The following is a 72,089-nucleotide window of genomic DNA, read 5'->3' as shown; positions in this document are numbered from 1 at the left end:
CGAATCTAAAACTAGGAAAGTATGGTACGATGATTATGCTATTGCATGAATGTTTGATGGACTTTTCATGTGTAGTTTGTATGAAATTTGACGAGTTTAAGTATGTGATAGGAATCCTAAACTTAAAGTATGGTTGTATGGGCATATGTGGAAATAGTTTGGGTGCTGGTATGAATCGAGTGTTGAGTAATTTATAATGCTAATGTATGAAGAGTTTTTCAAGTAATTCTATGTGTCTTCACCTTGGTGGAGTCAAAAGGGGTCTTTCGGGACTAAAAACATGATCTCTGATATGAATCTCTAAAAGGAAATACCATGGCCATGGCAACATATGTTGTAATACCATAGTTGTGCTATGACATTATATGGAAAAGAACTAAAGGAAGGTGATTACCCAAAAGGGGGTTCTCTATGTGACCCAGGACAATGAGGGGCAAACCTCACAAAATGTGAGTCTAGGTGAATCCCTATCATGAAAACTCCAAAAAAAGGAAGCCTTTGACGCGATCTATGAAGCGAATGCATGTGTGGTGCACTCTAAAGAATAACCCTTTTGGCAAGCATTGGAAGGTAATGCCTCTGTGGCAGGCTTTAAAAGAAAGAAATGGTATTCACGGAAAAATTTGAAGGAACGATAGTTGTAATGATGTTAGAAGGAAAAACCCCTGTGGCGTATCGTGTTACACATTCGATGATATATTTTAATGAGCTTCTTTTGTGGTGATATTTGTATGGATAGTTATGGTGTATCCAACATGGTTTTAAAACTAGAACAGAGAAAGTAGAATGCGCCAGAGCATGTGGCGAATTCTTAGTATGGGTTAAGTAAATTTAAAGAACAAACCTTAATAAAGGCTACGTCTGAGCGTTTGAGGAAGGGTATCTAGCAGTGAACAGTAATAAGAAAGTGTGGTCAAAGAAATATAAGGTAAGGAAAGTGAATTCAAACATCATTTTGCGAAGGGTATTGAATAAGTGAATCAAGATTAAGATGAGTATGAAAGGAAGATGTCCTCAAAGAATGAAGCCAATGATGAAACAATGTTAAGGGAAATTGATTATGATATAGAAAATAGAGGGAAGAAATATGTTTCATTAATGGTAAACTAATCTTGGTGACAATCAATTGAAAATGTAAAAGAAGGAGCTAATTGTGATGGGCTATCTGCCTGTTTATAGAAATCAACGACTAAGGTATAAATGATTATTTTTCACTAAGTTCTCATGAACATACAAGGATTATGTTTTCTGCTTCAGGTTGAATTTGAGTCTAGACTTGAGGGAACGATGCTAGGACTACGCCAAACGAGCAGCGTATTGGATTATTATGCATACAGAGCATACTTTTATGGCGTGAGCACATAGAAACCCTTGAATTGAGATAACAATGTTAGACCATGGAATCATTTAAGTAATACCTGTAATCAAATTCCCTATGTACTATAATCGAAATTCTTCAATGTTTATACTTATGTATTGTAGTATGAAGTCTTGTAATTAAGTAGTTCAAATCAATTGTAATTTGCGTAAGTAGAGTTATGTTTCATTTGTCTTAGAGTGGTAAAACCTAGGATCTGGAACTGGTTCATCGGATCAGGTTTGGGTGTTACATTCTAAACTAATTGTTGGCGGACATGTTGACCAGTGTAGTCACAATCGTACTTTCCTAGGCACCCCTTTTAATGGGACTTGTCCTCGTATGGCTTCAACTCAGACTTTCACGTTTGCCTTCTTAATTTGACCCATCATAAACCATTTATGTGTATACCCATATTGACAACTGCTATTGATGGACTATCAAATGGCTCGTCATAATTGTTGGTCTCCTACATTGATCCCCTCATCCCACACTGAAGTCAGTTTAAATATGCGGGTTTATTCCCAAAAATTAATTTCTTATGACATATCCTTTGCATGAATCCCTCCTTAAAGGAATACTCATTTATTGATGCCCTTATTGGCGGCCTTGGATATGGAACATGGGTGGTAGATAGACACCCCTTTTTTTTGCCAGACTCATATCCATAGGACTTTCCCATTTCAGTTCATTCTACTAAAATGCTCCTAATATCAGATAGTCTACCCTGTAAATTACCTCTTCCTTAAATTATTCTTGGCAGATTTCTACCTCTGTTAGTCTCATGTGGACTATCCCATGCCAGAAGTAAATCCCTGGTAGACTTTATCGATCATTCAACTTTGGGCTGGCATTCCTTTTCATGTGGTCCTTAATGGACTACCCTTTTTTTCCAGCTAACTCTTTATCGATCACCATTTAGGATTTCAAATATGATAATCCATTTTGTAATTGTTTGGCCAATTATGGTTCTACATCAATTCAGGTAAACTCTTAATGGTGAATACTTATTTACAATTTCCTCGACGAATCATTTCGTCACCCCATATCCCATGATGGTTTATACGTAAACTCTGAAGGGCTCCAAAAAGGCGGATACTAGATTTTTCAATACATTGAAGGAATTTCTCATTCCTTTCACATATGCCTACGTTAAGACACTTCTATCAGTTCCACTTACCATTGTATTTTGACGGATCCTCTTATTATCCCATTTGCCCACGTTCTCAAATGCGCCACGATCATTCTGTCATACTACTTACCGCACGAATCATACAATGACTTCTCTTTTTATGTTGTGGTGGGCTTTCTGGTTCAATATCCTAGCGAACTCCATCTTTCCATAACGTATACCTGCTCGCCACTAGATCATGTCATGGCTAACCATGGACTTCCGATTTCGAGGAATGAGTAAACCTCTTTTGAGGTGTTTCCCCGAAAGACCTATATACCATTTACATGGTGTTGCATCGAAGGACCAGTCGATAACCATCGTCATGGTGTCGCTCCGTTGAGTCGATAGACCATCTTCACAGTGTCGCTATAGTGAGATAGTAGATAACCATTCCACAATGCCACCCAAGTCCCTTGAGTCCCATAAGAATCCGTTCATTCTTCCGTTACACCATCTTTCCCTATCTTCATCTACCCCGTCAAATTAATTCCCTCTGTACTCCACATACAATATAAGCATGCATTTCATACTGTTCATCGAACTTATTACTATAACATACAATCACCATTTATCAATACGTCAATTCACAACCATAAGTCATCTAGTAAACATACTTGCAACCATCAACTCTCTATCACAGTGTTATGTATACACAACATATTTATTCACCATATTCACATACAATCCGCAAATTTAAAAAAACACTTAAAGCAAACACAGACGTAGATCATACAAACAGCACAACATCACTGATCACCCAAAGGTAGAGTACAAAAACTCACCTAAAATCCTTCTTCCTCCTCAGCTTAGCTCTTCCACTTGCCAGAGCCTTCATTGTCTTGACAACTGAGCACAACAACTACATATTGGTTAAATTGAAGGTGTTCAAACTTAAAACTCAAAACCCATTATATAGAAACTTATTAGGAGTCCTTACTCTCTCTCTCTCTCTAATCCACAAGTACAGAAAGATAAAAAGGCTTACTAGGTCCTCAAATTCTTTACTTCTAGAATTCAAATCACACAACCACTGCCCATGCAACTTTCCCTAACTTTCTCTTCTTTTGAGCAACCGAAGAAGATGATGCAACCGAGGATAAAATTGAGAACAGAATTGGGAAGAAGTCTTTTGTAGAAACATCTATTCTCACAAATATAGATCCCCACATTACATGGTCTCTGTAACACCCTTATCCCGTCTCCGTTTCTAGATTAAGGTTATAAAATGTTATCGATCTAGACAGAACTTTTAACCTTAATTCTGAACAGTTAACCAAATAGATTATAAACACATAACAGTAAATCAATTCAAGATATAAATACTCTCATGGGCCTTAATTTGAGCTTACGGGATCAAATTGAAAAAATAGAAAATTCCAAAAAAATTTAAAAAATTGCAAAATTGGGGTCACACAGTCGGGTGACATAGTCCAGACCGTGTGAACATTCAAAGTCAGGATACACGACCGTGTCCCAGCCCGTGTGTCCTCTTGTGTGAGTATTCGAAATAGGATCACACGTCTGTGTTGCAGGCCATGTGCCAGACCGTGTGCATATTCGAAGTTGGGTCACACGGTCGTGTCGCAGGCCGTGTGCTAGCCCGTGTGACAAACTATTTTGGATCACACGTCCATGTTGCAAGTCATGTGGTAGATCGATTGTGTGGGTACTGCACCTATAAACAATACATACACACAGCCGTGAGGTGACCATTTGTGGCACACGGCCATGTGACAACCCGTGTCCTAGGTTGTGTGCATAATTTTTAACCTTTAAAACAAGCAGATTCAGCCACCATTCCTTGCACCACAAGACATGCCATACCTAGTTCATTTCTAGGGTTCAACAACACATTCCAATCACCAATTATATGCCAAAACTTCATCCATCCTATACCAAACCAATATGCCATTCAAAGGCACTAGAATCAAATATTATCAATTCAAATAACCAAGCCAAGAAGAACAAATGACATTAACCACCTATTCATAATCAAACATTAACCAAAATGACTCAAAAATATAAACACTCTCATCAAGTTACCATTATAAGCATTATGACCTAAACACTTCAAATACATACATTCAAAACTAACCATTTCACTAGAATAATCATTATAGAATAACGTTTACATATTCACAACAAAAAAACTATATACATGCCACATCCCAAAATGAAAAATAAAAGCTACCAAATAGCTGGATAGTGTGAGCTTCCAGTCGATCCGTCCGGTTAGTTCGCAAGTTTGGTAACTACAAAAGAACCAAAAATGAAACAAGTAAGCTAAAGAAGCTTAGTAAGTTCATATTTTTAAAACATCAAACTAACTTACATTAATTGACATCAAAATATAAAAAGATAATTTACTATTCTTGATAGCCAAATACACATTCACAACCCACATTAGTACTTGATCACATATCAAAATATACCATGATAATTCTCTTCTCAAATAACTTTTAAAATCCATAAACAACAATTCATTAATATAAATGTACTCACATATAAACAAGTAGTTCATTGAACATTTACCACTTGCTAATATCTTGAATATGCATAAACATTTAAGCATGTAAGTGAACTATACATTCCATTAACATTTAGCCCGATGAACTAAGTACTCGACTCGGATACTTGATAAATCTTGAAAATAGTTATATTTCAGGCCTCTAAACTTAATTAATTCATTGTAATTAAGTAGATATGTCTGGAATTTTAGTATATTTTTAGAACATTTCATAAAAAAGCTTGGATTGTGCTATAAATGTTATTATTTGTTAGTTTTATTATTGGGGAAGAAAGGTGTTGGTTGTAGTTGGCAGCAGGTGCAAGATGAAGAAGAGAAGAGAGAAAATAGTAGGAAAATAAAGGAAGTGAAATATTTCCATGGAAAAGGTTGGTTAGATTGTCAGCAAGAAAGCCATGGCAATTCCAGGAACATGATGTAGCACTTAGTCCATGCCACTGTAACACCCTTAACCCGTCTTTGCCACTAGATTAGGGTTACGGAGTATTATCGTACAATCAAAAACATTTAAACATTCAATAATTTAAATCATATCATAAATCATTCATACACATGCATACTATCCCTAAATCGATCCCTTGAGACGTTAAAAATAGCTTAGAAGCAAATCGGGACTAATTTGCAACAATATGGAATGTTTAGGAAAAAGTTGTAAATTTACGAAATAGGGGTCACACGACCGTATGGCCAGGCCTTGTGCCTCACACGGTCGAGACATACGCCTGTGTCTCAGGCCATGTAACCTTCGAACTAGGGACACGCGGCTGTGCCCCAGCTTGTGTGTCAGGCCGTGTAACTCACTGACTTATACCCTTAAAAAATCATCAGATAACATACAGCCGTCTCGCTAGGCCGTGTGTCTCACATAGTTGAGCCACACGTCCGTGTCTTAGGTCGTTTGGAACCAAGTCTACCTAAAATCAAACCATTTCGAAGATCATTTCATGCATAACTATATAAACCATTCATGCACACTTTAAATGGATCTAAGCGTCACCTAAACACAAGTCAAAATGTCATTTGAAACATCCTACGTCAACTAACTAATGTGCCATTCAAAGACACCACATTTGTATCCAAACATCATTTATCTAACATGTCGATGTTGCCTTAGTTAAAGCATGAACACCTAATTCCACTATGTAATTAGAACACATTACAAAATACCATTTCCAAGCCAGTATTATCATACCATATGACCATAAACATCAACTATCTAAACATGTCCATAAGCTACATTCTATGCTTGCCAACCTAGTCCATATAGGTACTAAAAGATACCACATTAAACTACCAATCAACCATTCAAAACATACCATAGGATCATGATTTTCCATCACTAAAAATGGTAAAAAAGCGTTACTTATCAAGCCATACCAGTCCATCATATAAACATAAACTTCAAGACAATAGCATAATAATTCAACCATTTAATACATTCATTAGCCATCAATACTAAAGACCTCTACATGATAATATTGTCATTTCCATACATGATAATTTAGCTCATAAATGAACTTAACCATGTCTCAAGTAATCATTTTCAAGTCATTATCAACATGCCAAGATAACCTTAAAAATGAGCACATCAAAGTAACCAACATCACATAACTTGGTAAGGCATCAAAATGTACCAAACCAACTTAACTTTCCAAAGCTTATATACGCTAAAACACTATTAACAAATACACCATAATTCCATCACAAAGCACCCTATACATGCCATTATAAATGTAACACCCCTAACTTGTATCTGTCGTTGAAATAAGGTTACAGAGTATTACCGTACAAATTAAACATTAAACATACATTTCATACAATGACATCAACATGATATAAATCATTCATTCATATGCATATTGTCCCTAAATCGAGCCCTCGAGGCCTTGGAAATACCCTATAAATAATTTGGGGCCAAATTGGAAACAATTGGAAAGTTCAAGAAAAAGTTGGAAAATTTATACTGTAGGGCTCACATGGCCGTCTAGCCAAGCCATGTGCCTCACACGATTGAGACTCATGCCCGTGTCTCAGGCCGTGTAACAATCGAGATAGGGACACACGACCGTGTCCCAGCTCATGTCCTCACCCATGTAATTCTTTGAGTTGGGTCACACAGCCAAGCCACCTTCCCGTGTGCCAGGCCGTGTAACTCTCGAAATAACCACACACGCCCGTGTGGTAGGCCACATGCTAGGTCGTGTAACAGCCTGACTTGTATGCATCAAAACCTACAAGGGACACACGCCTGTGTCTCAGGCCGTGTGGACATGAAATTTGACAAAAGTAAGCCATTTCCAACACCAACTCAAACAACCATCTAAAAGCTTTTTGTTCACACAATCAAGGCATCAAAATATGACCAAAGCCTACATGAAATGACCAATTCAATAGTCCAAATTCATTCAACCAATATGTCATATAAGGCACCTCAAATGAAAACATACAAACTTACATAAACATATGCACATTACCACATTTCAATCATAAAAACATAGTTCAATACTATTTCGAAAACAAACCATATATTGACCATATTGAATTTAACTAATCATATACCATTTTAGCCATTCAAATATGCATAAAATAATTTTCACATTAACACATAATAATACGACACCAAAAGTACCAAAAGTATATCAACCACAACAACTTATATATGCCAAACTTATCAACTAACTTTCAACTTATTATCATAACAAGTCCTCCAATACATGACATTATAACCTTGACCAAAACGTCAAAAACTATCGATATTTATGCTGGATAGTGTGATAGATCTTCGACGAGTTTCCAAACCGATTAAGCTTCCGATTATCTATAAAACACAGGAAAGAAAACTACTTAAGCATATAATGCTTAGTAAGTTTGTAAAACAGGAACATAACTTACCATTTCAATACATAACATTAAGATTAAGCATAATGTAATCCAACTACAAGCTTGGGACAAGCCTAAGCACCATCAACAACACTTGTTAGTGCATTCAAACATAAGTCACTTGAATTTAACATAAGGTAAGCCATTATACATTAACATACTTCGTTTGAATTCATCATTTTCATTAACATAAGCATACTTCCATTGAAGCTTACCATTTTAGTCCTTTTCATAATTACATGATATAGTTCATTTGAAAACTTACCATTCCTTTCTTGTTCATGCCTGTTGAACCACTTAGAATATCATCGGATACTCGGGAAAGATCACACGAAGTGCACTTAAACATATAATTGTAACCTTTCCTTTACATCGTTGCTCACATGAGCTGTGAAATGGGTCTGCTCATATAAGCTGTAGGTCAGAATGTAAGCTACACGATACTACTCATATGAGCTGTGGAGTATCCGCAACAAATGCAGGACTTCAACCATCAGTAGGACATTCAAGACCAACACCCGAAACATGAAATCCCTAATGACATGACATTTGTATCCTAAGAATTCCTAAGGTTCAACCAGGATTCAATATCCATCAATTCATCATAGCTTTGATACATTTATATATTTGATTCATTTACGTCCATTAACATAATATACATTCAATTTAAACAACATTTAAGTGATTACAGTTCCTACAAACTTACCTCAATGATTAGAGTGTCGATAAATCTGAGGCTTTAGCTTTTCCCTGATCTAAATCCATTCGAGGTCTATCTTGATCTAAATAAACAAATTTAACCAATTTAATACTTCTATTATTCAATTCAGTCCATATTTCATATTTTTGCAAAATTATAATTTTGCCCCTAACATTTTAACTTTTTACAATTTAGTCCTTAAGCTCATAAATTGAAATCTAAGCATTTTAATCCTTTTCTCAAGCTAGCTGATTTGTCTAGGGACCTATATCAAACCATATAAATCATTATTTTACAAATTTACCATGACTTTTTACCATTTTTACACATAAGTCCCTAAACATAATTTTCATAAAAAATCACTTGACAAAACTTGTTTATTTATCAACAAGACTCATATTCTACCATTAAACATCAAGACTTAAACAATAGCATTCATGGCATAACTCTATATCTTTAACATTTTTACAAATTGATTTCCGGGCTAGCTAGGTTAAGCTACAACGATCTTGAAACCATAAAAATCATTAAAAATGAGCTAAAAAATCACTTAAATGTACCACCCGAGCTTACCGAACTCAAAAGGCCTAAAATAGCCTAATTTTTCCTTTGAATTTTGGTGGTGATTCATTGAAGAAGATGAGTAGAAAAATCACAGACGCAAAGAATGGAAAGAGAAATTTGCCCTGGGTTTTGCATTAAAATTTCAGTATTAAAGTGAAAGTTGGAGTAGCGAGAGCTTCATGTAGTTCTTCCTTTATTTTATGATTTGAATTTTGTGATTTATAAACTTGTATGATGATGTTGAATGGTTTTATTTTGGATTTGAATGTCCAATCCATGAGCTAAATGTCATTGGGTTGGAATTATTTGGGTGAACTTTTATTATCTTTAGTGCTCATGGTCTGATTTTGAGCAAATTAATGTTTCATTCGATTTGTGATTATTTTAAATACATACATGTAACCTCTAGACATAGATGATTGTATAGTATGTTGTTAGATCTAATTTAAGTCTAAAAAGATTAAAGAGATTGGATTATTATCGATTGATATAGCCGAGTATTCGAAAGAATATTCATAGTACTCTAGACATAGAAGTTGCGATCTGTACAAGGAAAGGAAAAACAATCTGGATAACATTCTTGAGTTCTGTAGACATTCAAAAACTCATAATGATAACTTAAAGTTTGACTCTCAAAAGAAGCAGACTGTAGTAGTGAGTCCCTGAACAGTAGAATGGTCAAGATTTTTCCAAGGCATTATTATGATATAAAAATAAAGCGTGAGTAATTCCAACCTTCATCATTCATTAGTAAAAATCCTCCCCACATATTTTTTGAGAATTGCAACGACATTTCAATTGCCCTAGCTTTTTTTTATTCATAATTAATTTTATTTATCCATTCATTAATCCTCTTCATGAATTTGTTATATATTTCTTTAGCACAATTTAATTAGTAAATTTCATAATAATAGCATAACCATTTTCTTTTATCATTTCTGATCCCTGTGGAGACGATACTCACTCATCACTTTATTACTTGATTCGATGTGTATACTTGCACATTCGTATTACACATTCACACGCGATAATTCTCAGGTAATTACATAACACCATAGGCATCATAAATGCATAACAGAGGAACCGAAGTGCAGACAAAGGAAAAATGTGCAAACAGAGGCACCGAAGTGCAAATCCCGTACAAGCGTGCATACTAACCCTATTGGCATGGCAATTGTATCCTACGCGATTACTATGTTTAATCGGGCATTATACGTAAATTCATTACTTAAATACATTTCCATCATTCAAGGGCACTCCATCAATTTCGCACACATACCATAAACTCATTCCATTCATATATATAATATGCAGCTCCAAGAAATGCTTCTATCAATTTCTCAACTTCATATATGCTTATTTGCAATACTCCAATATATAAATAACTAATGGGATTTCACATACATACTAACATCTAAGTAGAAAAGAATAATATAATCACAAGTAACTTACATTTACATAACAATTAATTATGAACTTACCTTCGCTCAATTCCAATCTCAAAGAATGGACTACTCCGAAATTTACTCTTTTCCTCGATTATTGTCTTTTTTATTCAAATCTTGATCTATATAGTAATTAAATACAATCTATTAATTTCACATAAATTTCACATTCAATTCAATACATATGACCTTTAAATTTTCATTAAATATACATTTCCCTAAACTTTTACATTTTCACAATTTAGTCCCTAAACTTAAAATCTCCAAATTTAGCAAAATTTGCCAAATACCCATGCTAGCTGAATTTATTCCCATATTAGTATAGTCCATAACTATTCAAAATTTACAAGAATACCATTTAAATTTTAATATTTTATGAAATTAATCCATAACTCAAAAACTAACAAAATTACTTAATAAACTAATTTAAATAAAAAACTAAAACCTCCATTTCATCAATTAACATCATAACATCAATTATTCATCATTGGTGAAATCCAAAATTCTTAATAGTTTCAAAAATGAAGGTATAGGTTAGTTGGACCTAGTTGTAACAAGCTCAAAAATATAAAAATTACAAGAAACAGGCTAAAAAATCATAACATGCATGCAGCCAATGTTTGGCCGAACTCAAGCACCAAAAATGGTGTTATTTCCTCTCTTACAATCAGTGATGAAGAAATAATAAAAATGATAACTTATTTTTATTATCTTTCATTTTTAATTTATTTATTAAATTACCTATTACCCTTTAATTAAACATATATTTTAGCTAACTTAAATCCCTAAATCGTCCATATGAAACTAAAATGGAATAATTTTCAATTAAACCATTCCACTTATAAGATTTACACCATTTAATCATCGTAATTCAATTATAACTAGAATTTTACATCTATTACAATTTAGTCATTTTTGGTTAGTTAAACAATCAAATATTAGAATTTCTTTACCAAAATTTAATGTGACTTTAAAGTAACTTTATAAATGTTAATTAAATAATAAAACACGATCTCACATGTCAGAATTGTGGTCCCGAAAGTAATGTTTCCAACACCACTAAAAAATGGGATATTATAGTCTTCATTGTCTAAAACAACTGTCCATCGCTAATCATTTTGTCACCTACTAAAGAACTAGCTAGTTCCAATCTAATTAAACCAGAATTAAAATCTAGCCATTTTCAATCCAACCACTTAAATTTTTTGAATTTTCTAGAAGAGCTCTCAAACTTAATATTTTACTCAATTAACTTCCCAACTCTCCTATAAATTCGGGTCTGTGATGAAACCTGGGTGTGACAAGTCCCCCACATTTAAAGAAAATTTTGTTCTCAAAATTTCCTTTCATGACTAATCCTAAAAGCAGACTTCAGGTAATTTCTCTTTCCTTTGTCGACTCCTTTCTTAACTTATAGGCAGACACATCTACCCTTACTTAATGCTTTAGCACTGATTACTTAATTCCAGATTCACCTTAAACCCATCTCTCTTGAATGGCGAATTTTCTATACCCCATGTGAAGCAGACATTGGCATAAGGATAACCTCACCGTTATGTTGGAGGAATCCTTAGCCTACACTTCGAACTAGATAGTTGTTCAACCTTATACTACTTGGCAGATCATGTATCCATGAATACCTATTGGCAGATCATGGATGTTTGGCCATTAAAATCAATACATAGAGAAAAGGAATTCCTTTCACTAGATATAAGGTTTTTCCTCAAAAATACTTAGTTTTCTTTCCTCTATTCCTTTCCTCTTATTCCTTAGCTTACATCACCTGGGTTTATCACTCCTAAGACATTGCCTAACTTCCAGGTAACTCTTCCTTTATTCCTTTATTTTCTATAGCTTATTGCAATTTCGACATGCCTCAAATCAGGCTAATGTCAGGAGGGAGGAAGAGGAATTACAGTGGCTGGGATCAGAGTGGTTAGAGTAGTAGGTCTACTATAAAAAGTGGCCATAGGCCATTAAATTGTAATGCTAGAATTCCGGTAGAGTCTCCATTTTATAGATTTATGACCACTCAAGAGGAAATGTTTAAACACTTATCAACCAGGGGGATCAGACTGCCTAATTTTACTTACGATTTTGAAAACGTAGAAGGGGAATGTCGGTTGAATGACTCTCGTGATGGGTTTATCCTCTCACTATACTTATTAGAGGAAGGCTTCTATCTCTCCTTACATCCTTTCTTTTTTACTGTGTTGAACAACTACGAAATTGCACCCGGACAGCTTACTGGCCCTTCTTAGTGGACGTTGGTGGCTTACTACCTCAACTGCAATAAACACTGCGAGCAACCATTCATTGGTGTATTTCAACATATTTACCTGTTAGAATTCATCACTCAAGAGGTCTTAGTTGGGATGGTCCACTTTTGCATTCACGAGGACTACGAGCCCATTATTCAGAGTTTATCTTTAATTTTCCACTCGAACCACTAAAAATTTATACGGGTGAGAAGGAAACTTGATGGCAGATTCGGCTTTCCCATCAGCTGGTCCATCCCTCACGAGTCTATTTTTCTCCAAGGTAAGCAATCGTTTCTGATAAACAAGTTTAGGCATCCTTTTAAAGCTGGAAAATTTGTTAATAGTCAGGAATGTCTTTCGTTACTATTTAGAAAGGAAGAGCCCCAATGGCTTTAGATCAGCGGATTCAGCTTTGTGTGTGGATCCCCAAAGTGTAAAACTTGCCAATGAAGCGTGGCTTTATAGAGCCACCAACGAATTGACTCGGTCTTTATTAAAGGGAGGAAGGGAACCTTCTAACCTCTTTTGTACAAACTATAACATACCTCATCAACGTTTGTCTCCCCCAACACCTAGTTGTAGGGTGTCTCACCCGATAAAACCCTTACTAGCATTATTGCTGACCCTTTTATTGCTACTGCAGGTTCTCCCTATTTCCTTAATTCTTTTCGCAATCCACCAAACATGGATGTGAAGGCTCTTACGGAGAGTGCGCAAGAGGTCGTGACAACAATTGATGTAATGGTGCGGGCGGTTAATGTTGGGAAATGTGCCCATATTGTAGTAAAATGTAATTGTTTTCTATTCGAACGATGAATAAATAAATAAAGTTAATTTCACATTTCACTATTATATTTTTTATGTTTTTGTCTTTTATGTTTTGCATATATTGCAAAATTGTGACAAACAAATATTACCTCATTGATTTTTGTAAACTCCAAAATATATAGACATTTCAACACTCTTTTATTTATAAATTATGCTAAATCCAAGTAAAAATATAACACTTTATGTTGTTTTATACCTAATTTCATGAGAATTTTATTATTTTTATGGAAATGTGTTAAGTTTATGAAATTTATGTTAAATGTATGTTATTTTTTTTGTTATTTATTGGGATTAATTGGGCTAAGGGAAAAAATGACAGAATTTTGGTTGTATTTGGGTATTACATAGGTACAGGTTGAAAAATTGATAATGCGGTCGCATAGACTTCAATTGGTGATAATCCAGAATGAATTCCTAGGAGGCCCACTATTGCTTAAATTGGAGCCCAAAACCACTTCCATTTAACCAATTTTACCAGAAAATAAATTAGCAAAATTCATTGCCAAACTTAGCAGTCCAACTACCAATTCACCTTCTAAATCCACACATTTGACCCAAGATTTACTAAGTAAAAGTCAACACATTTATTCCTTGAAACAAGCCTTAACTACCCATCTTACTGCTAAAAATAGCTGTTGAAAACCACCACCTTTTGACCACCCATTGGTCAGCCACACAAGGAGATAATAAAGCCAACTTCGTTGCTAAAAATAGCAAAGAAGACTCATTCTTCCTTACACCAAGGGATGAAAACCACTAAGAGATGGAATCAAGGTAACTTCTTTGCTAAATTTAGCAAGGTTAACTCACTCTTCCACCATACAAGGGACGGCATGATTAAAAAGATAACGGGGATATGTTTTTTTACCACTTTTTTTGCATGGGATCATCTATTATAGAAGGGCCCTTCATTCATTCATCAAACACACAACTTTTTTTTCACACCATTCTTTCACATATTCTTAAGTGCTCTTGCCCTATTGATGGCTTGTTGAACACTTTGATTCCATAAAATAAGGCAATCACTTGCCGAAATAAGAGCAGCTAGAAGATTGACTTGAAGATGTTTAGGTGATTTTAACTTAAAGAGGAGGAAGAAAGCCACCATGGGAAGCCGTAAGGAGTAGTTGCACATAGCCCCTACATTCAACTATTTACTCTTTGCATTGTGCCATGGATAGCCCCCTAGCTACTCTTTCTTACCATTCTCTTTACTGTTAAATTATTGTTTTCTATGCTGGGAGACAAGATTGCAACTCATCTTTATATATTTTAATTTAATATGACATGACTTAATTTTGTTCATTCAAAATGGATATGAATCTTGATTTGATTTCATTGGTATTTGTTTTCTGAATATACTGTGCAAATGATTATTTCATTCATTTAGGTTTAATTCATGTTTACACTTGTGAATGTATGGTCAACATTTTTAGGTAATCGAATTAACTATTCAATATGGGGGTAATAGTTAATAGACGTAAGACCTAAATGGTGCATATCATGTCGATTTTAGAAGATAATTGATGTATGCATAAACTGTGTAAATGCCTAGGAGGGTGATTCTAAGTTAGTTTTTTGACATAGGGATATACTAATTAAATTAGGAACAAAATAGGACTTCGGGAGGAGCCTATGCCTTAATTAAATTTGTTTAATAAATTTTCATATTGCCACAAATCGTTCGTGATATTCTTTTTATGACTAGTAATGAATTCTTGTTAAAGTGAAATTTTTATTTTAGTCTATTCATGTGATGTTATATTATTCCTTATTTTTATTTCTTGTTGTGATTATTTTCTGCAAGGTTTGTTGTTTTATTTTGTGGGTGTTTAAATTTTGATTACTTTCATAATTTAAATTGCAACTTTCATCACTACTATTCCCTCTTTATTTTGTTTTAACCAACTTGATTAAAATTAACTTTGCAAATAATTCACTCAACAGTCCCTATGGAGAAGATACTCATTACTCACTACGTATTACTTGTACAACCGTGTACACTTGCATGTAATCACGTGACAACAACTGTCTAAGTTCAAACTGATGATAACTGGCACTGTAAGAATGTTTACATTGCGAGAAAGACAACGTACTTCAGTAGATAATCTAAACGAGTTTGTAATCCTGTAAAAAAGTTGAGCATTTGATTGAAATACTTAAAAGGATTATTATGTCGTCTACAAATCCAATTAGGGAGATCTCTAGTCTTGGCTATCGGAGGAGTTGACTCCACGAGTAGAGACATAGATGTATTCATTGGAAGAATGATAGATTGGACTGGACTTAAGTTAAATTCCTTCTGAATCCATTTGTGAATTAAGTCACTTGTGACGTTCATGGTATAATTTACCTAAATCCTGAGTTAGTCACTGACCATGTGTATGTAACTCATGTGCTTTGACATAAGTAGATTCTTATGCTTTAAAGATGATCAAGTTCATAGTCGGTATGTTGGGTACATGACTTGCGTATGGCATGGTTTTACTAGCAACAATGGAATTCATAGCTCGATTAAAGAGTTAACTATATCCTCTTATTGGTATTGTGTGTATTGATAAATATGGAATGTGGCCACGGGTTGCTTATTCTCTAACAAATAATTTATCAGTCATTTTTTGGCAGTGATCATATTAATCATTACGAAGACACAATGGTAACAATGAGATAAAATATGATTGTATTGAGTGAACGGATTGAACTCAAAGGAATCAAAGATATCATATAAGGGTAACACACACATGACGAGGTCATTGGAGAAAGCAGTTGGATGAATTATTTTCGTAAATAGTATACAATAAGGAGTTTTCAATCATGATACTTCTTTTGGATTGACTCCATGATTAAATAAATTGCGAATTATCAAAACGATGCTTCTAGACATAATTGCAATTACTCGAGCCTAATTATATATGTATGATTGGTCCCTCCGCTAGCTCAACAAAAGCTCGATCAGACTATATTTGAATTAGAATAAAATTGTATGACTTTTTAAAAATAATTTAATTGAGTTGATTTATTCGATGTGAAATTAAATTAGGCAATCGTGAGAATTGTTCAACTAGAAAATTTGATTAAAAAGTTTTCTTAAAAAATTAATTTGGAAAATCTTAATGATTTTTGTGAAAATTAATTTTGATCAAGTAAGATTAAGTTAATCAAATTAATTAAAACAATATGATGTTTTTGGAAATTAAATTTCAAGTCAAGCAATAGGCCCAATTGGTAATTGAACTTGAAAATTGGACTGCAAATAAAAAATTGTGCTCGAGAACCTAAAAGTGAGGCCGAGACCCAAAAATGGTCAAATTGGGCCTAGTATATGAAATTGGTCCGACGATCCAATTGGTGGCAGGACCAGACCAGTCGAGCCATCACCGACTTGCACTGAACCGAAAATAGCCTAATTGGCTCAGATGTCGTGAGGGGTTGCACCTACAATGGCACCATTAGACACGAAGGTGCCAGCGATGGTGACGATGGTATTCTAGTGGCCGACGGGTGGTCCTTCGGTGGTTGAATAGTGGAGGAATCACACTCCTACTTTAACTCTATCGGATAATTTGATTTCAGATGAACTATTTCAAAAATAATATTATTTTAATAGATTTAATATTAAATTTAATTTATTACTTATCTTAATAGTATTTTATTAATTTAATATTAAAGTGATTAAGTTTAATTAGAGTTGAACTCTCTAAACTCTCCTTATATAAAAAGAGCTTTGGGTCATTAGTTTTCACACACTTGAATTCAAGAGAAAGTTGTAAAGAGAAAATTCTTTAAAGAAATTATTTCAGAAGATTTCAAGAGATTTTTCCTTATTTACAACTTGTCCCAAAAAGTTTACTGAAATTGAGAAATTGCCCCACTGGTAATTTTGTGAAAAATTTTCTGACTTGAAGTGAGCCTACATTCAACAGACGTGAGCTTGAGGATAGTGGAGAAGACTACTCAGTAGAAGCATCCATCTTAGAAAAATTGAAAATGTACAATTTTGATTAAGTGTTTATTACTTTAGATATCACAACCAAGTCTTTTTTTTTGGAAAAAAAATTTAAAACACTGCTTTTTCCTCAAATCTATTTTCCGTTGCATTTTCCAAACCAGTTTTTCCAACAGTTAATAGTTGCCAAAAGAGGCAAAGGCTAGAAAGTTAGTCCTCTAGTGCCAGAGAAAATGGCGAAAGTAGGTTGATCAGTCATAGGCTTGGTAAGGAACCCTTAGTCTTAGAGAAGGAGCCTTCTGTCCCTCTTCAAGCCATCTCCGCACCTCCCACTGAACCCATCAATTCTGCAGACTCTTCTCCACACATCTCAACGTCTCTCCCCGTGGTTCCAATCCTGGGCGCTGCTTGTCCTACCTCATACACATCCCCGATTAGTGCTCTCTACTACATTTTTCGTTCTGGAAAGGTACAAACCTTCTTCTCATGGATAAAACACATTGATGCAAGATAATATCCTATTACCCCATTTATGGTTAAGCAAAAACAAGATAGGCATTTTCCTTTAGAACTTAAAGAATTTACCTACCCTTCTTCCTCTTCTAAGGGTATTCACAGACCTACCCTTTCCGAGTTGGCGGGGTCGTTTTCCATAATGGCTGGGAAGTGGGGACTTATGAGTTGGGCTCTCCAATATGTCTGTAATGACGTTGAGGCTTGGTGAATAGATTCTACAAGGATCATCCTCTCTGGCGTACAATCACTTACCCAACTCTGCCAATCTTATGAAGCCATTATCCTCTAAAATTATGAACTTACACAGTCTATCTCCACTTGGGAGACTAAGTACCAGGCTTTGGCAGCCCAAAAAAATGTGTTAGAAGAGAGGGTTTGTCAATTAGAAGCCCTCAAGAAATAACACATTGCCGAAGAAGAGTAAATACAGAGAGAGTATAATGAGGCTTTGGAGAAGTTTAAGGCAAATACCAATAAGGGTATTAAGGCATATCTGCCTAGTGTAAAGTCCAACTTAATGTTGCATACTCAAGTCATTGTGGGTCCCTTCGATTTGCACCACTTGAAATGTAAGTGCCTGTGATATCTCACCAAAGCTGACATTAGCTTCAACGTCTTAAATCCCAAAATGGATAAATGGGAGGAATTTCAAAGGAAATGAAAGGAATCCAATGATCTATTCTATGATTAGGATTCAGATGTGTCCAACTCCGACTCTTCGAAAGGTGTTAAACTAGATAATGAAAGCTCAAGAGATGCTGCCACCTCTCCCACCCAAGGGGAACATTAAAATTTCTCCATTGTACATTTATACTACCTCACACCTCTGTTTTACTTAGATTTTTCTTCCTTCTCATTTATCTTATTCATCTTTCCTTTTGCTATTTTTGATATGCTTGGTACCTACTTATAATGTTCCGCACAACTACATCTAATTTTCATAACGCACATTAACTTTATAGTAACTTAAGGAACTAAGTCAGATCTAATGTAACATGTATATAGGGGATATTCCTTAACTTTTTATGCCTAGAGGATTGGCTAAAGCGGCTTTGATAGCATTAAATTGTAACACTCTATACCTGACTTGATCTTCAGGTTTGGGTACCAAACGTCACAATTAACCCAAACTATATAACAAAATTTGTATCCAGGTATTTACAAACTTAGTCAATATTAAATTAAGCATCCATTACTACTAAATCACTCTCATCTAAATCCATAAATAATAATTTTTTTAAATTTTGATTTCAATTATAATTTATACCATACAAGTGTTCAGTCCCTATAATCATTTTGCCCTGTTAAGTACAAATAATTACTTACATTAGATTGTGACTTAAGACTCTAATATAGATACACTAAAGCAATTTCCCTAGAGGCGTAGTCTCTAAGGGTGCCCCTCATTGTACATGACAAAATATGGCGCCACTCGTGTAACTTGGCGATGTCTAGCGTGGTCCCTCCATGATCCTTGACTCATTCATTAATCCTACATTTAGAGCAGTACAAAAGTAATTCTAGATGAACTTAGTGAGGTTCTATAGAACAGTACTCATAGAAAACTCTTAGTTTGACGGGCAAATAAGAATTAATGCACAAAGATAAAACTCCCTAAGTGACTTAGGAGATTCTGTAAGTTTTACACAGCATCACTGATGCCTTTATTAAGGGTGAGTATTCGATCGAGTCAAAAAATTTCGAGTTAGTCGAGTTGACGAATCCAATTATTTATACTTAGTGTTGCATTTACATAAACCAATTATTTAATTGGTAGATGAAGTACAAGACTATTTAACTACATAAGCAATATTATGATTTTCCTTTTAACTTAATGGTTTTGACTTTTAACTTTAGAAAAGGTAAAAATTTATCAAAACGACATAGTTTTGTCTTTTCTTATTCAGATTTTTGGATAACTTGAACTGCGTAATTCATATTCGAGTTAAACCAAAAAACTTAATTTTTTATTCAAGTTGATCCAAATATTTTGATTAACTCAAATAATTCAAACTATTTAATTCAAAATTTAAATTTTTTATCAAGTTTTTCGAATTGAAACAGATTTTGCTCTCCCTTAGCCTTTATATGTTCTGAACTAACCGTTGGCAGGCATGTCTACTAGTGTAGTTGTAATCCTACTTTCCCAAACACCATTTTAATGGGACTTAACCCCATCTAGCTTCAGCTCAGAATTCCACGTTTGTCTTATTGATTTGACTCATCATAGAGTAACCATATATGCGAATACCCATATTGACGATCGTTATTGACGGGATATCAGATGACTCACCGTAACTGTTGGTCTCTTACCTTGATCCTCTCATCCCACACTGAACTCAGATTAAATCTGTTGGTTTATTCCCAACAATGAATTTCTTATGACATATCATGTGCAGGAATCCCTCTTTAAAGGAAGGCCCATTTACTGATGCCCTTATTGGCGGCCTTGGATATGGAACATGGGTGGTTGATAGGCACCCCACTTTCTTGGTGGACTCATACCATTTACTGATGCCCATTTACTGATGCCCTTATTGGTGGCCTTGCATTTAAATTAATTAGAATGTTGTTCAAATTTAAAGTTACAAGATTTTCCAAGTTAAGATTTCACAAGCTGTTTATGTTTGAAATTAAATGAGTTGGAATGTTGTCTGAATTGGGAGTTACAAAGCTGTTCAAATTAAGGATGTTTAAATTGTCCATTTTGATATTTTAATGTGCTGGAATGTGGCTATTTAAAATGAGGTTTAATGTTGTTCAAATTGTGTTGTTTAAATGTGTTTAAGGTATGAAATTATTGCTGTACAAAAATGAATCATTGTTGCTACCTTAATGCCTTAAACCGAGCATTAATATGTTGTCCAAGTATACTGTTAAGATGTTCAAATGTTCAGTCATATGCGATTTAATGTGTACAAAAAAATTGGCTACATGAATATGCTATTAAAGTATCCAAATAAGGTTGCTCGACTATGTGTTAATGTGTGCAATTGTGGCTGATTAAATATGTTGCTCATGTGTCCAAATATGGTTATTCAACTATGTGTTAATGAGTGCGATTGCGGTTGACCAAGTATGCTTTTAAAATGTGCAAATGTGTTGTTAAAATATGTTTTAATGAGTACACACATGGCTATCCAAATGAGTCTTTGAAGTGTTCAAAATTTCCATCTTCATAGGGTCCGAATGCTTCAACATTAAACTTCTCTATTTAATATGTCCTAACCTTACTGTAAATGCAAGAATTGTATATGTTGTTCATTTGTTAAATTAAATACTAGTGAATCTTTCATAAATTTTCTTGCTGGACTAATTTCAAAGTTGCAGGAAATTCTCGATTTTGTGGCGTTTTGAACCATGCTTGTAGTAAAATAAAATGTACACTTTCTCTAAATTGTTCTTGTCTGATTTGGAGGAGAGTTTTGTTGTCTAAATTGCTATAATGTTTCCTGTTCAACAAGTGAATTGGAGGATGTTTTGGGTAGGGTCCAAATTTTTCTTATATTAAATGTTGTGTCTAATGTATAATGTTCGGTTTAAGATGGTTTGTGTTGAAAATTTTGCAAACCAAATGTGTGTGAGTTTATGATAGGTAGCTTAAGGAAATTGATGGTTTTTGGTAGCAGTATTGTTAATGAAGGTACGAATAAAGTGGTTATCAGGTAAGTGAAAAAAATGCACGAATGGAAAGCCCATAATCATATGAGTTGGTAAGGTAAATGTTTGGTTTTATATATGATAGATATGGTTTGGTTATAATTAAATGAGTTTAGTTTTATCTTTGAAGGGTTAAATAGAAATTTTATGTTTTGAAATTTTACAAATTAACCCTATTTCATGATCGGACATCAAAATTGGCCCCGGTATAAGTATGAATAGTAATAAATAAATAAATAAATGATTGTATATTTATTTGAAATGAACGAATTAAGTGACATTAGATGTGGTAAATCCAGAATCAAGATTGATAAGGATATGTTGGATATTACATGATTGAAATGTTTACTAATATAAGTATAAGGAAACAATTATATAAATGGAATTGACATGGGTTACAATTGACTATACTAATATTACATGCTTTAGTTATGGAATTTCCATTGAATACTTTACTCAGTGTATGATTTGTTTTCTACGTATACAGGCTAGGTTTACTTCAAGATTTTCCAAGTATTGACCTCAGTATCTCATCCATAATCTCGGTCTTAGCAAATATCTGGTTGTTCCATTATAAATTAACTATTGGCATGTACCTAGTAGGTTAGGTTTCGCGGTAAATTATAATAATACAATCGGACTTGGATCATCATAGTCTTGTACTAATATATACATGTTTAGGGTCGATCAGTTGTATGTTTTAGATGCATATATAAATGAAACTCGTATTTTCCACAAGTTTATTTAAGAAATGTATAATCGTTGATTTAGTCTCGTTAAAGGTAAAAAAAATTAATTTTGAATTATTTGTGGTTGCTTTGGCAACGATTGTGACACACTGTAGAACTTGGCGACAAGGTCGAGGATAGAGGGTTTTACATATCCCATGCTAAAAAGTCCTAACATACATCTTTTTTTCTTTGTAAATCCCTGATGGACTTTATCGATCATCCAACTTTGGGCGGACATTCCCTTCCACGTGGTTCTTTGGCGAACAATCCATTTTTCTGGCTAACTCTTTATCGATCACCAATTAGGATTTAAAATATGATAATTCATTCTATAATTGCTTAGCCAATGATTGTTTTATATCAACTTAGGCGGACTCACCACACGAGTCATACAGTGATATCTCCTTTTATGCCGTAGCGGGCTTCCTGGTTCAATGTCTTGGTGGATTCCATTTTTCCATAACGTATACCTATTCGCCACTAGATCATGCCATTGCTAACCATGGACTTTCGATTTCAAGGATTCAGTAAACATATTTTTATTAGAAAATTTTAAAGTCCAATTGCTATGGACTTTTAATTAGAAAATAGATTGAGGACTTAAATTGCAATTAACTAAAGCACTAAAATAAAAAATGTCTATTTTAAACATGTATTGATGGGCAGTAGCTAATGATGTTTAAATATTAGTAAGGTTAAAATTGTAATTTAATAAATATATATAATGTCATTATAATAAAAACAAACAGAGTGGACGGAAAGAGAACATTTTCCTTTTTCTTCATCCATCCATACCATTTCTTGTAAGGAGAAGAAGCCATAGAATCAGTCTTAGGGTTTCAATTTTAATCCATTAATTGGTATGTTCAATTTAGTCATTTTCTTGTAAATTTTATGTTTTTGAGGTCATGTGAGCTTGATTTAGCTATCCCATGTACCAATTTGTAAAACTTTTGAAGTTTTAATGAGCTTTCATTGTTAATTTCTTGAAGTTTTAGGTGTTAAATTGATAGAGTTTAAGCTTAGATGTGGAAAAGGACTAAATGTGTAGGTTTTGTACATTAGGGATTAAACTAAATAGATTATAAAATTTACTGTAAAAATAGGAAATATGATGTCCCTAATGGATAAAAATGAAATCAGAATTCAACTTGAAGCTTCAAATTGAAAGTTAGGTTAGTCTTGGTTTTAAGGACTAAATTAAATAAATTGTAAAACTCGTATAAATTGATAAATGACTCGGAATTGGTTGAATATTGATAGTGTTGTGTGTTTATGTTAATCCGTAGCTAGCATCGACCCAAATTCGATGATTTAAAAATATGATTTGATGCATAATGCTATGAAAATATGATGATTTGAAATGGTATATGTATGTTAGGTAAGTTTGAATTGAGCAAGTAGTTTTGATAAGTTTTGGTACTAAAATTTTAGACATGTTGCATTGGTAATTAGAATTGTTTGAACTGAGTAATGATAAATGAATGTTTGGGAATGCTTTTAAATTGGTTTTGTACAAGTTTAGATGAGCATATATGTACTAAATAAGCTTAAGGTTTGCCTTGGCAAGAAATAGGTACCAAATGGACAAATTTCTTTTTTTTTTTTTGAATCAACCAAATGGACAAATTTCATTTAAAAAAAAGGGGGTCATCGTCTCGATGTGAAATACCCCTGGTCCCAACATCAATAGAAAGTTTGTGACATCTCGATGTCATGACATGACTTACTGTTTTAGGGACATCGCGATTTAGAGAAGGTCATGTCGCGACGTGAAACCTAAGCTTTCATAACCTTGCAATTTGGTCTTAATTCATGCTTGGGTCTACACAAGAGCTTTCGTAAGGTCAAGTAAGGCTTAGACTTAATTGTGTATTATAATATTTAGGTGTTCATGACATGATTGAATATTTGAATGATTCATTTATAATGTACTTGATCTGAAATTTTAAAAGTGTTACAAAAAGGTCCCTATTTAATATTGGGTTGACTTTATATAAAAATATGCCATCATTCCTTGTACTTTGTCGAATTTTAAAATTTAACCCCTATACTTAAAAAAATTAAAAATTAAATCCTCTTATTTTCAATTAAAAATCTGAATCTAATTATTAAAATCATAAATATTTTTATTTAAATTTTTTTTGGAATTGTTTTTTGACATAGTCAACTTGAAATTTTAATTGATAAATTTTAATAAAAATACTTACAATTTTCATATAAAAAAAATTCTAACTATCCTCATTAATAGGTAGAAAGTAAACATATTAAATTGAAAAAATTGGACAAATAAAGACCATAATGATTGGGATTTTCAATTTGAGAAAGTAAAAGGATTACATTTTGAGCTTTGTTAAGAGAACAAACCTCAAATTCTTTACAAGTCCATAGACTAACATCACATTTCAACTAAAACAAAAACACTCTTATACTAATATTTATTACTTTTATAAAAGAAAAATAAATAAATATTTTCACAACTAAATTGATATCTAGTTAACTCGTAACACCAGCTCAACTTTAAAATTCAGATTATATGGCTTAAGCCAAAAAAAATTGTATATATAAATGAAAATATGGAATCCCTTTTAACCAAAGGTTACCAAAAACATAATTTATAGGCATAATGCAAATATTTTAATGTATAGTTATAAAGCGAGGAAAGATATTTTTTCAAACCAATCTCAATTGATTGTAAAACTCAATTTCTCTATTCTTTCACCATATTAAAATTAAAATCAATCTCATTTGGTAATGATTACTTACATTAATTATATAAAATTAAAATATTTTAAAATAAAGGTTTAATATATCATTTGGTATTCGAGTTCGATATTTTTTTCTAATGTGGTACATGTGTTATTTTTATATGGTTCAATCTAGTACTTGTATTTGAAATAATGTTCTATATTTTGGTATCCAAAGGTAATAGTTTTTACATTTTAATGTTAAATTCAAGTTTTAGGGGATGATTTGATAAAAATTAATTGTTAATATTTTTAGGTTCGAATTTTTCATGATTTTATTAATAGAATAAACTTTGTGTTAATTGTGAATTTGTTTCATTTTGTGTTTAATTTGTCAAATACAATATGACGAATGTGATTTAATCTTGATTTTAAAGTTGTTTTGATGAAGTTAATTGCTAATATTATTATTATATAATTATGAATTTTCATTAGATCAACTCTAAAATCCAAATCAAGCAATGAAAATTTAACTCTGTTATCTTCAGATATCAAAACGTATAATTTTTGTCAAATACAAGTACCATATTGAACAAAAAATAATACAACTACCACATTAAAAAAAAGTGCAAACTCAAGTACCCAATTATTCATTAAACCTAAAATAAAATATAAGTAAATATATATTCATGTGGTAACGTAGAACAAGAGAAATGATTATATGAAACTGTGATTCCATATAATTCTTATACATTTTCAATAGGAGAATGACAAATAGATTTTTCTTCTTGATCTTTAGCTTTTTCCTCCTAAAAAAATTCAAATCCAACTAAAAATTAGGAGGAAAAATCTAATTTGTCATTCTCCTATTGAAAATGTATAAGAATAACGTAAAATTACAGTTTCATATAACCCCTTCTTCCTAGAACAATAGATAATTGCGTGATCAAAATAGGCGTGGCATTGAAGAGGAGTAAGAAAGTAAATGTATGAGAAAAGGAGTGCTAATCACCCGAACCAAATGCAATTATATTATATTATTTCGCATCTCAAATACAAATAATAAATTTTAAAAAATGAAAATATGGTCCCTTAAATTGAGGTAGATAGGATGGAAATTCCAAGTACCAATTGCTGCAATAAGAATGGAATATAAAAAAAGAAAAAACTAAACCCTGATTCTTCATCCAAATTCTGTTAAACATATTGAAAGTTGTGGTTTGTAGAGGTTAGGGCATTTCCTTCACCGGCTGCTGGAATTAGAGTTTAGTTGTTGGAATCTAAATAGACAGTAATCCAATGCTAAGTTCCAGAATTGGCTACCATTTTATGTAATGGAATCAATGGTCCTCATTCCTATTCCTTTATGAATGATGGAAGATTTTATTTAAAAAGAAAACTATATTTCTTCTTTTCTTTCATGTGTTGGGAATGATTGTAATCGGTAATACATTTTTTTAATAACATTAAAAATGAATAATTTTGGATTAACTTAAAATGCTTTTCTTTTCAATTTAAAACCATTTATTTTTATGGACTATGATTACAAAAAATTATCTCCCTTAAAAGCTGCGGTTGTACGGAACGAGTGAACATTATGCTTAGGAAACTCATTCTTTGCATTAAAAATTTACCTTGTGTTTTGTTAGTTTCATCAAATTGCTTATTCCATAAATTGCTAACTCAACGCCCACTAAAATTAATTGGAATTCGTTAGATATATTCGACATGTTTAGAGTGTAGGGATCTCATATTACTTATTGTGCATCGTGTGGATAACTTTGAGCATTTGAGAGTATTGTCATTGTAGCGTTTCTCATATTCGGTGTACAAATGGCACTGTTAAGTCAGTGTTCAACTCAAAAGAGAGAATTGACACTGTAGGCTCATGTGTGCCCGAACGGTTGTTCTACTTGAGTTACTTGAGCAAAAATAATTTACGAAACAGATTCATTTAGTGATCGAATTGTTATTGTAGAAATTATTGAAAATTTATCTATTACTAATATTCAAGTTTTTTAAAACTAGATCGGTGGTCGAATTGGTAGGCCACTAGTTCGTCAGTCCAACTTGTTAGATTAAATAACTTGTTAAAATTTTAAAAGAAATTATAAGATGTTAAAAATTTAAAAAAAAATCAGGTTCAACCGCCCAACTTAACCGTTTTTAGACCGATTCAACCACTTTGTACTAATTCCTGACTCAATCAATTTGAAGCTTTTTTCAAACGGACACCTCAACCGATTTGCTCCGATTCAGATAACTATTATTGAAATCATTAAAAGCATTTAGTCAATAATGTTTTTCTTTCTATAGCTTAATGAAATCTTGAAGTTGTTTTATTGCAACCGAAAATTTCTTACCATGCATTGAACCATTGAGCAATTTCACTTAATTCATCGTTTGATTGTCTCGTGCGCAGGTCATGGTAGCGAAGGGAGTTCGTGGCAGCAGCTCTTTCCAAACCTCCATACACTCACAATTTATCCATAAAGAAATACGTTTGGTTTTTCGATTAAACTATTATAAGGGTATGTATCCATGGCCCCATTGGTTTATACAGTTGATATAGCCGTGATCTAAACATCTTGAGTATTGAGTTTGTTGTATGGTATTTGGGTTTCGATTGTTTATTAGAACATGTTTGTGGTAAGTTGGATAGGTAAAAAGTACAAGCATCTGGTTGATTTATTATTGGTGATTGCTCGACCTTACAAATTATGAGTTATTCATTGGTGTTGGTAACACCTTAGTAGCATGATAGACTCATTTTGGTACATTTTTCTCATACTTCTACCGGATTAGTGAGTACCGGTACTTCTTGCCAAGTTTTGGTACAACACTGGGCTGGTATAGGAACTTAAGTTGTAGTGTACTGGTACAACAACGTCAGTGGGCAAATTGGAGCTCCAGGGGTCGAGAGTATTGGAACATGGACCCAAGTTATCAATACCCCAGGCTAAGTTTCGAAACCTACGCTCTCATGTACTATTACTTCTAGTTCTAGAGCTTATTGTCTCCTTTATACGAGAACCTCCAACATGAGTATTGGTACTTGGGTCGTAGGTCATCCGTTTGCGTCTCAAATAGCATTTTAAGGTCCATTTAGACTCAAGAAAAGTTGGTTGTGTTCTTTAAGTGGTGCAATGCTGGTTAACGAATAATTATTGTTTGAAATTTCATATATTGATGGATTGATTGTATTGGTTGTCTCGGCCACCAATGTGATTCTTCGTATACGGTCAGATCACCGAATCGACTTATATCACTTTAAAGTATAGTTATATAGATAATAAATTTTAAAATTAAACATAGCAGAGAACTATAACCATAATTTAACCTGAAACTTTTTATGCTTAACACAATCATTTCTCATTTCATTTAAGCTATATATATATATATATATAAAGGAAGGCATTGAGGATTTCAATTCTAACATGTGGCTTGGGATCTTAGGTTAGTCTCCAGGTATTTGTTACGACATTCGCGAGTGAATTATTTTTCTATTAAAATTTGTATATATTGGTATTAATTTATTTTAATATATCATTTTAGATTTATTGATATTTTTAAAAATATTTAATATATAATATTTACAAATATTGAATGAGATTTAATAAATTTTAAATATAAATTACTCAATTACATAAAATATTCATTAATTTTCACAAATAAAAATCTATCATTCCATAAAACTAAAATAAATAAATAAATCATTATCATACATTAAACAAAGTTATCCACAACAAAATCATCGCATACTAATATATAAGATTGGAAGCTCCATAAAAGCATACATACATACTAAACATATAAAATAGGAGTTCCATAAAAACATACATATAAACCCATGTTCTTGAAGCTTTTATGGAGATTTTGCCTTTTTTTTCTTCTTTCGTTTCTTTATTATATAAGTTATTTACTTGTAATTTGTATTAATTTTTCTATTTTAAAATATAAAGTTAGTAAACTTTAACAATTAAACACTACACCAAAACAGGCTTTTAGCGGCGTTTGGATAAAAAACGCCGCTAAAAATCAAGCATTAGCGGCGCTTCTAATAAAACGCCACAAAAGATAGAGTATTAGCGGCGCTTTTTAAAAAACGCCACTAAAAATGAGCATTAGCGGCGTTTTCCACAAAGCGCCGCAAAAAACCTAAGTCCAACATCGTTTCTTGAGTTTTTGGGGGCATTACCGGCGTTTTTGAAGAAGCGCCGCTAAACCTCAGGTCTTTAGCGGCATTTTTGAAGAAGCGCCGCTAATGCTCAGGGCTTTAGCGGCGTTTTTGAAAAAGCGCCGCTAATGCTCAGGGCTTTAGCGGCGTTTCTGAAAAAGCGCCACTAATGCTCAGTTCTTTAGCGGCGTTTTTAAAGAAGCGCCGCTAATGCTCTATCTTTAGTGGCGTTTATGAAGAAGCGCCGCTAATACTCAGGGCTTTAGCGGCGTTTTTTGGAGAAGCGCCGCTAATGCCTAGGGATTTAGCGCCTTTTTTAAAAAAGCGCCGCTAATGCTCAGATTTATCATATTAAATAATTTTTTCGGTTTTTTAAAAGTTTTTTGGGTACATTACTGAGTGTTTTTTCATTTACATATTAAGTAATTTTTTATATAATCGTAAAAAGAGATTTATCACTATAGTTTAAGGTTTTTGGTTTAGGGTATATGTGGTTTAGAGTTTAAGGTATAGGGGTTACTATTTTAAGGTTTTTGTAGATTTTTGTTGGTGTGGTTTGGATCCTAGTGTTTCTTGATATTTTGTTGTTGGTGGTTAGAGATTTTTGTTGCTTGATAGAAATGTGTTTAATCTGGATATTTTCATCATTTCAGGCAAGAATGATTTATTTTTATTATGGTCTAATTATGGTTTTAGTCTCGATTTGTTATCATTTTATTTTAATTTAGTATAATTTGGTTTCTTTAATTTTATAATATTGACGTGAATTTAAAAAAAAATGGTAGATATGTGAATTTATTATTTGTTAGGATTGATTGGAATTTTAGGTGTTCATGTGTAAAAGTTTCATAACTTGTTTGTTCTGTTGTTTCAGAAACTAAATATGACCCATGGTTTTGCTTAGCACTTTTACATTTTAAATTATCTGTAACACCTTTCTATTTTCTTCTTCCTATGGATACCATTACAGCTTGCAGTTGAATGTTTCTTTTAGGTATTCCTGCCTCCAATTCGCCTTCTGTTTGTTGATTGAATTTTTTTAAGTTATTAGGTTTGGACATTGGTGCTAGGGAGAACCAAGGAAATCCTAAAGTTGATGATGGATTCATGGTTCCAAAAGAAAAAAATCACCTGCATTGCGGCATCTGTTGATGTGGATGAGGAGTTTGAATCTTTCGGAGTTGAAGAAACTAGGAGTACTATTACAACTAGGAGTTTGAATCTTTTGAAATATCTTTAAGATTAAGGAACTATACTAAATGCGGTCACAAAACTTATGGAGGACAGTTATAAGGGTTGGGGTTTAAGGGTTAGGGGTTAGGGGTTAGGGGTTAGGGGTTTATGGTTTATGTTTTACGATTTAGGGGATAGGGGTTAAGGGTTTAGGGTTTATATTAATTAGTTTTTTTAATTTATATATTAAATAATTTCTTATATAATTGTGAAAGAGATAATATTAATTTTAATATATTAAAATTATGATTATAGTTTAAATTATTTAAGAACTTAATAGATAAATTTTATATATATTAATTGGTTTAGGATTTAAGGTTTACTTGAGATTTGTTAAATGATAAAAAATTATACAATCAATTAATGCTTTTATATTTAAAATATTTAATCTAAACCATTTGATATATTTAAATATTAGATTTAACAAAAAAATTGATAAATAAATAAAAAAAGTAACAGATTGATATGAATAGGTAACTATCTATTTTGGATAGGACCAAATTATAACAAATAAAAATGAAATACAAAAACTAAAATCATTCCACATCGAACATCTAGCATAATAGTTATATTTTAGTTAAGAAGAAATATATCTAATAAAATGGAGATTAAATCGGAAAATAATAATATAAAATCGTGATTAACATTTCAATCTTTAATAGAAATCGTAATTAACATTGGATAATTCTAACTTAATAATTAATTGCAGCCATTTAATCATTTGTTTTCTTATTAAAATATATGATATTTATTTTGAGAGTAATTGATTTTTTTATAAAAATCCAATTTATAAAAAATAGTAATAATGAATGTTTTAAAAAATTACTTAATTAAAAAATTTTAGTAGACAAAATAAAATATTTTTAGCAAAGTAAAACGACGTCGTTTTGTTTAAAATGAAATATTTTGTGGCGTTTTTAAGAAAAACGCCGCAAAAGATAAGCAATAGCGACGTTATTAACAAAAACGCCACAAAGTTAATCAAAATCCCGCTCACCCAAAAATTGATTTTTTGTTACCCGCTCATTACCCCCTCTTCTTCTCATCTCTGTCGTGTGCCCTAAATCACCAAATAATAGTTTGTTTTTCTTTAGTTGAAATCCCCCAAATTTCCCATTTCCAACAATACCAGTCAATACACCTACACCAATCACACTTCTTTTCCTTTTCATTTCACTGCACTGAAACCCTAGATGAGAAGAAATCCTAGATGAGAAGAAATCGGAGGAGGAGGAGTTGAAAGATAAAGAAAACGAAGAGGGGAGTAAGGAGGTTTTTGCGCTTTGTTTTCCCCCCTTTCTTTTACATTGCCTTACTAAGATGCCATTGGCTGTTCGCTGAAATAAAGAGATAAAAAAAAAGGTTGAAGAAGGTGAAGAATTTTTGTTTCAGTTTCTTTTTCTGTCTTTGCTTAAAAGAAATCTTTTTTCTTCTTCTTTTTTTGTTGTGTAAATAAGCGTAGGCGTAGGAATTTTCTCCTATAATACCGGTCGTCCCCTTATCCTACACCGACAATTAGAGTCAGAGTCAAATATAGGTCAATCTATCATGAAATCAGCATCAATTCTCAAGCTACATTTGGTAAATCCCTAACTCTTTTTTAACTTTTTTGCTGGCCTCTTTTGTGATGTTTCACTCTTTAATTTATTATAAACATTCACATTCTAATGGTTTCGGTTATGATTTTCGCCAAAGTAACAGGTATAATCATATTATTGATCTTTTTTAATTATTTTCCTTCTAATTAAGGGTGGTGGCCTGTTGTTCCTTCCAATTTATAGATTTTTTTCTAATGGTTGATTCTAGCTTTCTTTTAGGTTGCAAGCCACATTGGATCGTCTGGCAGCAAAACTAGAGTCAGTGTATAAAGCATCAGGGGTGAAAAAGATAAATATCATAAGTCATTCTATGGGGGGTCTTCTGGTAAAATGTTTCATGGGCCTTCACAGTGATGTAAGCTATCTATTGCATCTCCTATCTCCTCATTTTTCTGCTTTACTGTGCTTTTTATCCTTGTTTTTTCCCACACGAGTTCTAGTTTCGTGTTCTATCTCTTTGTGATGCAAAGCTTCTTTTCTTGTACAGGTTTTTGAGAAATATGTGAAGAACTAGATTGCGATTGCTGCACCTTTTCAGGGTAAATGGTCTTTATAACTTGAGTATCATGTAAGATGATAGTTTTAGATCATTTGTTGCCCAAAAGGAAGCTGCAAAATAATACAACAATACCTGAATTAAACAAATTCTATTTTAAAGGTCACATAAGACGTATTATAATATTTTCTTAGAATCATACGATGTTGAATTTTTTCCTTTGCATTTCTTGATCTACTAAAATATGAAAATTGGTCAAAATATTGGGTTTATAAGGGAAATTACTGTACAGACTATAGAGTAATGAATCCTAGGATGAGCTTTTTTTCTTTTTTTTTTTAACAAAAATTACAAAATATATATTTGTTCAAGCACCCCAAGCATTTCCAAGTGAGGATTATCTCTGATATGTTTCATTAGAAGCTATCTTAAGATTAGTCACGAAAAGTCTAAGACAATCTAGTTCTATCAAACAATGGCATGCAGTTCCCTTGGTGTTCATCTTTTTCCTTATATATGTTCCAAGGTGATTTCTTATAAGCAGGTTTTGAAATATATAAGTTTCTCCAATTAATAGTACACTGGAACTGTCAGTTGAATCACTTCAAAAGAACTTCATATGCTCAATAGCTGGTTTTATTGAGTCAAGTTGCTTATTGAGTTGCTATTGAAATGATTCAACAGGTGCACCTGGATATATTGCTTCTACCTTCCTTAATGGAGTGTCATTTGTTGAAGGGTGGGAACAGAACTTTTTCATTTCAAAGTGGAGCATGCATCAATTAGTATGTGATTATTTTCTAATTACTTTTTTCATTTTCAGCATTTCTACTTAGATGCCAACGAGGGCATGGATAGTCTGTTGACATGCCCATTAATTTATGAATGTTTTATTTAATATTTTTATTGTTATTATTATGTAAATTATGAGTAAATATTTGATGCCACAATTTTTGTCATGTTTTTGTGATGCAATATGGTTTGAGTTCCATTTTATGAAAGACATGAAAAACAAAATATTAGATACTGTTAAATTGAGTTCTATTTTACATTGGCCTTTTTAAGAACTTGGGAAACATCAATGACCTTTCTTCTAAGGACCATCCAGGATATTATGTGATAAGCAGCATCGAATGTTGTTAATTGATATGTTTAAGTGCTGCAAATTTAAGTGTTTAAATGCTGTAAAATTGAAGTGTTTAAGTGCTGCAAATTGAAGTGTTTAAGTGCTGCAAATTGAAGTGCTTAGTTGCTGGAAATTGAGATGTTTTATCGCTGTAATTGAGGTGTATAAATGTTGTTAATTGATATGTTTAAGTGCTGCAAATTTAAGTGTTTAAATGCTGTAAATTGAAGTTTTTAAGTGCTGCAAATTGAAGTGTTTAAGTGCTGCAAATTGAAGTGCTTAGTTGCTGGAAATTGAGATGTTTTATCGCTGTAATTGAGGTGTATAAATGTTGTTAATTGATATGTTTAAGTGCTGCAAATTTAAGTGTTTAAATGCTGCAAATTGAAGTGTTTAAGTGCTGCAAATTGAAGTGCTTAGTTGCTGGAAATTGAGATGTTTTATCGCTGTAATTGAGGTGTATAAATGTTGTTAATTGATATGTTTAAGTGCTGTAAATTTAAGTGTTTAAATGCTGTAAATTGAAGTGTTTAAGTGCTGCAAATTGAAGTGCTTAGTTGCTGAAAATTGAGATGTTAAAGTGCTGCAAATTGAAGTGTTTAAATTTAACTTGTTTTAGTTTATGTGCTATGTGTTTTAAAATTTAACTTGTTTTAGTTCCTTACATTCTTATAGGATTCACACTCAAGGAGCAAGAAACATCTCTGCAACTCATTGGGATCGAGCAGTCAAAATTCAGAATCAAGTGACACACAAGAGCTAGATTTGGAGCTTAAACTGTCACTATAATCAGTAATTTTTTTGCTACTTTAAATGCATGCTCATGGAACTACATTTTATGCTTTCCTAGAATTGTAAGTTCAAATAAGTTGATATGAACTAGTTTCAATTTTTTTAAAAAAAATTTCAAAGGAATGTTATGTAATCAAAGGTAATTTGACTTGCTGCATGAGATATAGTGAAAAACATTTATCTTCTTGTTCATGAATTTCCATTTTAATACGTCTTCAAATTAAATTATACATTTTTTAATTGGTGGAATCTCACATTTGCTGTTGCTGCAATCTCTAACCGAAGAATGGAGCAGTTCTAAAGGATTTGCTTAAGGAAGTAACGGGATTGGCATTTTTATAATAATTTAGGATAGGAATAGAGCAAATCCAAAGAATGGAGTGGGGTTTTTATAATTTTTTTAAATTTTTCGTGACCTTTAGTGGCGTTTTTGGGGAAAGCACCGCTAAAGGTCCTGGTCTTTAGCGGCGTTTGTGGGAAAAGCGCCGCTAAAGGTCCTAATCTTTAGCGGCGTTTGTGGGAAAAGAGACGCTAAAGGTCCTGGTCTTTAGAGGCGTTTGTGGGTAAAGCGCCACTGAAGGTCCCGGTCTTTAGCGGCATTTGTGGGTAAAGTGCCGCTAAAGGTCCTGGTCTTTAGCGGCGTTTGTGGGAAAAGCGCCGCTAAAGTTAGCGACGCGATCTTTAGCGGCACTTTTTCCGGCGTTTATCAAAGCGCTACAAATACTTTTAGCGACGCTAAAAAGCGTCGCTAAATGCCTAAAAAAGCGATGCTAAAAGCCTATTTTGGTGTAGTGAAAGTTAAAGTTTTTATTATTTAATACTATAAATAATAAGTAAACTATATTAGTACTCGCTCAATTATGAGTTTTGTTTTTGGTTATCCAACTATGAAAAGTTACAAAATGGTTACTCAACTATTCGATTTTTTTTACCCAACTATCTTGGATTTTTTGGTGTTTCCATGTCTACGTTAGTTAATTAGTTGGTGACAAAAAAAACCAAAATTGAATAGTTGAGTGATTATTTTTTAACGTTTCGTAGCTGGTTACCGAAAAAGAAATTTACTAATAGTTAGGTGACCATAACTTTTCATAGTTGAGTGAACAAAAACAACCATAGTTGGATTACTTCTACCATAATTTTATATTTTTAACATTATTCATGCATTAAATATTACACAATGTTTTGATTGGTGTGACTAGAATTTAGTGGAACGAGTTTATGCGATTAGTACAGGTCAAAATTTTCACTAATAAAAAAAGTTTATTTCAATTTTCTATTGAAATGATGAGGACCCACATATAGGGGTGACGAAAACTCAATTCAACTTGAAAACATTGAAAAAAATTTTGAATTTCATGTTAAACGAATCGAGTTATTCAAGTCAACTCGAATTCTTTTTCGAATTTCAAGTTCGAATCGAGTTTAATTTTTGAATTCGAATAATTTGAATAAACCGAATACCAAATATAATATTTTACATTTTTACCTTAAACCTCCAAAAATTTTTTACTTTCCCCCCAAAACTTTTACTCTCCTCCCATCCCACCCCCCATCTACCCCAAACCCATTTTCCCCACAAATATTTTTTGAACATTTTCCCCCATTTACTTTCCCCCCAAAATTTTACTCCAACCCTCAACTTTTTATTTCCCCCCTAGACTTTTATTTTTTACCCTTTACCCCAAAATAAAAAAATCTCTAAACCTAAATAGTAATAATTTTAGACATAATGACAAAATTAGCCCCTAACTTTGGGTGCTAGGTCACTTTGGCCCTTAAGGTTTTTTTGGAGCACTTTCATACATAACCTTTGTTTTTTTAGTTAAATTGGTTATTTTTTAACAATCTTGTTGACATGACTGTTAAGGGACTAACAGCGCTGATGTGGAAAAAAATTCCACCTAGGCGCCACACATATGTAGATGTTGACATGGCATATAAGACAAAATAATGACACACCAGCAAATGAATTTAAACTTAAAAAATAATTAATTAAAAAAACATTTAGAAATTTTGTGGGGTTTACCCATAATTAAAACAATTAAAAAAATTAAAACAAGTAAACGACTAACCAGAAAAGAGAAGTCCAATCAATCACAACAAAAAAATTAAACCCTAACTTTTGATCAGTTAATGAAAACAAAATATTATAACACTAACTCGAAAGGAAAAAATTGGGGTATGTTTTTATAATTTTCACTTTCAAACTATTACATATGCTATTTCGGTTAATGTTTAGGGTTATTGGGTTTGGGGTTTTTGGTTTATGTTTCAAAATTTTAGGGATTTTTAGGGATTTCCAAGTTATGAGATTATTGACTTTGGGGAATTTTGGGTTTAGGGTTCATTTATAACGTGTTTTATCTTGGCTCTTTTGCAGTAAAGATTGGTGAAGGTTCATGCTCCAAATCACAGAGAAGAAAAGGTATAAACAAACAAACTGTTCTTCATTTTAATGTTTTATTTTGTATGATTGTTTCTTTTTGTATTTGTTGGGATTTGCTTTTGTTTTTTACTTTAATGCAACTTTTTCATGTATTTGGAGTTAAATAAATCTGTCTAAAGGAAGATTCCCCTCGATAAATTAGTTTATGTAAGCTTCCCCCTAATAAATTTGTCTATGTCTTGTCTTTTTGTAAATTGAGGACTAACTAAAGGAAGATTCCCCTCGAGCTAATATGTTTAATATGAAACAATAAAACATCTTTGAAGTGAGAGAGAAGTGAGAGAGAGAGAGAGAGAGAGAGAGAGAGAGAGAGAAAGAAAAGCAATAAAATTTGAAGTTTGAAAATATTTGAAGCCTTTAGGTTTGAACATAGATATATATCCTTTTGGCTAGATTTTGAATTCCATCATTTTGCTTTGTATTGCTAGTCGGAATTGTCATGGAATGTAAAAGTAATATTATTAAAAATAATTTTATTTATTAATTGAAAAGATTCTGAGAATTTAAATTGAGCTTAAATTATAGGTCTCTCTATGTTTAGGTAGTGTAAATTGAGCTTGGTGCATAAAGGCAGTTTTGTCTGCTATCTCAATAGAACTTTAAGGGATCCACTGGGAAGTGGCCTAATGTCCTGGGAAAATTAAATGATTGAAAACCTAGTACTGTACTAGTTTCTTTATTTGTTCAAATACTATCTGTCTTTCCATGGTTTTTAATTATCATTAACTGACAATTGGAGGAGTTGGAATTTTTCTTTCTAAATTTTAGTTATTATAATGGTATATAATTGAATGACTTAGCCATGTAAAAGGTTTTCCAATAATTTTAATAATTTAAGAAACTATATTATATCATGTTCTTTTTTCCTATTATTACTACAAATTTGGAGAGGTAATTAATTGAAGAGTATTTGAGCCTTCACAATTATTGTTAATTTATACTCACTTTACCAATATAACTACAGTTTTGTTGAGCTAATAAAAAAGACTACTATTTCTTGTTTGGTTTAAGAATATTTTTTTATGTTTAGCAAATAATTTGTATTATTTTTTAATTTAAATTGAATTCTGTATGCAGTTCCTTTTGCTAAGAAGTTTTTCTACCTTCTTTGCTAAACTAGAGATCCCATCTTTTGCAGGTTCAGCATTTGCAATGTTAACTTGTAGTTTCATTAAGTTCTGCATCCTTGGTATAGACAATTTTCTAAGGAATTTGCTAATGTATTTGGCAAATATGCCTTATTCCTTCACCAATTATTTCCCTACCATCCCTTATAACTCTAAGTTCAAGAGCACTGTTATAAACCATAACCTCCAGTATCTAGCCTTCAACATGTCCTTTTCGAAGAAAAAGCTTTATGTTTAATATATCTGCTGGCTATTGTTTCTATTTGTTGTTGCTGATAACTTTGGTAGGGGTAATGATTTTGGATTTTCTGTGAACTTAGTAATAACTATTGGTGGGGGTAATAATTTTAGATTTTTCGCTGCACGAGGAATGGAAGTGGTCCCTCCATGTTTTATTGTTGTGTTGTTATGACATATATATAATTATAAAATCATTTAACTTTATATGAATTTTTTATGATTTATATTATTTAATAATTTGTTGTCTATACCTTTTTCTGGTTGCACATTTTTTTGTCATTATGCTTATTTTTTTTATTCTTTAAACTACAAATGTCTATAGAAGAGGAATACTATATCAACTTGCATGTTGGGGGGTAAATTTGTACGTGATCCCTATGTTAGGTATTTAGGTGGTGCGGTGGTGAGGCTTAAAGAGGGTCCAGATACGATATCGTATTTTGAGTTGTGTAAAATAGTTAAACATAAGTTAGGGTTTAATACAGTACAACTAATTTATTTTCATGTACCTGGAAGTAGGACTTTGCAGGATAACCTTAGGGTTATGTGAAATGATAGTAGCACTATTGACATGATAAACTACTGGGTTAAGCATAAGGAGATAGACTTATATGTAAAGCTTGAGATTGACTCTGTTGTTTTTGTCGATAATGAATCAATGTTAGTTGTAGCATGTTTGCAATTTGGTGGTGATGGTAATGAAGGTGGTGAGGGTGGTGAGGTTCTTGGCAATAAATGTGGTGAAGGTAAGGATGGTGAGGTTCTTGGCAGTAAAGGTGGTGAGGGTGTTGAGGGTCAGTGCTGGGGAGGATGGTGAGGTTGCTGAAGGTTTAGATAGGGAGGGTGATGATGTTGTTGTCAGTGAAGGTGGTGAGAGTGATGGAGGTGGTGAAGAGAGGGTTAATGTTACTGTCAGTGAAGGTGGTGAGAGTGATGGATGTGATGAGGAAAGGGTTAGGGAAGTGGAGGGGAAAACCAGTAGGAAAGGTAAGGAAACAGTACTTGATGAGAATGAAAGTGAAAGCTTTGGAGAGTAGTTTGAGGCTGAGGTCCATGAAGAAGTCGATAGTAAATGACTAAATGATAGTGTTGGTAAGGAAGAAGATGGAAATGAGACTGAATATTTTGATAGCGATGATCATGGGAGCATAATTGGGTCAGAAGATGATGACAATACTGATGTTTGTAAAAGAAGTAGGTTCCCCACATACAATCCAAACTTAGCAATTCCACACTTCTATATTGGGAACTGTTTAAAGATAGTGAGTAATTCAAATCCGCAATTCGTAAGTCCTCAATGTGTTATAGAAGGGAACTTAAGATAATCAAGAATGAACCAAATAGATTTAAAGTTAAAGACATTGCATCAAAAAAGTGTAAATGGGAAATATTTGTAAGTTACAGTAACATGGCCAGATGCATGCAAGGGAAAAGTTTACATGATGAGCACAACTGTTGTGTTAGTTTTTAAAAAAATAGTCAAGCTAAAAGTTATTGCAGAACATTTTGAAGCTGCTATTGGGGACCACTTAAAAATAAAGCTAAGGGAGATACAAGGAAAGGTAGCTTCAGGAATGCATGTCAATGTTAATATAACAAGGTGTAGAAGGGCCAAGAAAATGGTGAAGGATAAGTTGGCAGAGAACTTCGTACATGAATTTGCAAAGAATCCTGGAAGTACTATAAAGATGGCAGTGGATAGAGTCACACCTGAATCTCTACCACATTTCAAGAGGTTTTATGTCTTTTTTGAAGCATTGAAAAGAGGTTGGAAAGAAGGGTGCAGACCTATACTAGATTTGGATGGTTGCTTTTTAAAAGGTCTATTTAAGGGTGAGTTGTTGGCTGTTGTTGGGAAAGATGGAAACAATCAGATCTACCTAGTTGCTTAGGCTATTGTTGAGGGGGAATGCATTGATTCTTGGGCATGGTTTCTTAGTCTATTGACAGCAGACTTAAGAATGGAAGATGGTTTTGGATATACCATCATCAGTGACCAACAAAAGGTAAACTATTTATTTTGTATTTATTTATTACTAATACTATTAATTATTACTGATGATTTACTTATGTTTTGTAAATTAATTTGTAGGGTCACGATATAGCCATTAATGGCATTCTACCTTGAGTAGAATATAGAAATTATGCTAGGCATGTCTTATCAAATTGGTCTGGTAGGAAGAAAGCAAAGACATTCGAATTTGTTGTTTGGAAAGTTGTTAAGTCTACAACAGAGAGGGAGTGGAAAAAAAATCAAAGAAGACTTGTATAAGCTTGATGAATGTGATGCAAAGGAGTTGTTCTCTAAGAATTCGAAAGCTTGGACCAAGGCCTTCTAGGGGTTACACTCGGTGTCAAATATTGTAGACAATAACCTCTGTGAAGCATTTAACTCCAACATCGTGGAGTCTAGATTTAATAGCATAATAACCATGTTGGAGGAAATTAGAGTTAATATGATAACCAGAATAGTGGCTAAGAGGAAGTAATACAGTTTATGGAAATATAATTATGGTCCAGTAACAAAGAAGAAATTTGATGACAGTAAGAAGGATGGTGTTGATTGGAAGATGATCTGGAATGGGGAAAATGGGTGTGAAGTTAAGAAAGGCAGAAAACAGTACGTAGTAAATGTAGAGCATAAAACCGGTAGTTGTCGAAGTTGGCAATTATCTGGGATCCCTTGTCCCCATGTCTGCTATGTTATATGACATCTTGAACAATATCCTGATGACTACTTACATAGGTACTACCACAATGACATATATTTGAAAGCATATGAATATGTTTTGCGACCCATAAATGGGTCACATGAATGGACTAAATTTGGTATTGAGCCCGTGCTTCCACCAGTTGAGAAAACAATGCCTGATAGGTCAAAGAAGAACAGAAAACAAAAAAATGAACCGAAAAAAGTGAAGCCTGGACAACTCAATAGGGCTGGTCTAATTATGAGATGCAAGAAATATGGTGGTGAAGATCACAACAAAAGATCATGCATTCAACCTAACACAACGGGAACACAGGTATATCATAAACACTTTTTGATTGTCAATTCCAAAATATTAAAATCTAATTTGGGTTTTGATTTTTTTGGACTTAGTCTTGTACGAGTACGAGAACTAGATACCCAAAAAATAACAACATAATACCATGCATTCAGCCTAATACAAACTGGAACACAAGTATATCGTATACACTATTTTAATGTCAATTCAAAAATATTTTAATCTAATTTGGGGTTCTGATTTTTTTGGTTTTAGTCTGGAAGCCACAAAAGAACAACAAAACACCATGCATTCAGCCTAACACAATTGGATCACAGGTATATCGTAAACACTTTTTTAATGTCAATTCCAAATTATTTAAATCTAATTTGGGGTTCTAATTTTTGTTTTCAGTCTTGTACGAGTATGAGAACTAGAAGCCAAAAAGGATGGCATATTAGGAACCTATTAGCACATAAGAATCCACTGCAGCAAAGAAGATGAAGAAATGAATTGAGATGGTTAACATATTTTGTTTGTTTTTTGAAATGATTTGTTGAAATGTTTTGTTGAAATGGTTGGTTAACATCTTACTACTATGGGATCATTTTGTCAGCATAATATATTTTGTTTATTTTTTGAAATGATTTTTTGAAATGGTTGGTTAACATCTTATTGCTATAGGATCATTTTGTTAGTATAACATATTTTGTTTGTTTTTTGAAATGATTTGTTGAAAGATGTATACCATTAGTGCTATAGTAGCTTTTTTTAACATGAAATTGGCAAGTGTATTGGATTTTTGTTTTGTGGGGGAATATTTTTATACTAATGTCAGCCTTACTTGCTAGTTTTAGTTAAGCTGTTCAAATACTTGAAACTGAAATAAAAACAAAGCCTATTGGAATGACAAAATCCAATAAAAATTAAATTATAAAGAACAGTTTTAATCTAATGGTTTTAATCCAATAAAAATCAAAATAGAACTGCTCAAAACCATCTTAGAAGGCTTTGTTTCTGGAAGTTTTAATCTAATGGTTTTCTTCATGTAACACTATCATCCATATTATGGATAGACTGTTCATTAGACAACTAATAATCCAACAATAATCCACAACATTAAAAAGGTTCCCTTAAGGCTACCAAAGCCTAAAAAAACATTAAAAATGTTTGCAATCCCCGAACATTTAGTACATATAAATGGGTCAAATTATAACATTCCTAAATAATGTGACAAATAAGATAAGCAATACACTGCAAATAAACAGTTTTTTATAAACTCTTTCTCTTTCTTGAGTGATTTACATTTTTGCTTCAAGCTCTTAATCTTTGTGTTTAATCCAATGTTATCCACAATATCATGATTCACCTATTTTGTTTGGTTGTCCTTATTCACATTTTGCACACTGCCACTTTCAGACATCTCAACATTACTACTTCTACTGCCACTCTCAAACATCTCACCACTTCCAGACTTCATTATTTGCTTCCTAAGTCTTGTATTCTCTTTTACAAGTTTTCTTTCACCATCATGTAATTCATGTATTACTTCATCCGCTCTGTTACGTAGCTTATCATCATACCACTTAAAAAATTCCACATCCACCAACCTACATTTCACACAAAAAAATCGACTTTTTATTATATAAACTCTACAATTCCCCAATTTATTCCAGTCGACACAATAATAAAAATAAATAAAATTGACCCATATACAATTTTGTATATGTAGAAAATTTCAATTACTCTTTTACACATATCATAATTCCATGAGAAATTCATCCGTCTTTCTACATACAAATTTGTAAGATGACACAATTTCTACATCCCCAATTCAGATTTACCCAACGCTTCCAAAATACAAGAATAGTCATTTTGTTAAAAAAGGAAAACCTAACACAATTCATGGAGGTCAATATTTGAGCTTACATCCTTAACACCTATCCCAAAATGACCAAATGCAGTTCCAATGTCATACTTGTCAACTCCGTAATCTAGTAACGCCATTCAAGAAAAATAAAATATCCACAACTGAGTTCATATATAGTGACTACTCTGATATTTACGCATGGGAAAGAAATGTTTCATCAATATCCAATTAAAAAATAAAAAAATCCCCAATTTCTTATGAACCTTAAAACAAATCGGCTAAATATGCTTACCCAAATACATTTCATGCATGACAAAGAAATGTTTCATTAATATCCAATTAAAAAAATAAAAAAAATCACACAATTTCTTATGAACCCTATAACAAATCAGCTAAATATACAGTGACTACCCCAATCTTAATTCTAATGTTATGATAAATTGTAGCACCAATTTAGTCCTGCCGACACAATAATAAAAAAAATTAAAAAAATCCCCAATTTCTTATGAACCCTAAAACAAATCAGGTAAATATATGCTTATTCGAAAATCTGAGCAACAATAATACCTTCTGCCTAGGTTTAAATCACACCACGATGTCTCTCTCGGAGCTAACTTGTTACAAAAACATCTTCTTTTCTCTTCATCATAAACGAACTCCCCTCGTGATGATGAAGCCAGCTTCAAATAAGGCAACTTCTCCATTGATAGCTTCCAATCATTTTTCTCAAACAATATTTTCTATTCTTTTACAAACTTACTAAATTTCAAGCTTCAATTTCTAAAGAATTTCAATGGAGAGGGAGAGGATTTGAGATTTAGGGTTCTTCATTTAAGAGCTGGTAATTTCTTTTAATTATGCCCGTGTGTGTTAGTTAGGGGTTTTAAATGTTTTTTTAATTTAAATTATTTTTTAAGTTTAAATTCATTTGCTGATGTGGCATTATTGTCTTATATGTCACGTCGCATCTACATACGTGTGGCACCTAGGTGGAAAAAAGTCCACGTCAGCGTCGTTAGTCCCTTAATGGCCACGTCAGCAAGACCGTTAAAAAATGACCAATTTGACAAAAAAAAAACAAATGTTAAGTATGAAAGTGCTCCAAAAAAAAACCTTAAGGGCCAAAGTGACCCAACACCCAAACGTTAGGGGTTAATTTTGTCATTATGCCATAATTTTATTTATATCTACTATTTATATTATTAAATTAAATTTAAAATTTTGTACTATTTATATTGTTGAATTGTTTAATCATATTAAATCTTTATAAATTTATGTTAAAATTGAATTATTGATGATGCCATAAAATATTTGTGTTAAAATTTTATGTTGGTATCAATTTCACATTTTATCTTTAAAATAACTTTTATTAAAAATCACATTTTTTATATTTAATATATTTTTTAATTTCAAAATACATAGTGATAAAAATCAAAAGATAATTAAAGCAACTAAGCAAGTAAAGAAGCTAACCCGTATATAAAAGATTAATAAATAAATTATGAGGAGATGAAAGTTAATAACAAATTTGATTACAGTGGGTGCCACTAGTTACAAGGATCCAAAGTTTTTTTTTTTAAATTTAACTCGAACAAATATATTTGATTCGATTTGAATTTCATCTCACTCGACTCAATTCGAGAAAATTTCAAATCGAGATAGAATGACAAAATAAGATTCATCAACTTGATTAACTCGAAATTTTTCATTCGATTCAATTCGATCTACCCACGGCCAAAACCACTGTGCAACTAACTACATTGGTTGGTCTTCACACATTTCTATTTTGCAATTTTAAGTACTTTAATGCTTTAATTTTTGTATGGTTAGGGCCAATAAAACATTAAAATATTATTAATTATAAAGAAAATCAAAAGAAAAATATTATAATTAGGCAAATTAAAATAAATAATATTAAATGATATTGTATTTTTACAACATTAAGTAACCAAAGGCAAAATTTATGTTAAACAGAGATGGAGAAAAGAATAACATTCATTAATTAATGACCACATGTTATAACCAAAAATATATTGTCAAATTGATAACAGAGAAATGAAGCTGATGCAATTATATCAACTTTTACTTCAATTATGATTTCAAATTGTGCGAGTTCGTCCATATTATTTTAAAAAATATTTTTAAGTTGATATTTAGTAATTTATTAGTTTTGTTTTAATAAGTTTAAAAATGAGATAATCTAATAAATTTTTTTTAAAAAAATTTGTTCAAATTTCTTCTTTGTACACTGGAGTTCAGTACCTCTATTTTTATTTCTCTTCTTTATAGATTTAAAAAGACAAGGCTAAATTTTTACATTATCTGTAAAATTCATGTGCAATACATGATTACTAAGTGAATATTATTTTAATTTTAAAATATCACACAAATAAATTTTAATCCAAAAAACAGAGCTAAATTCCTCAAAATCAAAATGGAGAGACTTGAAGCATATTTAACTTTCAAAGTTTCTTCTTGATAATTTAAATAAAAATAATAATGGATTGAAAACCATACTTGTAATAATAATGAAAGAGTAATCTTATATGCCTACCTATTTGTTCAAAATGCATATTTTACTATCCTTGTTTCACTTCGGGTAAACACATAATCATTTATATCACTTACAATAAATTAAATTAAAAACAATTTTTTAAAATATAGATGTCAATAAAACTTTTTTATTAAATCAAATTATAAATAGTTGTTTTACGTAGAGGTAAATCAAATAAAGGTTATCGAGGAGCTATATTCAAAATTAGGATTTAGTATCTATACTTGAATTTGATTTATTTTGGTTCTTACATAATATTATCAGTTAATCGAAATAGTTGATACCCTTAATTATTCTAGTTATTCCGGTTAAAATGTTGAGGTCGAATTTTTTCTTAAAAATACTCTTTCCAACTTCATGCAAATATATGTATGTATTTATATATTAGAAATGTGCTTTTATGAGAAATTCATGTTATCATTTTAATAAATATAATTAAACATGTTAACTAGTTGGACTAATTAATGCCATTGTAAAACTAGATAATCAAATTATGTCAAACTTAAATATAAAAACTAAACACAAAATATAAGCGTAGAAGAGAGATCAAAACCACAATTTTACCATTATCTTATAACAACTAAAAAAATGAGTCGTGTCATTAGTTAACTCGAATAATTACTACTCATACTAATTTCAGTAATTCATCATGCCAAAATATTTTATTTTGTTACAATGGTATTTAAGAAAAGCATGTCAAAAAAATATCAAAGTAGTCAACAATATTAACTATTTCGACTAACTACTAACATTATAAAATATAGGGACCATATTATATTAGATATTAAAATATAAAGATTAAGCCTTAAATTTAGGTATAATAGAAAACCAAAAATAAGATATGTTCATTTTCCTATATATTGCAAAAAAAAAGGTTAAACATGTGTTCACATGGTAAAGACTTATATGGTACGAACTTGCCTCGGTAATGATTTGAGTCGTTTAGATTGTCTAATCGTAAATTGGAGAAGTATCGTTCTTACTTGAAATAGTTGGTAATTCGGTTAAGTGACGGGAAAACAAAGGTTGAAAAGATGGTTCAAAGGTTAGGAATATGTTAAGGATGGTTTCGGTTAAGTAAAGTGATGATGGAAAATGGTTAAGTGAATGATGTTAAGCATTCGGCTAACAAAGAAAATAAGATATCTTGGAAATGGAAAAGTTCGACGAGATGGAATAGGCTTAAGGCCAAGGAAGAACCAATACTAAAGGGAGTATTGACCCAAACCTTATACGACACATTGGTCACTTAATTGCTGGTGCATATTTGGAATGTTTTTTGAGGATATTGAAGCACTCAAAGCTCATTATGGTGACTTTTAAAATGGACCAAGAGTGACTCTTCAAGTCTAATCGGTTTCATGCATTCAAAGCTAGTCATGGTGCCAATTAAAGAGATGAATACACAAGCATTAAGGCATTTGGTTAAGGGGAAAATGAAGGGACATCAAGCAGCACATTTAAAGGACCATTAAGCCTTCATCAAGTGAAAAGGCATGACTTTTCAACTATGCATGAATCAAGTGAAAGGACTTGACTCTTTGGCTATCCATTAAGAGTTATAACCGAATTTAAATATTTTAATAACTTTAGTTAAATGCTGAAGGTGAAAGATCACAAATAGGCATTTGAACAGTCATAATAATGCCTATAAATAGATTTTAAGAAGACATTATTTTGGTTAGACAATACACTTTTGCTCATTGTTGAATGTTTATAACATTTGTGAGTTTTTCAACTCTCTTATTTCGTTAAGACTCAAGTTGACTTATCTAGCTTGGTAGTGGCATCATCCTTGTTTCTTTGAACTTATCACTCCTAAACCGAGTATGACGTTCACCCCATTGATACATGTGGTTCCTAACTTCCTAATTATCGGGTCAAGGTCCTATCCTTCAACACCCATCCATCTTAAGTGCTTTGAGTGCTCAAGCTTTGAGTGCTTCAATATCCCTCAAAAACGTTCCAAATATGCACCGGCAATTAAGTGACCAAATGCACTCTTTTATACCAAAACTAGATAGCCAATTGAATGTGACAGCATTTGATTCTTCTTGGCAAACGAACAGCCCTATTGTAGCTTTAAATATGCGACCAACCTTTTGGACTTTCCTACAACAATCACACAATCAATTTATTTAAGAAAAATTAAACACACTATAACTTATGCATTAAAAACTAACAGCCAAATTAAATATAAACAAATTCAAACATATTTAACAACTAAGATGCTTAAATACTTGGTTTAATTAAGATGTAAACTAAATGAACAATGAATTATTTAATGCATGACTTCATTAAAAGATGCAAACTTTAACTAACATGGGAGTTACATAATGCATGACATAATTTATGATGCAATCTTAACTAACATGAGAGTAACATAATGCACGACTTTATTAAATGCAGAACACATAATGCATGTCATAATTAAAAAATGTAGATCAATAATGCAAGACATTAATTAAAGATGCATTTAATAAATAAGACATAATTAAAGACTCATATTATAATAACTAAAGTAACTAAAATAAATAAATCAAAGTCCTTATTCCAACAACCAAATTAACAAACTAAAATTAAAAGCTTCATTTTGTACTTGGGCCCCTCGAGTTTGGGCCAATCTCAGTGGCATCGAGTTGTGTCGTAACATGATGCGACTGGGATTGCATCATTATAGGAATATAGATATTTTTTTGTCATTAAGACATTCAAGTTTATATCTAAGATTAATAATGCATTGAGGCTAGTAAGTGATTGATGACAAGTATTGTTATGGATATGCGATATCAAGTCAACACATAAGTACATGTTAAAAAACAATAATACTAGATTGACCTATCATAAATATATTTTTTGGATTATTATGTAGTTGTCACAACATTTCTAATAGAGATAATTGTATTTATGATTCTTAGACTTGAAACCATCATTGTTCCAACATCGTGAGTTGTATGTTTTGACACAATTAAACGTATTCCGTAAATGATTGTACTGTAAAGATTGGTGTTTGGGTGTGCCACAAATGGAAAATTTGCTACCCAATCCCTCGTGTTTTTGTTTTAAATTTTAAAGAGTTCCACCTTTTGAAATAACAAGATTGGTCCTTGTAGTTTTTAATTTCATTCAAATTGAAATTAGGGCAAATTGAATTGCACTTTTTCAAATATTTTAAAATTATTTTATTTAATTTGAATTAAAGCTTTCAAATTTTCTTTAAAATTAATATTTTTCGGTAATTTAATTAAGTTGGTTCATTTACTTGATTATTTAAATTATTTTGTTTTGCTCACAAATTTTTTTCCATTCATTTTTTATTGAATAATTGTGATTACTAGTACATTAACCTTTTTTTTTCATTATTATTTTGTGATCCTTTTTATTATTTGTTCCTTTGTTTTTTTTTTTTCCGTTACTTACTATTTTCTTTGGGAATGTATTTGGAATTTGAAATGAGTTGCTAATAATTTAGGTTTTATTAAAATTTAATTTGCCTTTTTTGGAATTTGAGTTCTAATTATGTTGAGGAGGAATTAGATGTTTGTTTAAAATTTTGATTTTCGATGTTTTAGTTTAATTTGATTTTATGGTTTAGATTGGATTTAATATTGTTAATTTTAATTTTTCTAGGTTTTAGAATTTTGGAATTTGATTTGTTTTACTAATAGACGTATAGTAATTTCAATTTAGAAACCTTAAACGCTTGTAGGACTATCTTAGGATACCTTAGTTTTGGGATTCTTTTTTTCTTCTCTAATTGGTTGGTAACAAGCAGTTGGTCATGATTTGTTTTTCTTACTGTACCAAAAAACAAGTTAACCTATGATATATTTTATTGATAATTAGTTTAACAATTTTTAATATAAAATTGATTAACTGATATCGATAATTACTAATTAAAGATTTTGTTTTCAGATATGCTAGAATATACCTCTTCATGAAATCGGATTTAAAGTTTTAAACCTATAATAATATAACTATTAAATTTTAAATAAATAAAAATATGTCCCATGAAAAATAATATAAACATAACACAATTTTACTAAAATTGGGTAAGTTCTTTTTCTCTAAATTGAATAATATTACAAAATATGTAGAATTAAATTATAAAATTTTAATATAATAGTGGAACCAAAATTACAATTTAACTCAAGTCAATATCCAAAATTACCAAAAATAAATACATTTAGTACATTCCAGTCAATTCATAACTTCAATTTTTCCAACAAAAGACTGTTTATTTTTTTAAAAAATTTTTCATAGTGCTTTTTAATAATGTTATTTTCAAAGTTAAATTTCCATTTTATTTTCAAAATTCAAACTCACATTCTATTCTAAAAATAATAATATATCTTACTATTACACTCAATACTCGTAAAAAAGACAACTTTTTGTTAAATATATATTTTTCTTTCTAATGCATTACCCTAAAAGAATTCAAGGAAAAAAAAATATAATCTAACCAATTTTATTGAGTGAATGATTAAAGGATTTTAAGATTATTGAATATAATAATTCTTTTTGTAATGTACTGAAAATGAATCAAATAGTGAAAAATTTTGTCCGTTATTTATCTAACCGCAAAATAATAAAATTATTTAATTTCAAATTTATTTTCAATACTATCAAATTAAATTTTAAATTATATTCGACTTTAAATACATTAAATATTCAAAATTTTATTTTAAATTTAGTCATTAATTTAAAGATAAATATACTAATTTACTTTTATTTAAAATAAATAATTAAAATTATTTAAAAATAAATATATTAAACTACATATTTGTTAATAATAAAATAATATTATTTTCAATACCACTTTCCCTAGGCTGCAATAAACCAACTTAATGTTCCCAAAGCATCAATTTGCCAGCTAATTGCATGAAAAAAAATAAAGTAATCTACACCATAGGTCACTCAATTATTGCATCCAACTATAATTTTTTTTTAAATATTAATTTTATTATAGTTTCTTATAATATCTGCTTTTTTTGATACAATGGCTAAAATTACCCATGGTCTCTCCCCAACCCTTAAATAAGAAGATATCCTCCTACACCAACAACAATACCGATGTCAATCGAATTAAGACTTAATCGGCAACTATCAAATTTTTTTTTAATTTGGTCAACCGAAGTACCCAAAAATAAATAAATGATTCCGAGTAGAAGGGGCACTTGGAATTAGATAAAGCTTCTCAGGTTTAGACATCGATTAGGAACAGAAGAACTATTTGATGCTCACGTTAACCACTACAACATGCTTTCCTCAAACTGTGGTCTTAACTTTTCAAATTTCAAAGAAATATCGGAAATTATCAAATGAACTACTTTCAGCCAAGTGCTTACTCTCTTCATTTCACTGTTAAACTCACCTATTCCTTGTCTTGACCAACTTTGGCCTTGAAGCCTTCTTTTCCATCTTTTCTCTTTTCTTGCGAGTCTTTTCATCCTCCACCTCTCCCTAATTAACACAATCGAAAAAAAAAACCAAAAACCAAAACAATGTTAATATATGAATTTTAATATAGCCTTTCAGATGATATAAGGATATGAAGGTGTGGAATACCTCTGAGCCTAATGATAGAAAACCTCTAATGAACCCAAAAGATTTGTATGCTCCAAATGCCGGTATCTGAAAAGCAACAACTCCATAATGTTATGTCGTCGTCATCCCCAAAGTGGGTTTCAATAAATTCCACCACAAAATTACGAGTTTGTCAGCTTATTTATATTAGCATAGAGCTTTCTATTGCTGAACAGTTCTTAAAGACTCGCATCACCTTAAGATCCTATATAACAATTCCTCTACTTTTTCATCATAAAAGAAACACCTAAACATATCAATCCTAGAAATGAACATCAATATTATAGGAGAAACTGTCAACAGAAAAATCATCTCTTGAGAAACTCAAGAACAATGATCCCTCTACTAATAAGCAAAGCCTTGTGATCAGGTGGTACCATCATGCTCACTAGATAAGTATGTCTCTCGTAATTGGAGCCAGTAAAATTTAATAATAGGACAGCTACCCTTTGATGCACAAGTCTGACAGAAGGGAGATGATTGAAAGCTAAAATTTAATCGCTTGAGAGATCTTTAAACAACACTGCCATTCCACTATACCGACATGAACTTTATTTACTTAACCAAACAATGAACAGAGGATGACAACAGAAATGGAGCTCCTTTACGAAAATTAGATTCTCCTATTTAAATGAAATCATTTTTCTCTCTTTTATTCTTTTTCCCAGATATTTTGACATCTCTTTCTTCAAATTCCTTGAAAAAGAAGAATATTAAAGCATATAAGCATTAGATGAAATCCCTCCAGAAACTATAAAGAAAGCTATTCCATTCCAAAAGAAATCAAAGGATGGAAGTATCAGACCAACTTTCTATGTACAAAATAAGTAAATAGAACTTACCACAAGATATGTATACCAAAACTTGTCAGAGATGATGGACATCAGTTGCACAAAACTTGTAATGTAGATGACATCATGTAAATAGCTGCAAGTGAGCAACTCTAAGTCCGAAATATTCAATGCATGCAGAAAACAGAATTCAGATCTTAAGACCATATATTGGATCAATTCATAATGTCAACAGCACTTTGATATAAACAACAATATTTGAACTGTTAAACCGTACCATTGAGTTCATAGGTAAAAGAACTTTATTGGCAGATAAGAAAATTAAGAATATCTGACTTCTAGTTGTTTCTCTACAGAAGGATTCTCTTCATCCTTTCCCCTCCTCTTATTTCTAAGTGTTTGAATCAAGTAGGATGATTTTCATCTTTTAATAATAGTTATATTCCAAACACAATCATCATGACTATGGTGGCATGGACTTTATTCATAAGCAACAAAAGAAATCTATCTCTTCCCCACAATAAACATATAGTCTTTCTATATTAAGATTCACATTATATCATAGCTAATCATAGCTACCCAAATACAAGAAAAAGATCCACATTAAAGGGAGAAAAGTAGAATATCTCCAATAAACATGTAAAATAACTCAGCAGTAAAAGAAATAGGAAAAGAATAAGGGAAACCTAAATTCACAATCTAAGAACTATATTTCTTTCATTCTGCCAGCCACTTCTGGTAAAACCAAATCCACAGCACCATTGATGCAGCAGTAGTAGAAAAAATAGAAAGAAAGAGAATAGAATAAGGAAACAATAATTGGAAGACACTAAATATGGGCACAAATTTTCATTAAAAAAAAGAGAATAAAACACTAATAAGTCACCAAAAATGTATTCATGTGAGCTATCAAAGGGTATTATAGGACCCATACAAAAATAAAGCCAAAGGAAACTAACAGTAATATTCTTCCTAAGATAAGCCTGAGGCATGCACCCCGTTACGTGCACTGCCTCATTTACAAAGAATTTAGAATGTAATAAGAATCATCTTTCTAACCAAGTTCCTCCTAATATTTTAATAGAATAAAAAACTAAAAACAAAACCACACATAGAAATTAAGGTAAAAAGAGATAAAATATTGAACAAAACTTACCCACATATTCCACCAGTACTCATATCAAATCCACCGTCAAGAAGTTCTCCATCATCAGAATAAGCAGGTTTTGCCATCTGTGAAAGTTGTTGATAGGGTATAAAGTAAGCCACAGAGGTCAAAAGTAGACCAACCCAATGTTTCCATGTGAATGAGGAATGGAAGATCAGCATCCTAACCAAGACGTATACAACCTACATAAATAGAAAATTGGAACATAAATCCAATAAAGTAAGATTGTTAACAAGCAAAAAAATGCAACTATGAAGACAATAAAAATATAAAGTACTAAAAATGCAAAACTACCCCAACTCTGTTCTTCCACATCAACTAAAAAGTAGCAAAAATTGCAAGAACTTTGATGTGGTGTGTCAAGAAAAGCTAAGACATCAGAAGCTACAAATAAAAAAAAGTGCAATGCTCAAATAAAATGGGCACTGCATACTATGTAGTGCAGTTTTGTTGCTACATACTATGTAGTTTTGTTGAAACTACCAAGCTAAACACTAAGAATAGGTTCCAACTTCCAATGGTTATGACGTATAAGATCAGCTTTGTTTACTAACCAAGCCGGCACTTAATATGCCTACTATGTCAGATCAGTTAATCACCCGAACATTACCAGGTTATCGCTACCAGCCACAACTTTCAAAGTTGATAATTTTCACTTTCACGGGTATGGCAAATGCATCCACAGTAAACACATACACAGAGATGTGCAGCCGGACTATAATTGGAAGCATTTATTGGTGAGCTAAGGATGCATTTCAAATGTGCTTAAAACCTTTAAAATTCAATTAGAAATGAATCAATGCCATCTATAGATATTAAGTTATCCATTTCCTGATTGCACATCATAAAGTAGCATAAACATACTTACAAAGGAAATCCTTCCAGAATCTAAGTAAATCAGAATCGAAAAATTTCAAGTAATTAGAAAACAAACAAGTGAACACTTGATTAAAGACAGGTTTCGACGATTAGGGGAAATAATTATAAAAGAAGATGAGAGCGTACATTACAAGCAATGATGAGGCGGCGAAGATTGGCCATGTGGCGGGTGTTCTCTTCTTTGCGCTTCTTGGCACCTTGATTTGCCATTTCCTACCCTCTCTGGTCAACGGGTTTGACTCTGGCACCCTAAAGGAGATCTGCTAGTCGAAGAAATAAGGAGGAAGGGAAAGTAAGTGATGAAGATTGAAATGAAGACTTTAGCTTCCACAGAAGCCCATAACTTTGAGTCAAGGCCCAACCTGTGAATCTGGTTAAAATGTATGGTTTTTAATAAATGAATTCTAATTTCAAAATAATGTTTTTTTAGGAAAAAAAAACATAGAAACGTTCAGTTTCATGCATTTCATCAATCAAAAAATTCTTTATCAAAAATTTATTTAAAGAAGTAACTATTTTTCCTATTTGTTATTTATTTTGTAAATAATATAAAATAATCACAAATTAAATATGAAAGGAAAAGGAAAAATGTCGTAATTGTTTACATACAAATGAAATAATATATGCCAACCATCCAGAATAGTAACACCCTAGATAAATTATTGAAAAAATTAATATTTTTAGTTATTTAATTTTTTTAAGTATATTTGATAATTCATAATAGAAAAAGTAACTGATGAATTTTTTCAATGAAAATATGGGAAATGATAAGCACATAAAGAATTATTTATCATTTAATATAGAATTTTTTAATTATTTTATTTCTTTTAACATTATTTTTAAATGCTTTATCTTTAAAATTTTAAAAATTATATTTATCAAACACTCCAATCATATTCTATAATTAATTTTAAGAAATATATCAAACATGTTATTTATACTATTTATAAAGCTATTTACTAAGTTAGTATCACCTATCAACCGGGTCTCAACTTAGGAAAATTATATTAATGTCCCTTCATATTTAAAATAAATTATATTATATTAGGGTACTTTAGTGTATATATATGATGAGATTTAAACTTATGACAATTGGGTTAGTAAAACTTATATTTATCACACAACCAAAGTTTTATTTTTATAGTTTTATACATTTTAATTTTATTATACACACTTTATTATTTTCATCAATTGTATATCTATACTATTATTTAAGCCTCTGGCTAAGTTGGTGATATAATGGTAGGTACACATAACAAGATCGTAAGTTTATCCAAGTCGCGAATTTGGCCTAAGACTCTAGACGAATGAAGGAAAACTTAGAGTTTGACACAACTTGAAACACAAACATATCCAAATCATATCTATGAATTAAAAAACAATAATTAGAATAAATAATGAAGATGAAAAAAAAAGGTCAGTTAAATAAATTAAAGATTTGAAGAATTAAACAAGAACAAGTTAGAACAAATAAGAAAATAAAAAAGATAAAAAAAGAAAAAGATGGAAAGTGATGTGTATAAGTCCTAAGGAGCCTTGAAAACTAAATAAATCTACAACCCCCTTTAAACAATTCTAATTTTTTCTCCAAAAAAGAAAATTTGGCAAGAAAAAGGTTGAAGATGATCCCCACAATTTGAAAATATTATTAAAACTCTTCTAAAAGAAAGCTCAAGAGAATTAAAAAACTCAAAGGGAATTTTATTAACTCAAAATGAATAATGAATGAATTGATTCAAATGTATACAATGAAGAGACAATTATATAGGTTAGTTAAGTACATCTAAATAAAACTATCAAGTATACTGAAATTCTAGTTAATTTAAAGAACAAGTAGTTTTAAACTAAAATTTCTTATTGACATAAAACTCCTAAATAACTTAAAATATTTAAAAATTATCCAAAATACAGAATAAATAAATAATAAAATAATAATACTTAATAAATATAATATTTAGCTTATATATTATAAAAATTAAGCCTAAAACTCGAACCCAATATGATTTAAACTCGAATAAAAAATTCGAAACTCGTAGTTTTCGTAATAGTTCCATTCAGAAATTTTACTCGCGTAGTCTTCACTAAAACGATCATAACTTGAATTTTCGAACTCAAAATCGAGTGATTCAAAGTACATTACGAAGCTAAGATACAGATCTTTGATTGATAAGGGACATATTGACCCAAAAATGCACCGCAAGTCAACTGATTATAACATGACTAGGCATATGGGTTTGATTAGGATCCTTGAAGTGTAACGCTTAAACTTGTTAATATCTTCCACATGGGATTGTCATCATGAATTGAGATTTTAGGTCCAAGAACAAAATTGGTCCCTTCTAATTCATCATTGCTCCATATTGAACTCTATAGTCCATCATCTTGGATCTTCAACTTTTCTTCTCTAAATTTCTTTGTGATAAGTCTTGAACGAATAATTTGAGTTTTGACTTTAACTCCTTGGATTTAGATCTCGTGATTGGGCCTTGAGGGAAACTAAGCTCATTTCTATTACGACCTTTGAATTGGACTGGGCCGCTCGTATCAAATTGTGTCATGAGTCAGCTGAGCACCAACTTGGTTAGGGAATTACAAAAATATCATTTCATATTTTAAATAAGTTGTATTAATAGAAGGTATAGTAGTCTTTTTCTTAAATCAATAAAAAAATGTACATAAAAGGACTTAAAGTCAAGTTAATCACATTAATAAATCCTTAAATTTAACACTCAGCAAAGCTTTATTTTAATAATTTTATAAATTTTAATTTTATTATACACATTTTAGTACATCCATCAATTGTATATATAAATAAAATTATTGTTGAGTAGGATGGTATCACAAATTAACTCGACACCAACTTAGAATTGAAGACAACATCATGATAAATAATTGTATTCATTTAATCTTTTTAATCTGATGTATTCATGTGTTTAAATTTGGTTTATTTACAATTTAATATAATTGTTTATTTTAATATCATACATATTTCATGTGTTATTGTTAAAAATTAATTTCAAAGCATACATTTCATTATTTATTGTATGTTAATTTTAAATGTAGATATGTGTTTTAAACACGCAGTTTCCACACACATACATGTGTGATAAAGTTTCTTGTATAACTTAATTTTTCAATATTTAATTTTTGAGTTTATCAAACTACACCTAAGTGGTTAAAGTTTTATATTGACAATTTAAGGAAAATCCTCTCATGCGCTTTAAGCGCACACACAAATATCTAATATTTATATTGAAAAAAAGTAACACTTTTGTTAGAAATTTTGGTATTAGCGTATACCAAAGTTTCTAATGCTTTTATTAGAATTTTAGTTTTGGTATAAGTTAGAAATTTTGGTAAAAATTCAAAATTTTGGTATGTTTTTGGACTCTATCACTGAATTACTCCACTTTAAGATCTAAGTTCGAGTGCTTGTGTAAACATTCTCTCACTCTAAAAGTAACATAAGCTTTGATTGTACCAATTACTTTTAAAAAAATTATTATTATCTTTAAATGAAAAAAATATCTGAGTAAAGTTTACCTTAGATTGTTTTTTTTATTATTTTCATTATTATAAAAGAATGGCATAATAATTAATTTAGCTCCTTACGTTTACTTTTTCTATCACTTTGACCGTAATTATTTTAGATCACTTTAGTCTTCAACCTTCAATTTTTAGTTAAATTACTTTTTTTACAAAAAAAAAGATAATTGAACTATCAAAATTTCAACGGCAGTCCACATGTACTTTATTGTTGACATGGATAATGTTTAAAATAAATATTATGAACTTTTTTTAAATTTTAATAATTTTTATGTATTTTAATGAAGATTATAGAAATTGTCACATGGGATATTGTGTCACTATTGTTAAAATTTATTAATGAGTAAGAAAAGTCCAAGCCTTCTTGAAAGCCACTCTAGAAAGAGGAGTATTTCCTTGCATTACAAACTCATTAATTAAGTTTCATATATGCCATAATAAAACAATAAAGGTGGAAAAGCCATAAATATCCATAAGTCTTACAACATTTTCTAGTTAACTGATGCAATGAGTATAATGACCATCAAATAGACTTTCATGCAACCCCCAAGTTTAAAGACCTCCCAAGCATAACCATAATGTCTAAGTGCATGTAAGATATCTTCTAAAGCTTTCCCAAATCTTTTGTAAGTAGGGTTGTCCTGTTGGGATCTAGTCCCTTTAGCGTAGTTTTTTCTGTTACATGTACTTGTAATTTTCTAAACAAATTGGTTTAATAAAATTCCATCATTCACATTATTATGGTTTGTTTTGGTCCTCAATAAGTTTTGTAAGGAAAGCAAAATGAACAAGCAAATATTGGCTCACTGATTACCTAATATTTTGTAACACCCCTAACCCGTATCTGTTGCCGAATTAGGATTATAGAGTATTACCGTACAATCAAAACATTTAAACTTAAATTCATTTAATAACATAAACATATTATAAACCAATCATTCACATACATATCGTCCCTTAATCGAGCCCTAGCTGGTGCCCGTGCCTCAGATCTAACAGTAGAATCTTTTGTTCCACTTTGACTGTTACCCGCATTTCCAGTGTTTCGGGGTGGTCTCTTTCTCATAGATATATTACTCAGATGAGTAGTCTGAGCCTTTTCTTTATCAGACCTTTCAGGGCAGTCTCTGAGATAATGATCATAAGAACCGCATTTAAAACACGAACCGTCTTTCAGTCTGCATTCACTGAAGTGTTGCCTATTGCATTACTGACATTCAGGCTTGTTATTTCTGACACTGGCCACACTCGCTACAGATGTAGCTTGAGGTTTCGAGCTCAAATGTTTCTTTCCTTTATCTATTCTAGAAAAACCCACCGAAGCTGATGAACGATTATGAAATTCTTTTGATTTCTTCGATAGAGATGAGAATGATTTTCCTATAGATCTTTTTCCCGAATCACGAGCCTTAAAATCAGCCTTTCTCTTCACTTTGCTAAGTTCCTCGGCTTTGTGTGCTGTATCAATTAAAACCACAAATTCTTTTAACTCAAGAATCCTGACTAACAACTTGATATCCTCATTTAGGCCGTCTTTAAACCGAGTGCACATAGAAACCTCTGTTATTACACATTCTCAAACATACTTACTGAGTTGCACAAATTCCCTCTCATACTTAGCTACTATCATACGACTCTGTTTCAATTCCAGAAACTCTTTGTGTTTCTTGTCGAGGAACCTCTAACTTACATATTTCTTTCTGAACTCTGTCTGGAAGAATTCCCAATTTACACAATCCCTCGATACTACTGCAATCAACATGTTCCACCACTGATAAGCTGAGTCTTTCAACAGAGAAACAACACATTTCAAGTATTCTATCGGTGTACAAGACAATTCATCAAAAACCCTAATTGTGTTTTCTAACCAGAACTCGGCTCTCTCTGAATTGTCTTCGGTTGTACCAAGAAACTCTTCAACCCCATACTTTCAGATTTTATCAACTAGAGGCTTACTCACTTGCATTGGTTCCAAACCCTAAGGAACTACGAGGACCGATTGGGGTACGAGTAGGGGTGGAGGTCATTGAGCCATAGGGTTCATTCTCACAAGCTCAGGAAACCATTCATATATCATCTAAAAGAAGGCTTCTTTAGCCTCTCTTCCTCGACCCTCAGATACGGGCCTACTACCACTAGAAGTTGCCCCGTGAACAGAAGCTTGCGCATTACTTTCTACTTCATCAGAATCAGCTCGGTTGGATGACATTTTATCTATATGAAAACATAGTTCAATTTGAGTCAAGAGTTATCACACTATCACAGGTTATATAATGGCAAGTATTTCTAGACTCCATATAAGCTATGTTTAGGCCGAAAACTGACTAAATCGTAGCTCTGATACCACTAAATGTAACACCCCCTAACCCGTATCCATTGCTGAATTAGGGATACGGAACATTACCATATAATCGGGACATTTAAACTTATATTCATTTAATAATATAAACATATCATAAACCAATCATCCACATACATATCGTCCCTTAATCGAGCCCTCGAGGCCCTAGAAATAAATTAGAAATAATTTGGGACTTAATTGAAAACATTTGGAAAGTTTAAGAAAAGTTCACAAAAATTTAAAAACAGGGTCACACGCCCGTGTGGCCGGGCTATGTGCCTCACATGGCTGAGACACACGCCCATGTTTCAGGCCATGTAACCTTTGAATTAGGGACACATGGTCGTGTCATACGCTCGTGTGCCAGACCGTGTAACTCTCGAAATAGCCCCACATGTCTGTATGCCAGGTCGTGTGATAGGCTATGTAACTCACTGACTTGCATACAAAAGAACATTCAGAAGACACACGGCCGTGTAGCCAGGCCCTATGTCACACATGGCTCAGTCACATGCCCATGTCTCAGGCCGTGTGGACCTAAAATTCACCTAAAACAAGCCATTCCCAACAACATTTCATGCATATTCCTTTGAACCAAATGTGCACACCTATAAGGCATCAAACCATACCTAAACATGTATATATTTACCATTCCAAAGGTCCTAATTCAACTAACCAATATGCCAATCAAAGGCACCTCAAAAGCAATCATCAAAACTTACCTAAACATGTCAAATTTACCTAATTTCAAACATCAATATCTAGTTTAATACTTTCTAAAACATGCCATTCTTGGTCACTATCATACCAATTCAAAACATACCATATGAGTAATTCTAAACATGCATCACACGTTAACCAAAACGACATAATCTAACAAGGTATCATATGGTGCCAAAATGAGATAACTTTCATAACTTATACAAGTCAATCCACCAACTAAACATTTATCACAATGACATTACAATTTAACTTATACATGCCTTTATAACCTTGGCCAAAACATTTAAAAACTATCGATATTTATGTTGGATAGTGTGATAGATCTCCGATGAGCTTCCAAACCGATCAAGCTTCCGATAATCTATAAAACATAGGAAAGAAACTACGTAAACACTTAATGCTTAGTAAGTTCACAGAAAATAAAACATAACTTACCATTTCATTCATATAAAAATAAGTATAAGCATAATATAATCAAAACCACAAGCTTGACACAAGCCTATACATTATCATCAATACACAAGTTAGTGCATTTATACACAACTCATTTGAATTAACCATATGATAAGTCATTTTCATATGAAAATACCTCATTTGATTCATACATCCTTTTCATGAGAATTTTTACAATTCCACTTGAAAACTTACCATTTCAATCCCTTTTCTTGCTCGTTGAACCATCTAAAATATCATCGGATACTCGGGAAAGCTCACACGAAATGTGCTTAAACATATAACCGTAACCTTTCCTTTACATCATTGCTCACACAAGCTGTGGGTAAGAATGTAAGCTACACGATGCTGATCACACGAGTTATGGAGTATCTGCACCAAATGCAAGACCTCAACCATCGGTAAGACATTCAAGACCAACACCTGAAACATGAAATCCCTAATGACATGTCATTTGTATCCTACTAATTCTTAAGGTTCAATCGGGATTCGGTAATCATCATTATATTGATTTCTTTACACATCGATCAATTCACATGATAAATAACATTTTAACATACTATTTGAAATAACATTAAAATGATAAATGTTCACATAAACTTACCTCGACAACTAGGGGTGTGAAAGTTAAAACAAGTTATTCCGAAGCTTTAGCTTTGCCTCGATCTAAGTCCGTATGTGGTTATCTTGATCTAAATAGACAATTTCAATCCATTTAATACTTATAGTACTTAATTTAGTCCACATTTCATATTTATGCAAAATTATTATTTTGCCCCTAATATTTTAACTTTATCACAATTTAGTCCTTAAGTTTATAAATTGAAATCTAAACATTTTAATCCCCCATTCAAGGTAACCAAATTTATTAGGGACTTAAACCAGCCCATACAAATCATAACTTCATAAAATTAACATGAACTTTTACTATTTTTACAAATCAATCTCTATATGTAAATTTTCATCAAAAATCACTTTACAAAACTTGTTTATTTATCAACAAGGACTTATAATCTACCATTAAACATAAAAAATCATATAAGAACATTCATGGTGTAACCCTCAACCTTTAATAGTTTTATAAATTGACCCCCAAACTAGTTAGATTAAGCTAAAACGGCCTCAAAAACATAGAAATAATTAAAAATAGGGTTCAAAATCACTTACATGCAAGATGAGAAGCCAACCAAATGCTCAAGCTCAATCTCTATGGTGATTTTCGATGATAGATTGAAATGGGGAAGAAGGTGAGTTTAATTCATTAATTATTTTAACATTATTTATCAAATTATTATTTTAACCTTTAAAAACTTTAATTATTTCATTAAAACCATGTCCATAAACATCCACAATCACCTCAATTGGTCTAATTACCGTCCAAGTCTTTTAGTTTACAATTTCATAACCATTTGACCCTTTTAACTAATAGAACTCTTCTTTTATACTTTTTATGATTTAGTCCTTTTTACTTAATTAATCATGCAAACATCAAAATTTCTCAACGAAATTTTAATACAAACTTACTAATATCCCATAGACATTAAAATAATAAAATAATAAAAATTTACGTCAAATTTGTGGTCCTAAAACCACCATTCTGATTCTATTGAAAATGGGTTGTTACATGTTTAACTAATATTAAGTTGTATTATGTTATTGAATCAAAATGCGAGAAGAAAGCTTATACTAGTATATAATCTAAATGGTCCATAGTCTAATTAATTGATATTAATCAAATTAATTTAGGGATTATTATGCCATCTATCAAGTTCAATTGGAGAGATACCTCGTCTTGGGTATCAAAGAGGTTGACTCCCAAAAGATAGAGACGTAGATGTATTGTCAGAGACGTAGATGTGATTGTCTAGAATGACAATACATTAGATATGACCTAAGTAGAATTAATCTTAGATGTATTTATGGATATATTCTCTTGTGATGTTCATAGTGTGAATTACCTTAATCCTAAGTAAGTGGTGGATTATGCATACGCGAATCGTATACTTCGATGTATTAAAAGCCTAAGTTCAATTAGTAATAAGGTCACAACTAATACGTTGGGTATACAACTTTAGCATGGTGTGACTTCATTTACAATAGTGGGACTCATATCCCAATAAAGGGTAAATTGTAATGACCTGATTTTCGTCAATGTCGAAAAAATGGATTTTTAGGGGTCAACTTTCTTAAACCAAGCCGTTTTGAAAAGAAATAATCGAGAGGACTCTAGGGTGAGAACGAGTATATGAGATAATTTAATAAGTAATTTATTTGGAATATTAGTAACTAATACAATAGGACTAAATTGTAAAGTAACTAGATTTGAGGGATTAGATGAGCTATTATTAAAAGTCCTTAAATACAATTTGATCGTGGCTTGAATGAGTTAGTGGGAAGCCATGATCTATGCCATTAACTTCTACTAACTTTCCCCAAGTATGAAACTAAGCATTAGATTAATTAGATTAAGTTTAATTGTATTCAATAATAAAGGAAATATAAAGAAAGGATGAAAGAAATGGCCATTTCATCTTCTTCCCAAATGGAAATAGGAGATAAAGAAGAAAAAGAAAAATTTCCAAGGGTTTTGTCCATTGTTGTGAGCCTAATTAAGAGGTTAGTGAAGTTTTCCTTTCTTTTTGTTAGATTAATAAATTAAGATGATAGATAAGTTAAGCCCATTCATTAGATGTAAAATTTTTTAAGTTTTGTTAAACTAGCAATTGATGAATGCTTGGAAGCTAAACAGAGAATGGTTAGAAATTTGAATAATGGACATGTTTTTAGATAACTTGAGACTCCTAGATTATAGTTCTAGGGTCGGAATTAGATTCGAACATGAGAATTATGAGTTATGTAAAAATCAAACATTAGGGTTGTAAGAAGTTAAGTTGAGATTATACATGTTAGTTAATTGAATGTTTTCTATGTTTGAATGTGTGCAAATTTAACATTGTTTCCATATTGAATTATCGTACGTAGCCAAAGGCGAAGTCAATAGATAAAAAGTAAAAGAAAAGAAAATTCGATTGATTTACCGTAATTCATTGTAGCAGATTAAATCATTTTTTGTACTTAAGGAGCTTATGTGAAAGCAATTTCGTTATATTTTACTTAGTTTTCACTTTTACTTCGTAATTGATAAAAAGTGTGATTTGAGCTATTTATATAACCTTAGGGGCCAAAATAGGCCTAAAGGAAGGCTAACATATTTGGTGAGTGTGCAGGACATCATTTAAAGGCATGAGAACACGAGATTGGCCGCAATGCAACACAGAAGGTCGATGTCGCACCATAGTGAGCATAGCATCCAAAATAGCAATTTGCCTTCAGTGTCGCAACACAGCTAGAGGTTGTCGTGACACCGCCCTAAAATCAAGCCTGAGCTTATAAACTGCCACCAATGTCGTGACATAGGCTAGAGGATGTCGAGACACCACCTTGATGTAGAAGATTAAGGAGCCAAGGCTGTTTTGGTCAGCACAACAAATTTAACATGAAAACGTCAGCCGAATTATATCAATAGATGATGACCAACCCTAAATCTATAAATAGACCTCTCTGAACACTTCATAGGGGATGATTATTCAAGTTTTAGTTTACAGCTTTATTTAGTTTCAATTTTTAGTTGTCTTTAGGTTATTCTATACTTAGGTTATTTTTATTTATAATTTGATTCTAGTTTTGTTCTTGTTCTTCGGATAATCTAATTTGGAGAATTCATCAACTCTTTGTGGATTGTGTTTACACGCTTATCAATATAAATCAAGATTTCTCTTTAAACTCTACTCTTGATTTATTATCCATGTTCATCTGTTTACTCTAGTTTATGATGTTTATGAGATCCATGAGGAATTAATCCCCTTATGGGAGACTAGCGAGTGGACATTATGTAGGGTTTCTTAGTAGATCAGCTGGTTAGGATATGAAGAACTTAAAACCCTAGGCCTAACAACCCTAAGAAGTCATCTGGGTGGGAATGAACCCAAAATTGGTATTGTCTATCCGTGAACCTTTACCCCAATCCGGTCTTGACTGTGAGGTCGAGAGATAAGTAGTTCTTGTCAACTCATTAGTTTAGTGGAAGATCGAAAGATCCTACTAGGTTAAGGGCTAGTTGATAGGATAGAACCTAAAATAGGAATTAGTTACAACCACTGAAGCGAGTTAGTCTTTTGCCCTTAGAATTGATTAAACCTACAAATTAGTTTTATATCTTTATTTTTATGCATCTAAATTATTTTTTATAAAATATGTATTTTCATCACCTTAGGATTTACCGTAATATAATTTAATTAAATTACTAATTAGGTTTATTAACGTTGAAGTTAAGATTAATTTAGTTTCGCCTCCTTTGGGTACAATCCTCGAAGTACTTCCGTACTTCATTGGATAAACTATATTACAACCTGACCCTTATACTTACGGAAATCGCTTAACGCTTATATTTGGTTGTAGGAATTACACTCTAGATGTTAGTACGTCCAGAGGCAATTAAGTTGTTGGCGCGTTTGCGAGGGAGGCAATGTGACTAAGTTAGTTTTAATTTTTGCGTTTAATAGAATAATTAGGAAAATTTTAAATTATAAGATATGATTTAATTTGTAATTGTTTTTATTTCTCTTTACGAATGTTTTTATTTTTCTTTGTGGTTTTAGTGTATGACTCGAAGTAGGGGTAGACCTATAGAGCCAGTCCCTGATATAGAAGAATAATTCGTAGAAATCACCGACAACAACAACAACAGATGCAAAATATTCCACCTACTATGATTAATCCACCACGAGAAAATTTGTTCTTCGACGAACCTAACCTACAAGACTTACCACCACAACCACCGCCATAATTACTGTTAGACCCACAAATGGCTCAAGAAGAATGTACTTTAATAGACAATGCTCTACCAAATCTAGACATAGTGCAAAGTTTCACTGCTATGCCGACCATCATGGTAAATAATTTTGAGACCAAATCGATCATGATGCAGATGATACATAATAATCTGCAATTTAGAGGGACAATGACGGAGGACCCAAATTAAAATCTAAAATCGTTCCTCCAACTTTGTGATACTTTTAAATTTAACGAGGTCACCGATGATGTTATTCATCTTCAGTTGTCCCCTTCTCCTTAATAGATAATGCTTTCTCTTGGTTATATTCATAAGCACCAGGATCCATCACAACATGGAATGAACTTGTAGAGGAGTTTCTACACAAGTTCTTTCCTATTAGCAAGATGGTCCAACTCAGGAGGGAGATTGCAACATTTAAACAACTAGAAGGAGAAAGTTTTCATGAAGTTTGGGAACGGTTTAAGATGTTGGTTCAAAGATACCCTAACCATGGTCTGTCCGACTGGTTACGATTGCAGATGTTCTACAATAGGTTGGATGCAAACACAAGATCAAGACTAGACGGAGCCGCACGAGTAGCCTGATGAACTTAACATACGAGGATGATTATGATCTAATAGAAAACATGGCAATGAGTTCCTACCAATGGCCAAATGAATGATCTACTTATGGTAAGAGATTGTCCGTAGTGAAAGTTGTTTAGGCGGAAGACAAATACCAACAAATCTTGGATAGACTCAACTAGATTGAATCAACATTTAGTAGATCTTCAATATACGATGGAGATAGACCTATAGGTCAGTATCTTGAGAACCCACCCAAGAACATGAACTACATCAGGAATAGGGGTGGAAATCCGTATTCGAATACTTATAATCTCGGCTGGAAAGATCACTCGAATCTAAGATGGGCCGGCAATCAAGGAGGAGGTAATAGTTTTAACCCTGTTAAACAAAATTTTGCTTATCAACCTCCATATCTGTACAAACCTCAGGAAAGGGACAACCTAAGTGACCATACTATATGTGGTCAAAGACTGGATCAAATTAAGGAAGAGATGCAGTCAATGCGAATTAAAATGAAACAGGTGCAATCGAAGTGCACCTAGTAAACAAAGACATTGACAAAATTCGTAGATCAAATGAGCCAATTGATGAGTATGATGAGAGAGATCAAAAGGAAAATTGGCACAGAGATCCCATGCAACACTGAGAACAATCCTCGGAGAGAAAGGAAGGAGCATGTAAAAGCAATATAGCACTCCGTTCATGTAAAGTATTGAGTAGCCCAAGAAACCCAAATTAAGAGGAGGATGAGGAGGATGCCCACAATCCTCAATAAGAAACCCCTCGAAATGAACATGTTGAACCATAACTAGAAAGGTAGCCGAGTCGACAAATGAGCCGATAGCTAAGCCGAATAGAGAACTTATACTTACTAAGGTACCATTCTCCTCATGATTAAAGGACAAACGAAAGCGGGATGAAGCAGAATTTGTAATTTTTCTAAACTTATTCAAGTCGTTGAATGCTAACTTACCTCTGATAGAATTAATTTAAAATTTTCCTAAATACGCTAAATACTTAAAGAAAATCATGGCTAGGCGTAGGAAAATTAAAACATGAGAGCAAGTTAATGTAGACATATCTTATAGTGAAATAATATCTTAACAAATACCACCAAAATTGAAAGACTTGAGGAGTTTCATAATTCCAATAGGGATAAGGGACATTAACTTTAGTAAGGCCTTTTGTGATCTAGGAGCCAGTATAAAGTTCATGCCCTTATCATTATATAATAAACTCAGGTTAGGGGAGCTTAAAAATATACGTATCACACTAGAGGTATCCATGGGGCTGGGTCGAGTGGGATTCGAGACGAGCCCAACCAAAATTTTAGGCCCGTTTGCTAGGCTTAGGCTCGACCCAGCCCAAAAAATGTGCCTAAAATTTTTCCCAAGCCCAACCCGGATAAAAATGCTAAAACTTGGGCCCAACCCACCCGTATTAAATTTTTCATATTTTTTTAATAATATATAATACATCAAAAATACTAAAAACGTTAAAATAAATGTTCCCTAAAAAATTGAAAATAAATTAAAAATATATGTATACTTAAATAACATTAAGATAAGTGTAACTTAACAAGAAAATACCTCTAAAATAGTAATAAAATTAACAATAAAACAAGATTTATACAATATCCAAATAATAACAAAAAAGTAGCAATATAATTGTGAAATGGTAGCAAAATAATGAAAAACCAATAAGAAAATAGCAAGAAAGTAATAAAAAAGTAGCATAAAAGCAATAAAAAAGCACAACCGTCTTTTTTTTCATATTCAAGACGGGTCGAGTCAAGCTTGGGTCAAAAAAGACTTACCCGAAGCCCGATCCATTTTCAAAACGAGTCTCATTTTTTACCCAAGCCCATTTTTCAGGCCTATATTTTTACCCAAGCTCATTTTTCGGACTTATATTTTTACCTGAACCTTCCCAATTTTCGTGCGAGCCTTCGGGTTGGGCTGGGTATGGACAGGTCTATATCACACTACAATTAGCTTACAGATCTTCAGTACAACCGAAAGGGGTACTTGAAGATGTGTTGGTTAAGGTGTGTAATTTTATCATCCCGGTCGATTTCATAATTTTAGATTTTGAGGAAAATTGTGAGATAACTATTCTGTTAAGTAGACTATTTCTAGCCATACCTAGGTCCACGATTGATCTAGAAAATAATGAATTAATCATGAAAATCAATGGTGAGATTAAAATTTTCAAATGCGATCACCAACAAAATGAAAGAGGTAGGGAAAAGTTAGGGAAAACATGTTATGAAATATCTATAAAAACCCCTAACTACCTTGAGCCGAAAAAGGTATTTTCTTTGATTAGTGCAGGGCAAAAGAGAAAATTCAAAGAACGAGACAAACGAAATAAGGTGGAGTGGCACGATGGATGCTGGACCAATACGTATAGAAAATCAAGAAAAAACGCATCCATGTATAAGCTGAAGGAGCTAACGGACGAATCTGGCAGCAAAACCTAATCTTCTTAAACTATTTTAAATTTTTTAAATTATTGTATTTTAATAGTCTTACGGGTAGATTAGGAATTAATTTGATTTAAATTGATTAAAAATAAGTTATGTATGTACCGAACACCTTGAAATTCAAGAAAAAGGGCCAAAACAAGGCCAATGTCGCAACACGAAACCTCCATGTCGCAACACTGACCACAAATTTGAGGAATCGGTCAGTCCTACTCGATGTCGTGACATGAAACCTCTATGTCTCGACAAAATAGCTAGTAGCCCTAAAATTTTAAATATTTAGGGTATGTTGCGACATCGAACCCCTATGTTGTGACATTGGGACACTGCCGAGGGTGTCACGATAAAGAACCCCTGTGTTGTGATATAATTGCAATCTTTTTCAGGGTCTACTTGACCCGTTCCGTAAGCCACCAACCTAAAACCCTATTTTACTTTATTTCTAACCTAAAAATACTACTTCTTTTAAAACTAAAACAGCTTTAACCTATTTCTAAACCTTTTCTAACTCTAAAACCTCTAAAACTCTTTAACTTCAAATACCTCTTTCTTTTTCTTTTCCTTTAGCTGCAATATTTTTCTTTCTTTTTCTTTCTCTTCTTTTGTTCTTAGTTTGTGCAGGGACAAAACTCCACATTGACGAGGAATCAGTGATAACTTACGCAAAGAATAAAAAACATTCAAGTACGAAGGTTAAGGGTTCCTTTCTAAAGTCCACTGTTCTATTGAATTCTTGAAATACATTGCTTAAATTTTTTTAGTTCATCTAGCCAAATATCATTGAAAAGGCCTATTAGGAAATCTAGAAGAACCAACAAACAAGAGGCACTGGTGGTCGCAAACCCTCAAAATTTCTAAACCCAAATGTCAAAATATATTTTCTAGAACTACAAGGGAAGACATTCATTCAAGAAAGGGGTTTCAAAACATCGATGATCCTTTATAAAGAAATTTGAGCGCTAGTTTGGTACCATAAATGGGAGCACTTTTGCGTGACTCCCAAAGAACCCATTGTTATTCCTGTAGTCCAAGAGTTCTAGGCATCCTTTAGGGATCAAGAATATATGAGACCATTTGATGATGAAACTTGGGAGAATATAACAATGAGACGGAAGAAGGTCTATGTCACTAATCGTGAAATTTGTGAATTTTACAACGCTTCATTTTACGAAATTAATTTTCTTGAAAACACCGATTTAACAAATTTTAATGACATAGATATGGATAACATTTTAAATTACTTAATCGAAGGGAGGGGTGAATGGAATCATCGACCGAATACCGGACTACCAACCAATTTTAATCAAATAATTATTTTTCCCGTAGCTAAAATGTTGATGCAATTTCTGTACACTAGAATTACAACTACTATGAACATTTCTAACGTAAATAAATTTTGAGCTATTTTGTTATATGGCATTTTGTAAAAAGAAAAATAGATATGCATCGAGCAATGGATCCATCATAGCATGAAATGTTGTATCATCAGCTAGAAGGTCGAGGTTTTCTTCCCTCACCTAGTTACGCATTATACAAGAAGGTTGGGGTTCTGACGGAAGCAAATAAGCAATTCATGAGGCTGATAAAGAGCTTAATAGGTGACTCTATGTAAACCTAGTACGTAGAGCTTAATCGAAAACAAATCAAGGATTGGAACTAGTGAAGAAAGTAGAAGATGGATGTCCCAGCATCTTTAAAAAGGAAAGAATATCAAAAGCTCAAAATGAAACTACAAAAAGTGAAATCTCAGGCAAAAAGAGGATGATAAGGTAGATGTAGGAGATGGGCCCGGTTGGATAGGAGTTTGCATGAAAAAATGGTATGAGAATACCATATTTATCGCCAAATAAATATGGCCCCATGCGATCCCATCATAGGTTCAAGGAGTACGGAGTGAAGAAGAGGAAGGAAGTGAAAGAAGAAGGGGATGAGAAGGACAATACATAATGAGACTCTCAATGTGTTATCTAAAGTGTAGGGGTAACATAGGAAATTTTGTTATATTTTTATGCTTTTTTTTTATTTTTCGTGTCAAAAGTGTGCTTGAGCTTGTACAAATACAAGTGATTGGTTAGGACCATGTATATAGGTTGATTGTATTTACTGTAAATTTGACATGATAGTGAATAATTTTAAATTTTCTATTATTAGACTACTAAGTTCTATATATTGCACTGTAAATATGCATTAAGTAATTGAATATACCAAATGATAGAGAGAATATAAGGAAACAAGCATGTTAGTATGAATGATAAATGGTTAGAATTGTGATTGCTTGATTGATTAAATTTGTGAATATTGAGATACCTAGGGATGACCTAAGGCATTGTTTGGAACAACCTAGAGACAAAAAGCCGACCTTATTCATCAACTCTTAGTACCTATATTTGAGCCAGAAAACTCTTCTTGATGAACCTTCATGCAAAACCCGAGCCAAAATACAAAATTGTAGTTAACCTTTTTCTTTGGTCCTTGAAGTGCATGAATTTAGATGTCTGGCCATACTTATTGAAGGATAGGTAGAGTTATGACGGTGGTTTTGTAAAATTAGAGAAAAACAGGAAGGAGCAGTGTGATATAGTGATTATGGGTCTAGCTAAAATGTGCAAAATAAAAGAAAATTCAAAAAAAAATCAAAACAAGTAGAAAAAATACTTGAATAATGAAAAAGACATTGTGAGTGAGATATGTTGAAAAAGTCAAAAATGACTTAAAAAAATTCACAAAATTAGAAACCTGAACCATTAGTGCACAAAAACTCGTGAGCTAAC

The 72,089-nt window shown here is 32.1% G+C and overlaps 1 protein-coding gene, 1 long non-coding RNA gene and 1 other non-coding gene across 6 annotated transcripts; 1 reads left to right on the top strand and 2 right to left on the bottom strand.

Annotated features, from left to right (window-relative positions):
- The first annotated feature begins 31,668 nt into the window (after positions 1 to 31,668).
- Positions 31,669 to 34,888, top strand: LOC107912711 (uncharacterized). Of its 4 annotated transcripts, none has more exons than XR_001688264.2 (6): positions 31,669 to 32,058; positions 32,149 to 32,267; positions 32,504 to 32,639; positions 32,772 to 32,823; positions 33,465 to 33,565; positions 34,582 to 34,888. It is a non-coding gene; the product is annotated as an uncharacterized lncRNA (long non-coding RNA). The 4 variants fall into 4 exon arrangements; XR_001688267.2 differs by having other exon boundaries at positions 31,670 to 32,048; XR_001688263.2 differs by having other exon boundaries at positions 31,670 to 32,267; positions 32,493 to 32,639.
- Positions 34,889 to 51,083: 16,195 nt separating this feature from the next.
- Positions 51,084 to 54,713, bottom strand: LOC107912730 (transmembrane protein 208 homolog). The gene is made up of 5 exons (XM_016841038.2): positions 54,476 to 54,713; positions 53,459 to 53,652; positions 52,354 to 52,438; positions 51,494 to 51,559; positions 51,084 to 51,388 (listed from the first exon to the last, which is right to left on the bottom strand). The coding sequence occupies exons 1-5, from the start codon at positions 54,557 to 54,559 to the stop codon at positions 51,296 to 51,298; spliced, it is 522 nt and encodes a 173-aa protein (XP_016696527.1). The 5' UTR covers positions 54,560 to 54,713; the 3' UTR covers positions 51,084 to 51,295.
- An 11,943-nt stretch (positions 54,714 to 66,656) lies between these two features.
- On the bottom strand, positions 66,657 to 66,763 carry LOC121220488 (small nucleolar RNA R71). The gene has a single exon (XR_005917690.1). It is a non-coding gene; the product is annotated as a small nucleolar RNA R71 (small nucleolar RNA).
- Positions 66,764 to 72,089: the final 5,326 nt, after the last annotated feature.

The sequence above is a fragment of the Gossypium hirsutum genome, chromosome D08 (genome assembly GCF_007990345.1).
Source record: "Gossypium hirsutum isolate 1008001.06 chromosome D08, Gossypium_hirsutum_v2.1, whole genome shotgun sequence".
Classification (NCBI taxonomy): Eukaryota; Viridiplantae; Streptophyta; class Magnoliopsida; order Malvales; family Malvaceae; genus Gossypium; species Gossypium hirsutum.
The sequence above is the reverse complement of the archived record's forward strand: the minus strand, read 5'-3'. Positions and strand labels throughout refer to the sequence as shown.

Coding starts and splice junctions, on each gene's coding strand:
- LOC107912730 (XM_016841038.2), bottom strand. CDS start 54,559: ATGGCAAATCAAGGTGCCAAGAAGCGCAAAGAAGAGAACACCCGCCAC. Junction 53,653..54,475: donor GCCTCATCATTGCTTGTAAT/GTACGCTCTCAT, acceptor CTATTTATGTAG/GTTGTATACGTCTTGGTTAG. Junction 52,439..53,458: donor AGTACTGGTGGAATATGTGG/GTAAGTTTTGTT, acceptor GCTCACTTGCAG/CTATTTACATGATGTCATCT.